The sequence below is a fragment of the Anabrus simplex genome, chromosome 7, assembly GCF_040414725.1.
Source record: "Anabrus simplex isolate iqAnaSimp1 chromosome 7, ASM4041472v1, whole genome shotgun sequence".
In the NCBI taxonomy this organism is placed as follows: Eukaryota; Metazoa; Arthropoda; class Insecta; order Orthoptera; family Tettigoniidae; genus Anabrus; species Anabrus simplex.
In genome coordinates this window covers 151,544,738-151,616,826 of record NC_090271.1, presented here as the reverse complement: position 1 = coordinate 151,616,826, position 72,089 = coordinate 151,544,738, and positions in this window count along the sequence as shown.

Below are 72,089 nucleotides of genomic sequence, written 5' to 3'. Positions count from 1 at the left end.
AGCAATGGTTGTCGAATATAAGTACATTTAATGAATAGGCAACTTTGATATGAGTATGACATGGAATGTAGTAAAGTTTGACGTAATAAGAAAAGCCTTGAAAATAAAAAAAGATGTGCATTCATATATGCAGTAGATATACAGTAATCACAGGCAGGCCTGTAGTCTTACTGTACCGGTACTTTTGCGTTAGGCCTATAGCTGACGAAGGTCTATATATTCAACAAGTACCGATATTAAAGTATCACACTACAGTCTTCTGGGTATAATGGCAGTTATATACGCAAAAAGTTAAATGGCAACACAATAAATTACTCCGTATAGGCCTATATTACATCGGGCAAACTCCCCGCCAGTAACTGATAGTAAAGAAAAACAATCTTTGGTCTATTCGAAACATTAAAAAATAGTGAAAAGAAAACCGAAACAAAACACAATTAACAACAGGCGCCATTTTTTTCTTTTCTTGTAATTGCTTTACGTCGCACCGACACAGATAGGTTTTATGGCGGCGATGGGATAGGAATGGCCTAGGAGTCGTTAGGAAGCGGCCGTGGCCTTAATTAAGGTACAACCCCAGCATTTGCCTGGTGTGAAAATGGGAAACCACGCAAAACCATCTTCATGGCTGCCGACAGTGGGATTCGAACCCACAATCTCCCGGATGCAATCTCACAGTCGTGCGCCTCTAACCGCACGGCCAACTCGCCAGGTGCAAACGTTTTCATAAACATTTCAGAAAACGTAAACTGACTAATACAACGTGGAAATTACAAAGGAGATATATGAGGAAGGCTGATAGATTACCCAAAGTGTAGCACCGGTTCTCTTCGACAGATAAGAAAACGGGCAGGCGAGGGGGAAGGGAAGCGTGCGGTGGAGAACCAATTGGAGCGTGGAGGGGAGGAGGTGCAGAGGTGTGTCTCTAAGCACGCAGTGTGCAGGCTTAGCATTGGCCAGCAGGTATTCATCGCTGATCGCGCGGAATTTGAAATATCGCAACTTTTAGGCCCCGTAGTTAACGCTCTAATGAATGTTGGCACCCAAAATTGATGCCGACATCGTTTTTACGTGTACCTCCATGTGTTTTCCAAGTTTCATCGCGATCGACGACTTGCCCATTGCCGATGTTTCCTTGTAAGATCGACTCCCTGACTAAGACTCTTCACTCTATCTTCTTTCTCTCCGTGACTGCGTGACTTCGGGACTGACTGATTTTGCCCTCTGCACCTCCGTAAGTAACCTCTTATTTTCTCGAACCTCCTGTTTGGTGATCGACTTCGCCCTGTTCGTGATTCTGAGTTGACCCTTCCCTATTAGCTGGCGTTTTTCCTTACCAAGGAAGGTTGTTGCTATGTGTTTTCTAGAAACATAGAGAACATGGATATTTCCATTGCCTACGTGCGCCTCTGAAGTTCCCAACTACTGATCTTGATGTAGAAATTGCTTTACTTCTTCCTGTTATCATTATTATAAATTGATCAAATATTTTATCATGATCATTTATATACCAATTACAAAACTGGTACAAACATCCTGTGATGTGTCCTAATATTTCGCCATGCCTTGGCTTGTTCCAAGCCTTCGTGGACTGCATTGCCTTTGCGGTTTCTCAAATAGGTATTAAATTATTCTCACATATATTTTCTTTATCACACGAAACACTGGACATTTTCACTTTTTCTGATTACGTATTTCACTATGACACTGTCGTAGGTCTTGCGATTGATTTACTCCTTTCTTAAATCTATTACCCTTTTTCTTCTATCTCATTCGTACTGAGAGGTAGCGGTTCGACTCTCGTTCGAACCGTTCGCCCTTTCGTACGCGGATGGTGGAACGCGCCATGTCGGAGACATGACAAAAATGATTTTGTTACTGAACCCTTCGTCGTTTGATCCCATTTACTCTGCCATTTTCTTATACTCTCATCTCTTAATTCCTTAATCAAAATACTTTTTAGGAATTTTGCTGTAATACTCGTTTTACTCTTGTGCGCCGTTTCCTTGGCCAGATGAACCGCAAGTTCGTTACCGTAGTTCCCAGTGTGAGCCTTAATCCAGGTGTGTGTTTGCATGTACGTATTTATGTATGTAAGTCATCAGACTGGAGGCTGATTAGGGCTTAATTAGCACCATCGAAGTTTATGTGATTTTTGGGAACATAAAAAACCAATGGCATGCTTTTGAGTTATACAAGCCAGATGAGTCTGGTGTATTGTTAGGTTGGAGGATGAACTTGTGTGTTTACAACTTACGTGACTAAGGCGAAGCATGTATGAATATTTATATGTGTGTATTTCGAGATGCTCTTCCTACAATTGAGCACTTGTCTGATATTGATGATCAAATTATTGGTTCTGACTTGCTTACTGCTTATGCATCACAGTACGCAATGACTGCTGCTAATAAATTATGTTGGTGTTCGAAAAGGAAGGCTAAATTATGGAGGGGACACGTACTGGGTGTTATAATAAATATAAAATGATGATGCTTGTTGTTTTAAGGGGCCTAACATCGAAGGTCATCGGCCCATAAGTATAAAATCACAAGAGAGTTCATTGAAATTAAATTTGTTTGGAAATGCAATGCTATACTTTAAAGTATAAGAATTATCCTATTTCATATCCTTTCCTGTCTGACCAGGCTTGCCTGGGAGGTTCAAGGCGTACTACACAACATGAATGAGGTAGTTCTTCATTGCCTCCCTCACTGAGCCAGAAACTGCCCTTATAAGGTTTTTAGATAGATATATTTGCATTTTTTAACGTAAATGCATATTTTTAAATGATTTCGGATTTTTAGTAAAAATATATTTTATGGACACTTTAAATAAATTTTCTATAAATACATAAATGATTGATTTTGAGCTATTGCTTGCACCTTTCAGTTCATTAAGTTCTTGTTTCGTGTTACTTCAATGAGGAAGAACCTGTAAAAAAAAAAAATTCTTATGGCTATTTCTGTAATAAGTACTAAGGCCACCAACACAGAAAGCTAAGCTATGCTATAAAAAAACAACGCTCCAATGAAGTTACATGGAATGGCACATAAAGACTGCTATGCTAAGCTACGCTAACGTAAGCAAAGCGAAGATAAATTTGACAGATCACCAAGGAGGCGATTTTCATAGCCGTAGCTGGCTTCGCGCATGCGCAAAATTGCCTTTTTTTTTGCCCGGCGTCTACCAAACAGTCGTGTTATGGATGTGGCTTTCGTGGATTACCTTAATATAGCAGCTATTATATTGGTTAATTTTTTTCTGTGCTTGCTAATTATTATGAAAGGCAGACCAAAGGAAAAAAAAAGTTTATTGAAGAGATACAAAAATATATTTGTCTGTCAAATGACTAAGTAGATATATCCATGAAAGACAACTGTTGACAGCAAATAAATGGCACTCTGGAAATTGATTGTACGTATCACTGATTGCTTTTACATACAGTTTTTCCCTACATTCTATAATTTGGGCACTTTATACTCATTTAATAAAAGATCATCCTCAATAATAGAGATAAGGCCCTGACGCCGTTCCTGATTTAAACGAAAGTGATTTTTAATTCATCATTTCCATGCGATGTTTGAATCAAATGATGGAATTCACCATGAATTATTCTCCCTCCAATTTCACGTATACGGAATCTTCATCTCTTTCTGTTTCTTTCGTTCGTTCTTTCCCTTCGTTCGTCTTCCACAACAGCGTCCAATAAAAAAGACTCCTCTTCAATTTTCCCGCCATCATTAAATGGCTGCCTAGTAGAGTTTAGCTTAGCTTTTTATTCGTGACATAGCACAACATAGCTTCGCATAGCTTAGCATAGCCTAGCTTAACGCAGCTTATATTAGCTTTCCGTGTGCGGCGGCCTTTACTCTTCCTCGCAAGCTGTCTATTCTTAATATAAACACCCGCTGCAATGAGAGCAGAGTGTATGTTATTCTGCAAACTCAGCTTGTATCTGTCTTTATTTTACCTTATCGCACACCCAGTTGAAGTCGGGGACTCCCCGCGCCCATGTAACGATGCAGTATTCGGGATGACATAGCAGCAGTCTAGATTAGATATCGACGCCCATAACCTACTAACGCATCGTGCAGATAACAAAGACGAGGAAGATGAGAGATTGAATGGGAAATAACCTTTGTATGCCATATGTTGTAGTCATAAAATGATGTACCGTTAATGTGAGAAAAGAAAATCCTGGTATTCCCCCTCTTGAGTTTCGAGACCCAAAGATTTTGCGCAACGTTCATTCATTTGCTCCCACCTTTACGGATCTCAATTAATTTCAACCTTGAGTGATCTAGTTTTAGCGTGTTGTGTTCGGGTGTTCAGAATGCCAACAGTTAAAACAAATTTAAGCTTCCATTTGCAGCAAAATGTCAGTGAGTCCAGAGACATTAATTTTCTCTTAGAGATGATAAAATATTATATTGCCAACCTTGTGGAAAAGCTATATAAGTGGATCAGCGGTTTCAAGTAACGCAACATTTGTCCGGCAGCAAGCATATGGCTGCTCCTTTGCGCTCGACATTTCAACAGGTGCTGTTAGGTGAATCAGAATCCTCGACCTCACATTCAAGGGCCTTCAGAATGTAAAGTATATTATTCATATTTATGTAGGGATTTATTATTTGCTGATGTTGTTCTATATAAAGTGAACAATATTGGGTTTAGTAAATTTCTTGTTAAGTATCGATACTCCAGATTTATGTACATTGAGGTAACATTAACTTCCAGACTGCTATGAGGAAACATTGTAAAATATCGGAGCCGAGTGTGAAAATGAGAAAATATCGGTATGCGTTGGTTACACTACGGACTCTAGTGACAGAAAAGTGGGAATTTCAGTTGTTGGTGTACTTAAAAATAATGAAACTGTTAGCAAACGTTCATATTTGGTCCTGTTACAATAGCTAGGCTATTCAACGATGTGAAATGGTGTGAAATATGATTGTCTGTTGTTTTTTATTTACAGAGAAAGCTGCCGCCGCCGCCCTTTGTGTGAGTTATCAAAAAATGATACACGTAACTTGCATTGTACATGCTTTGCACAAGGTGTGTGAAAATATCCGAATATTGTTTCTTAATGTGGACAAATTGGTGTCGGATGGAAAGAAAATCTTTGCTCAGTCATCAAAGAGCATCGATCTCCTCAGGAACAAAAATCCAGAACTCCCATTACCATCATCCCCTATAGTCACGCGTTGAGGTAGATGGCTCCCCACGGTCGTGTACTATGCCGATAATTTCGAAAGTCTGTAGGACCGAATTGGCGTACGTTTTCGCTAACTTGAGTTTCTTGTGCATCACCATAAAACACTAGAAGAAACAACAAATCTATGACGAAGAATCTTAAATAAGTGGCTGCATTTCCTGGTTTAGATAACCTGATTATAGGAAGCGTGTGTTACTTGAGTATTATGTCACCCGAAACAAAAAAACAAGACAATATTCACAAGATAAACGTAAGACGCTAACAAAGAACGGTTTACCTTACACAAACTACAGTGGAAGAAACATCAATGAGAATAAAACAGGCAAAGATTGCATGTTATTGAAGACAGTATAACTGATCGTCAGTGGTCAATACTGCAAAGTAAGGGAGTCCTTGCAACGTTCCATGTTATGAGTGATGTTGTAAATTGGTTTTATGTAGGATTTAGGGTGTTTTATGTTATAAATAGCCTACAGTTTAAGACAAAATATAATTTGGAATTTGGATGGCTTTTTGCCGTATTAAGCTGACCATGGGGCTGAAAGAAATTAAGTCACCTTTTCAAAATTGATTTTGAAAACTGTTTAGTAAATTCAAATTGGCCTTCCATTAACACAAATATAACCTGAGTTCCTACTTTACAAAATATAGAACATTAATAGTTTTTTTTTCTATATTCTGATCGTGTAACACCATTTTTTCTCTCTCCTAAAAATAAGCGAAAACTGACTTAATGACTTTCAAATCCAGACGATTCAATTATTATTAATCGTTTGTGGATATTCAGCTTGTAGAATAGCAAACCCGCAGTTTTGAGTTAAATACGAATCATGCGTAAGTCTTTTTCATGTTAAATGACCGAATCTATGCTCGAAAAGCAAATACTACGGATAAGTGTGTTAAGTTGTTTAATTACAGTCGATTTTGGTGACTACTGGCTAATTCTCAAAAACATTGTGTAATGCAGTATAGTAGCTTCCGAAGTCTTGCTTAGGGCTGTCATAAGTACGGAATCTCAGCAGGCATTATGATCTTGAGTAATGACGTTACAGAGACGACGGCGATTGACCTATCTAAGGCATTTGATATGGTAGATCATGGGAGACTACTGGAAAAAATGAGGGCTATTGGACTAGACAAAAGAGTAACTGAATGGGTGGCTATATTTCTAGAACTCAGAGAATTAGAGTAGGTGAAGCTTTATGTGGTCCTGTAATCATTAAGAGGGAAATTCCTCAAGGCAGTATTATTGGATCTTTATGTTTTCTTATATATTTAAATGATATGAGTAAAGAACTAGAATCGGTGATAAGACTTTTTGCGGATGATGTTATTCTGTATAGAGTAATAAATCAGTTACAACATTCTGAGCAACTGCAAAAGGACCTCGACAATTTTGTGAGATGGACAGCAGGCAATGATATGATAATAAACGGGATTCAATCAATCAATCAATCAATCAATCAATCAATCAATCAATCAATCAATCAATCAATCAATCAATCAATCAATCAATCAATCAATCAATCAATCAATACTGATCTGCATTTAGGGCAGTCGCCCAGGTGGCAGATTCCCTATCTGTTGTTTTCCTAGACTTTTGCTAAATGATTTCAAAGAAATTGGAAATTTATTGAACGTCTCCCTTGGTAAGTTATTCCAATCCCTAACTCCCCTTCCTATAAATGAATATTTGCCCCAGTTTGTCCTCTTAAATTCCAACTTTATCTTCATATTGTGATCTTTCCTACTTTTATAAACGCCACTCAAACTTATTCGTCTACTAATGTCATTCCACGCCACCTCTCCGCTGACAGCTCGGAACATACCACTTAGTCGAGCAGCTCTTCTTCTTTCTCTCAGTTCTTCCCAACCCTAACTTTGCAACATTTTTGTAACGCTACTCTTTTGTCGGAAATCACCCAGAACAAATCGAGCTGCTTTTCTATGGATTTTTTCCAATTCTTGAATCAGGTAATCCTGGTGAGGGTCCCATACACTGGAACCATACTCTAGTTGGGGTCTTACCAGAGACTTATATGCCCTCTCCTTTACATCCTTACTACAACCCCTAAACACCCTCATAGCCATGTGCAGAGATCTGTACCCTTTATTTACAATCTCATTTATCTGAATTACCCCAATGAAGGTCTTTCCTTATATTAACACCTAGATACTTACAATGATCCCCAACAGGAACTTTCACCCCATCAACGCAGTAATTAAAACTGACAGGACTTTTTCTATTATGAAACTCACAACCTGACTTTTAACCCCCTTTATCAACATACCATCGCCTGCTGTCCATCTCACAACATTATCGAGGTCACGTTGCAGTTGCTCAGAATCTCGTAAATTATTTATTACTCTATACAGAATAACATCATCCGAAAAATGCCTTACCTCCGATTCCTCTCCTTACAATATGAAGACGAAGTTGGAATTCAAGAGAACAAATTGGGGCAAATATTTGTTTATAGGAAGGGGAGTTAGTCATTGGAATAACTTACCAAGGGATATGTGCAATACATTTCCAAACTCTTTGCCATTATTTAAGAAAAGTGTAGGATTAAAAGACAGGTTATGAGTTCCATTAATAGGAAAGGTCCTCTCAGTTTTAACTACTGTGTTGATGGGGTAAAAGTTCCTTAGAGGGATCACTGTAAGTACTTAGGTGTTAATATAAGGAAAGACATTCATTGGGGTAACCACGTAAATAGACTTGTAAATAAAGGGTACAGATTTTTGCACTTGAGGGTATTTAGGGGTTGTAGTAAGGATGTAAAGGAGGAAGCATATAAGTCTCTGGTAAGACCTCAACTAGAGTATGGTTCCAGTGTATGGGACCCCTACCAGGATTACTTGATTCAAGAACTGGAAAAATCCAAAGAAATGCATCTTGATTTGTTCTGGGTGATGTTCAACAAAAGAGTAGCGTTACAAAAATGTTGCAAAGTTTGGGCTTGGAAGACCAGGGAGAAAGGAGACGAGCTGCTAGACTAAGTGGTATGTTCCGAGCTATCAGTAGAGAGATGGTGTGGAATGACATTAATAGACGAATAAGTTTGAATGGTGTTTATAAAAGTAGTAAAGATTACACTATTAAGACGAAGTTGAAATTCAAGAGAACAAATTGGGGCAAATATTTGTTGATAGGAAGGGGAGTTAGTCATTGCAATAACTTACCAAGGGATATGTTCAATAAATTTCCAAACTCTTTGCCATCATTTAAGAAAAGTGTAGGAAAACAACAGGCAGGGAATCTACCACCTGGGCGACTGCCCTAAATGCAGATCAGTAGTGATTGACCAGTGCCTGATGTTGGTATGATATGATATTACAACATCACTTTATAGATTAATTAGAGAATTCTATTTTGCCTTATCCTGTTCCTGTGTTGGCTTTCTGAAGTTTGTCTCCATCCTACGATTGAGCCTTTTAAGGATCCAGCTCACTTTCTGGTTAATTATGGAGTAAAAGGCCAAAGAAACAACTTCGACAATCACGAACATTGTAAATAGAAGGGCGGAACGCAGGCTGCACCTGATAATTTGTCCGTGTGCAGATTGACGTCATGTTCACTGAAACGAGCTGATTTTACTGCTAAACGCGTCAGAAGCTCCTTGTTTTTGTTTTAGCTCTCTTTGTAGCTCTGAGAAGGAAGTGCTTCCTGCTACCTTTAAACATAAATTGCCGCAATAAATATTCACTGATAGCTGTACAGTCGGGCAGGTCAAATAGCAAAGTGGCAATAACTGTCCAAGTTATACAGCTTTTGGCCTCTACACAAAAATCAACTGTTTTATGCCCGGGACCCTTAGTTCAAATTAGGATGCACGTGAAACTGTTACAGCCGTTTGAGGAGACTCTAGTTTTTTTCGATCCAACAGTTGTACATGACCTTCAGATTTCTAAGTAATATGTACAGCGATTTCGAAATTCCAAAGGGGAAAAATACCATATTTTTTAAATAGCAGATTTTGATGCCTATAGAAGGTAAGTACCAAGACTATTGCTTTGAAAGAAAATCCAGTTCCACATTCACCCACTCAAGTTTCATATGACTGCTAAGATGTGTGGCGTTGGGGCGTTGTCCAATGGGTCTCAAATGTTTCCAATAATATCCACAGCCTGCTTCCAGTCATACGACCGGGTCACGAATGAAATGAATGAAGCCCCATCTAGCGGCGAGGATAGCAACTGTGCCGGCTGCCGAAGCCTGTCGCAGTCCTCTGGGGCAATGATTAATGACTGACAAATGGAATGGAATGATACTGGAGCGTGTTTCTGGAATGAAAGATGACAGGAATGAATGAATGAATGAATGAATGAATGAATGAATGAATGAATCAATCAATCAATCAATCTTAGAGCAGTTCGTCTTTTTTTATCTCAAGTCTTCCCAGCCCAAACTTTGCACGTTTTTGTTACGCTACTCTTTTGTCGAAAATCACCCTGAACAAATCGAGCTGCTTTTTTTGGATTCTTTTTCCAGTTCTTAAATCAAGTACCGGTAATCCTGGTGAGAGTCACATATAATGGAACCATACTCTAGTTGGGGTCTTTCCAGAGACTTATATGCCCTCTGCTGTACATCTTTACTACAACCCCTAAATACCCTCATAACCATGTGCAGAGATCTGGACCCTTTACTTACAATCCTATTTGTGTGATTACCCCAATGAAGGTCTTTCCTTACATTAACACCTAGGTACTTACAGTGATCCCCATAAGGAACTTTTACCCCCATCAAACCGGAGTACCCGGAGAAAAAAAACAGTTCTGCCTCCGCTTTGTCCAGCATAAATCTTACATGAACTGACCGGGATTTGAACCACGGAACCCAGTGGTGTGAGACCGGCGCGCTGCCACCTGAGCTACAGAGGCTAGTCTCAGATGTTTATATGTGCGATATGCAGTTGCTACTGTTCTAGTACAGATATCAGAACACCGAGATATTTTGATTACACGTACCAAAACAAGCTTCGTATCAACCCTGGATGCCAATTAACTGTGTTGCTATCTCAGCTTGTGCTTTGTAGACCGAAAAGATGACCTTTAGGATGTTCGTAAACACACTCATACCTTCACGTACCCTAACCCACAAGCAGAACACTACGGTCAAATGGAAGGCAGTATTTCGGTTTTGGTTGTAGTACTAGTGTGGAAGCATTAGAGGTGTGTTCTAAGCGGTGTAATGACGTCTAGGATGGTACGACTTGCAGTGTCGACATGTCAACGTGTACGCATAATCACATTATGTCAAGAAGGGTGGTGTATGAGGACAGTTACTCGACGTGTGGGCTGTAATCGAAGTGACGCGATTCAAACACAGAAGCAGTGCAGGGATACATGATCTGTTGAAGATTGGCCTCGCGCAGGGCTACGACTGCAGTCGATGACCGTTACCTTCGAATTTCACCTCGGAAGAACTCTGAACGCAATGCCACCATACTGAATAATGATCTTCGGGCAGCACAGCTCACCGCGACTCAACACAGTCTGTGAGAAACGGGTTGCGCGATGCACAACTTCACTCTTAACATCTACGGCGTGACCCAGCTCTAAAATCTAGACATCATGCGGCACGGGACAGATGGGCCTAATATGATGCTCAATGGTCTTCTCAGAATTGGCATAAAGTCCTTTTCACCGACGAGTGTCACATACACCTTGCTCTCGACCATCGTCAGTAACGTGTTTGGAGACAATCTGGTTCCACGTTTCACACATCCTGACCAGCACATGCAGCAAGGTGGTGGCTTCCAGATATTTTAGGGTGGTATCGAATGGGGGGTCACCGTACGCCCCTCCCAGTCATGCAGGACAATGTCACGGCTTTAGGATACAGGGACGACATCCTCCGACCCATAGTGAAATCGTATCACCAAACTTTCGGAAGAGAATTTGTCTTAATGGACGAAAATGTGCGCATCCATCATGCGGTTTTCGTTAATTGCTTTCTTCGTGATGTCGTTTGTTAGCGATTTAATGTTGCACCAGCACATTTTCGGCGACGTAAGGACAGAAAAGGGCTAGAATTGGGAAGGTAGGCCGTGGCCTTAATTAAAGGACAGCCCGAGCATTTGCCTGACGTGAAAATCTTCAGAGCTACCGACAGTGGGTTTAATTTCTTCGTGATCACGATATTATTTGACATGAATGGACGCCATGTTACCCGAACATAATTCCTATCAATATGCCTGCGATAAATTAAAGAATGCTGTCCAGGTCGATAGCCTTGAGATTACGAGATGGCAAGTTGTCATCATCACGAATGCCCACGGCCGTTGTTCTAAACCAGGACCGCTACCTCACCGTCCGATAGCTACTCAATTGTTCGCACTTAGGTTGAGTGGACTATTACTACGAAAATGTTTTCATTCTGTCCCTGAAGGGGACGGCGGGCCTCCTATATGATAACGCCGTCTCTCAAGCCAGGGAGATGTGATGTGGTGAATAAGATGTTCGGAGAAGGTGAAAGGGTTGGCGGCGGTGGCATTCCCGGCATTCGCCTCGGTGCAGGAGAGTGGTGCTGATTGTTGTTTTAAGAGGAAGTACAACTAGGCAATCATCCTCTATCTTTTTTTTTTTTGCTAGGGGCTTTACGTCGCACCGACACAGATAGGTCTTATGGCGACGATGAGATAGGAAAGGCCTAGGAGTTGGAAGGAAGCGGCCGTGGCCTTAATTAAGGTACAGCCCCAGCATTTGCCTGGTGTGAAAATGGGAAACCACGGGAAACCATCTTCAGGGCTGCCGATAGTGGGATTCGAACCTACTATCTCCCGGATGCAAGCTCACAGCCGCGCGCCTCTACGCGCACGGCCAACTCGCCCGGTCATCCTCTATCTAACACTAATCAGAGAAAGAAATGGAAGGGATCCGACACTTTGAAAAATGAAGGTATCGGCCAAAGGAAAACAAGGGCCACGAAGGGCGTAAAAACGATTGACTCCCTAGGCCTCGGAAACCTAATACCGTCGGGGTCGTAAAAGAACAAGAGTTGACCAAGGGATGTCGGATATGATAGATGAAAGCGAGGAGCGTGGCACAAGTAAGTGGAAGCGATGCCAGGACTCAGCTGAGGAACCCGTAGTCACCAACACACTCTCCCAAATTGAGAGCCCCTTAAGTCACGACAGGCAGGTGATACCGTGGGTGTTATTCTATCACCTCCAACCTCAGGGGAATTAGTGCAGGAGAACGGAAAACCTTTCTCAGGGCAGCTGACGATGGGGACCAGCCCCTCTCCGTCTCCCGAATCCAGAGGAGAATGTAGAGCCACGGCAGAACCGCGGCCACCCCTCCTCTGCTCTGTTTGTTGTTCGGAGAGCAGAGCTGTCGGACCACGGACCAGCTGTGGCCACTTGTAGGCCGAAGCCTACTCTGCAACCGCCGACGTTAGGTAGACTTGAAAAAAATCATTCCCCACCCTGAGGGTGTTGATCTTTTTCTTGGGATGAATATATTTTTTTTTTGCTAGGGGCTTTACGTCGCACCGACACAGATAGGTCTTATGGCGACGATGGGATAGGAAAGGCCTAGGAGTTGGAAGGAAGCGGCCGTGGCCTTAATTAAGGTACAGCCCCAGCATTTGCCTGGTGTGAAAATGGGAAACCACGGAAAACCATCTTCAGGGCTGCCGATAGTGGGATTCGAACCTACTATCTCCCGGATGCAAGCTCACAGCCGCGCGCCTCTACGCGCACGGCCAACTCGCCCGGGATGAATATAATTCTACATCACTACGTAGGATGAGATCTTCGAAGTTCAGCAATATATGGTGGCCATAAATGCGGGGTAGTAGACTGGATGCCTGACGTTTGTTGTTTCAATGTTGACTGCCCTCTAGTGGCCAAGTCTACAAGCACGCCATGGCGCTTATTATGGATGTAAATTGGGGGAGATTCTGTATCTATTGATATCAGCCGTTTTGCTGTGTCTGCCGGGTTATTCCACTATCAATGTTTCTATTTGCTATTTGCTTTACGTCGCACCGACACGGATAGGTCTTATGGCGACGATGAGATAGGAAACGCCTAGGAATTGGAAGGAAGCGGCCGTGGCCTTAATTAAGGTGCAGCCCCAGCATTTGCCTGGTGTGAAAATGGGAAACCACGGAAAACCATCTTTAGGGCTGCCGACAGTGGGGCTCGAACCCACTATCTCCCGATTACTGGATACTGGCCACACTTAAGCGACTGCAGCTATCGAGCTCGGTTATCAATGTTTCAAAACCCGCAGTTACTTAAGAATAACGCAGTATATTGATTTAAACGTCTCTTCGTCCGAGCTAAGTAAGAGGGTAAAGAATGCATTGGCCTTTTATCTGTAATAATAATAATAATAATAATAATAATAATAATAATAATAATAATAATAACAGAGATCTCTTCCGCAAGAAAATATTGACGAACGGGCTAAACCGAGACGAGCAACCGAAGAGAAGACACGGTGCCCCTTGGACAGAGGAGCGTAAGCAGGCCCACTCACAAAGAATGAGGGAAATTTGGGCTCTAAAGAAGGCCAAGTTCAGTGTCAAATGCAACAAGACTTAACGTGGTCCTTGATGGCCCCAGCGAATTATAAATATATATATATAATCGTATGGCCTCAGCTACCATGTGCAGACATTTCAATTTGACGCCATCTGGCTGACTGCTCGTCAATTTCGACGTTCCGTTTTACTCCAGGCCCACTAGATGGCAGACCGAGTAAACTGAAACTCTCTTGGGCGTCTATGGTTGAGATTTAATGAATTTTGTCAGTTAAACACCAAATGTGTCACCAGAGATCTTTTACATGCCGACATCGTACGACATGGAGTGTCGAATGGACTTTTTTCCGCCCTTCAAAAATCTGACCCCGGCATTTTGGCTTCCCTGAGGACCGTAAAAAAGTTAGTTAGTGTAATATACAACCAATAACATTATTATTATTATTATTATTATTATTATTATTATTATTATTATTATTATTATTATTATTATTATTATTATTATTATTATTGCTTTCAATCTGCTTTACATCGCACCGGCGCAGCTAGATCGTATGGCGACGACAGAATAGGAAAGGGCTAGGATTCGGAAAGAAGCTACCGTGGCCTTAGTTAAGGTACAGCCCCAGCATTTGTCTGGTGTGAAAATGGGAAAGCATGGAAAGCCATCTTCAGGGCTGCCTGCAGTGGGGTTCGAACCCAGTATCTCCCGAATGCAAGCTGATAGCTGCGCACACAAACCGTACAGCCACTTGTTCGACTATTATTATTATTATTATTATTATTATTATTATTATTATTATTATTATTCTCCCTGGCTAAATGGTTAGCGTGCTGGCCTTTGGCCACAGGAGTCCCGGGTTCGATTCCCAGCGGGGTCGGGAATTTTAACCATAATTTAGCTACACGGGGGCTGGGTGTACGTGTCGTCTTTATCATCATTTCATCCTCATCACGACGCGCAGGTCGCCTACGGGAGTCAAATCAAAAGGACCTGCACCTGGCGAGCCGAACTTGTCCTCTGACACTCCCGGCACTAAAAGCCATACGCCATTTCATTTCATTATTATTATTAATAATACAATATCGTATTATGTAAAAACTGTAGTGTTCTATGCAACTTTATACGTTGGCAAAGATGGTACTCTAGTCTCGCCACTTGTAGAACCAATAATCAGGCTCCCTAAGCTAAAGTTTACTTGCGGTAGCACGGTCATTTTCTTATGATTCTTCCTCTAGTTAATCATAAATGGTTTACCTATCGAAGTGTTTATTGGACCCAATGTTGCTAACTAACTAACAAAATAAAAAATAAAAATAAAAATAAAAAAACACTTGTATTTATCTCCGTATATCGAACCGTGATTATGGAGTAGTCGTGTTGAAATACCGAATCCTATGAGATCTTCGAAGTTCAGCAATATAATGTGGTGAGAACAGTGCTTCCGTTGCATCTGTACTACTACTACTACTAATTTTTTCATTGCTCCCCTGAAGGGGGAGGCGGGCCTCGTAGACGTGACGCCGTCTCTCAGGCCGGAAGATTTGTTACGGTGAAGGAGATGCACGGAGAAGGTGAGGGGGTTGGCGGCCGTGGCCTGTCCCGGCATTCGCCTTAGTGCAGGAGAATGGAAAACCACGGAAAACCATTCTCAGGACAGCCGATGGTTGGAGCCAGCCGTGAGGTCCTGCCCTGTTCCGTCTCCCGAATGCAGAGGCGTAGAACCCGTGGCCACCCCTACTCTGCTCGGTTGGCCGGTCAGAGTGCAGAGCTGTTGGAACACGGACCAGCCGTGGCCACTTGAGGGCCGAGACCCACTCTGCATTTACCGACGTTGCATCTGTTGTTGGCTGGTCGAATGATGGAAAGGAAATAGGTATCCTGCTGCGAGTTAACACCAGTTCAGGAGACCTGGTGAGTGATCCTTCAGGTGAAAATGGAGTATTCACCGGATAACCAGGTCTAGGATTGGATAAGGTACTGTTGAGGTAATTACAAGCAGCGATTCTTACTGAACTATGCTAATAAGAGCCGGACCGATGTATGCTCCCTGTCATGCAAGCGTACACACTACGGGTACAACCGTACTCTTCCTCCCCTGTTAATAATGAAGGTAGTGATTTATAGTTATTTCCTAACTGTAGGGTTCGATTCAGTGCCACTAACCGTACAGTTTCGGGACCCTACTTGTCGATACCGACGCCTTACACTTACTCTTAATCTTGCACGTTGTCACTATAAATAGTCATGGCTTTTTCAGTGATTTACGTAATGCCACTGCCGTGTTACGAAGATCACTAGTGTTACATTTGCGAGTATAAGTAAAGCAGTTTTCTTTTCTGTAGGATTATAAATCTGTTTGGATAATAGGAGGTAAGTAGAATTGTGGTATGTTCGAATAGTTCATTTAGTAACGATGGTGTTGCAGTGTTTTAGGATATATAGAATAACTAAAACCAGCAAGTTCTAAATGTTTTCATAGTCAAACATATTTTCAACTATGTAATATATCAAGTTGTTTGAATCAGGGCCGACAATCAAGTTCCGTGTTCCGCAAACACACGGTAATAATTCTAAATTAGACCCAAGATCTTTCTTAAATACTAAGCATCTCAAGCCTATGTATAATTTCAGCTGATTACCAAACGTTTCATGTGATTGTGTGGTTATAATAGTCAACAAGTTAAAAAAAAAAAAAAAAAATAAGGTTCACATATTCCAGTTGATTGTGGCAAGACCGCTTGACAAGTCTATGCCGAGTTGTATAAACATACGACAGCATTTTTACTTATATCCAAGAACATTAAAGTGCCATGTGTTTCATATCAGTGTATAAACTTTCAATCAATATATATGTTCTCAACTACGATAGTGCATTTGTTTCCAATAGATTTAAACAAGACCAACAGTTCTATTCTGTGTTCCACGAACACATGCCAATTTTTAAAACCAAAACAAAGATTTTTTAAACGCCAAGTCTTTGTACATTCAATGTAGGTATTTATGTTTCATCTAGTTTAGTCAGATGGAGGCAGGACTGTCAAGCCCAGGAACAATCTTGAAACGCCAATTGTTTCATATCGTTGTAAGTGTTCCATATGGTATGTGTGTGTATTCAACCAGTGCATGGGTTTCCAGTGTTCCGTGTCCATGAACGCGCGACAGTTTAGGCCAGAACTATGTCTATGTACATTTTGTTTCAATGTGTGTGTATTTCATCCAGTTCTTTTTTTTTTAGATAGAAACAGGACTGTCAAGTCCAAGAACGCTCTTAGAGAGCCAAGGTTTCATTTCATTATAAGTATTCGTGTCGTGTTTCCTATATATTTTCAACCAGTGTATGTGTTGGAAGGAAGCGGCTGTGGCCTAAATTAAGGTACAGCCCCAGCATTTGCCTGGTGTGAAAATGGGAAACCACTGAAAACCATCTTCAGGGCTGCCGATGGTGGGATTCGAACCTACTATCTCCCGGATGCAAACAAGACAGTTTAAGCCAGAACTAAGAACTTTTAAAGTTCCACATGCTGCTAGCCATGTGTACGTTACATTTCAAGGTAATGTCTTGCAACCCATTGAAGTGTTTCCTTGCAATCGCCTTTGGTACATATTTTTTTAAATGATGATTGTTATCAGATTCCCCTTGATTTGATTTTCAACAAAAACTGATGATGACTCCAAGGGAGTCGAAACCGGTCTTCTTATAATTTAATATATTATACAATGTGTTGAATGGTGGAACATCCCCCAAACTCTAACTTATTAGTTAAACGTCAATAATAATAATAATAATAATAATAATAATAATAATAATAATAATAATAATAATAATAATAATAATAATAATAATAATAATAATAATAATAATAATTAATGTTAATGTGTTGTGATTGTAGCCACAGGGTCTCCAGTCATGCATGTAATCTAAACTGTCGGATCATGACTCTTTATATCAAACATCACAGATGCCTTTCGAACCTCGGCCGCTTTGGTGGGAAACCGGCGAGGCGATGTCACTTGAATTAGCCTTAGTGGTAACGAACACTCCATGTCACGGTCACAGCGATTATAAGTTCGCGAAGGAAGTACACCCAGGCTTCTCTCGGCACCACTGGCGGTCCTGTTGTCTTAGATCACTTTTAAATTGGTGTCCAAGAGCAACTAAGTAGAATCAGTGCAAGGCTGAGAGTGAACTTGAAACAATTAGGATGCAAGGCTGGAGCCAAGTGGGTTAAATGTCGTGCTACCACACCTCTGTATTACCCATTGGTCGACACGAAGACAATACAGTCGCAGAAGTCTAAATTATGTGCCGTAGTAGATTGATCAATAATAATAATAATAATAATAATAATAATAATAATAATAATAAAAATAATAATAATAATTGTACCAGGAGGTACACCTCTACGCCGCACGTTTAAATCTTGCGCCAAGAAAACCTCCTCTACAGGAGAAACTCTGAACTTAAAACTGAACTAACTTATAAATTTTCTCTGAAGATGGCGCCACTAAAATATTTTTTTTTTTTTTTTGCTAGGGGCTTTACGTCGCACCGACACAGATAGGTCTTATGGCGACGATGGGATAGGAAAGGCCTAGGAGTTGGAAGGAAGCGGCCGTGGCCTTAATTAAGGTACAGCCCCAGCATTTGCCTGGTGTGAAAATGGGAAACCACGGAAAACCATTTTCAGGGCTGCCGATAGTGGGATTCGAACCTACTATCTCCCGGATGCAAGCTCACAGCCGCGCGCCTCTACGCGCACGGCCAACTCGCCCGGTCTAAAATATTTTGTTCTGGTGAAGTTTCCTGAACTGTGTACATTTCTACTTGTTTTGTTTCCCGTTTAGCAAGAAGTGTGAACATTCTCTCATAGATGTCTTTGATAAAAAACTATGATCATGCACCCTGGTGCGAAGTGAAGGAACTTTTTTGAAGAAATTTTGTACTCATAAGTTTTTTTTACTAAATTTCGTTCATTCGTTTGGGGGTTGCAATATTTATCTTTTCTTTCCGCCAGTTTTGAATTTAGCCAATCCCGAATTTCTGTAATTAATTTCCCACCAATCATGTATTTCTTTTTCGACTTTGAGTGTACCTTCAAGATTGACCAATAAAGTAAGAGGGTGTGGCTTGATTATTCATGAAAGGTCTCGAACTTTCCCCGAAGGTTTGTAAACTGCTGATTTTCACGTCTCGTGGCCACTTGATTAACATCTAACCTAGTGTATGGACGTGTAGCAGGAGGCGTGAGGTGCCTCTTTCATCAGGCAGCAGGTCTTCAGTAAGGTAATAGCCGCTTAACCTCTTTATTTCTTGCTAGCTCAGCGGTTAACCCGCGGGAAAGGTCCGAATCCTTTACAGTGTAACCTATCTTTCCAACATGTAATTTTCTGCCGTTTGATGTAAAAACTTCATAAAATATGTAACTGTAATTCGGGGATAGAGAGTGATTTACCCTCTCGAGCTCCCCTTCATATTGGTTTGAGGTGACGACGTTTTGATAACTGATTTTCTTCCTTTCCATTATATCTTAAATTACTCTTGTACGAGTCACCTCCATAGGTTGGGATTAGCCCCTGTTTCATCGGTCTTGTGCCTGTTAGGTTTTAAGAAGCTACATAGAGAAGTGCAAGTATCCGCCTCCTTCCTTTTGTTTGGGCCATTTATTTAACGGTTATTTCTTTTCCTCGAAGGCCCTGTAGGTTGGGTACGAGATAACCCTGTTTCAATTTGTAAGCTGGGCCATGGAAGGCCAGAAAGTGTAAGACATTTTTGATGTTGCCTTGACTAGGCTTGGAAAACTGAGAGCGGGTCTGCTCTTTTCTAGTATTGTAAAAGTGTCTCTAGGTGGCTTGACTTTGTAATTCACGGAGCTAGTGCTCCATGTATTGAGGGGTGTTCTGCCCTTGCATAATATGGTGATCTGTATAGAAATAAGGTCGAAGCTCAGGAATTGTTAAGTGAGGACTTTAAGCACAAGTTCTGTTTATACCAACTATCTTAACTAGATTTGACTTTTGCTACTAGTACCTATGATTTTGTTACTTGTTGAAATTTTTACAAAAAAAATAAATATATAATCTTTGTTAACATTTTAAATTAACTTTGACTCTGTAGTTAGACCCATTCATCCCGGCACCTTCTTTCACCTCTGCTGATCGACCAAACCACGGCAATAATAATAATAATAATAATAATAATAATAATAATAATAATAATAATAATAATAATAATAATAATAATAATGCCTCGTTAAAACGACTTAGAAGAGAGCGCAAAATTATGAGTTCGTACTTAATGGGGTTAGGCTAATCTTTTACTGTGCCGGATAATATTCATATCACTGAAGTGTTGTCCGACTCGTTGGCTGAATGGTCAGCGTACTGGCCTTCAGTTCAGAGGGTCCCGGGTTCGATTCCCGGTCGGGTCGGGGATTTTAACCTTCATTGGTTAATTCCAGTGGCTTGGTGCTGGGTGTTTGTGCTGTCCCCAATATCGCTGCACCTCACACACCACACATAACACTATCCTCCACCACAATAACACGCAGTTACCTACATATGGCAGATGCCGCCCACCCTCATCGGAAGGTCTGCACCCGGCTAGAAATAGCCACACGAAATTATTATTTACTGTAGTGTTACATAAGCCCTACGCAATATGTCCTATCAGCAACCAAACGTTTAGAGGAACAGCGACGTTTTACTCTTTCATGCAGTATCGACAATAACAACTGTCAGGTACTATCTAAAATGAAGGTTCGCTACTGTAAGATGCGTGGATTAAAATCTGCATTTAGGCTATGCCATTTGCGATTGTCAACTTCAATCAATCAATCAATCAATCAATCAATCAATCAATCAATCAATCAATCAATCAATCAATCAATCAATCAATCAATCAATCAATCAATCAATGACCTGCATTTAGGGCAGTCACCCAGGTGGCAGTATCCCGATCCGTTGTTTACCTAGGCTTTTCTTAAAAAAATGGTAAAGAATTAGGAAATTTATTGAACATCTAACCTAACCCCATGGCACTACAGCCCTGAAGGGCCTTGGCCTACCAAGCGACCGCTGCTCAACCCGAAGGCCTGCAGGTTTGAGGTATCGTGTGGTCAACACGACGAATCCTCTCTGCAGTTATTCTTGGCTTTCTAGACCGGGGCCGCTATCTCACCGTCAGATAGCTCCTCAATTCTAATCACATAGGCTGAGCGGACATCGAACCAACCCTCAGATCCAGGTAAAAATCCCTGACCTGGCCGAAAATCTAACCCGGAGCCTCCGGGTAAGAGGCAGGCACGCTACCCCTACACCACGGGGCCGGCTATTGAACATCTCCCTTGGTAAATTATTCCAATCACCAACTCCTATTCTTATAAACGAACACTTGCCCCAATTTGTCTTCTTGAATTCCAACTTTATCTTCATATTGAGATCTTTCCTACGTTTAAAAACATCACTCAAAGTTATTCGTCTACTAAAGTTACTCCACGCCATCTCTCCACTGACAGCTCGGAACATACCACTTAGTTGAGCAGCTCGTCTCCTTTCTCCCAAGTCCTCCCGACCCAAACTTTGCAAGATATTCGTAACGCTACTCTTTTGTCCGAAATCACCCAGAACAAATCGACCTTATTTTTTTTAGAGTTTTCCCGAATCAAGTAATCATGGTGAGGACCCCATATACTGGAACCATACTCTAGTTGGGGTCTTACCAGAAACTTAAACGTCCTCTGCTGCTCAGACATGATTATTGTGTTTGAGGTCACTTCAGCTTTCCCGTGAGCTATTGAACATGATCTCTGAGCCACAGGGAATAACCTTACCAACCATGTGCGGAGGTTTATTCGCAGCCAGTGGAGAGATGACCAAGGTGGGTGTTTCGTTATTGTCTGCGTTCCTTGGCATGCTTGCTTTCCGAGCGATATTGTGAATCTTGACTTAAAATACACAAAAGGATTGCGAAGAGAGTTCGCCTTAAACGTCACCAAATAGCCTAAACAACAAAACCAAAACGACCACTTCGTAATTCCGATGAAATGAAATTCGTGTTTTGCTGTCATTTCTTGATGGATACAGTACTTTTGCATCCATTTCTTGGCACAGGCCAGAGTAAAGTGTAGCTTCCACCGAAGTCCCAGTCAACATCCATGGCTGTGACAATATGGAAGTTGCTGGGGTATGGGTAGTGCTGATTAATGACATTCAGAGCATGACTAGTGTATCTGGGTGTTATGAAAGGTGCTGCTCATAAGGTCAGTCGTGCTGCAATAGTAGCAATGGCAAACTGTCTCACTCCTCATCTTGCCTAGTACGCCTCATTTTGGTGCTGCCATTGGTTTTTGGGGTTTCCTTATAACCTCATAACCTTTGCTGGTGCTATTTGAGGATCCAGCCAGCCTCTGGGCTGATGACCTAACAGACAGATAAGAATTCCTACACGAAATGACGTCTCCTGCTGAGACAAATACTTTTATTGTTAACAGAGTGTTCGTCTTAAGCAAATTCGTGTAAACGAGATAATAATAATAATAATAATAATAATAATAATAATAATAATAATAATAATAATAATAATAATAATAATAATAATAATAATAATAATATGCTTGATGATGATGCTTGTTGTTTTAAAGGCCTAACATCGAAGGTCGTCGGCCCAATAATAATAATAATAATAATAATAATAATAATAATCATAATCATAATAATAATAATAACAATAATAGCAACAAGCCGAGCTGAGTGGCTCAGACGGTTGAAGCGCTGGCTTTCTAACCTCAACTTGGAAGGTTCGATCCTATAGTTGGGCCCACGGAAGTTGGAGTCCGAAATTTGAGCGGCAAACGCAGTAACTGCGAAGTACGCTGCGTTGTCATAGTTACCTCAATCTACGGCATATCACCCTTTCATACAGGCTGAATATTTAATCAACTATGTTGGCCTAACGCAATTCAATGAACTTTGACCCGTTCCAAAGCTCGTGCAAATAATTCCAGCTTTTAAGACAGAACACATCATTGCCGATAAATATGAGATTTCATAATCACAAAACTGAAAATAATCTCAACAAATGCACATGTTAAATAGAGAATAGAACTGTACAACTAGCCACTGATTAAGTTGTATGTATGTATGTTTAGTCCTCAGCCCGAAGGCTAGTTGGATCCTCAACAGCTTCGCCATCAGCTGTCATAGATGACCTAGGCATCACTGAAGAGGCGTACTAGGGAAATGACGTGTTTGTTTCCTGAATATTATTTTCGTTGTTAGTTTTTTTTTTTGTAACTAATATTCAGGAAACAAGCACGTAAATAATTATATAAACCAGCAACAACTAACACAGCTAACACAGTACTACTCCGAATAATATCACAAATGCGACTGAGAGCAAGCCAACCTACGTTGCGGTTATCGTTACCATAGCAACAGACTCTTTTCGAACAGCGTTAGTCAACTTTTTCTCGCCGGTGGCGGTAAAACGTCAGACTCCAACTCTCGTGGGCCCAACTATAGCTCTTTTTGGTGATATTTGAAGGTGCTCAAATACGTAAGCCTCGTGTCGGTAGATTTACTGGCACGTAAAAGATCTCCTGCAGGACTAAATTCCGGCATCTTGGCACCTCTGAAAACCGTAAAAGTAGTTACTGGGACGTAAAGCCAATAATATTATTTTTATTAATAATAGCAACGATGAAGTCCGCCTCAGTGGTGTAGTGGTTAGTGTGATTAGCTTCCATCCCGGAGGCCCGGGTTCGATTCCCGGCTCTGCCACGAAATTTGAAAAGTGGCACGAGGCCTGGGACGGGGTCCACTCAGCCTCGGGAGGTCAACTGAGTAGGGCTGGGTTCGATTCCCACCTCAGCCATCCTAGAAGTGGTTTTCCGTGGTCCCACTTATCCTCCAGGCACATGCCGGGATGGTACCAAACTTAAGGCCACGGACGCTTCCTTCCCTCTTCCTTGTCCATCCCTTCCAATCTTCCCATCTTCCCGCAAGGCCCCTGTTTAGCATAGCAGGTGAGGCAACCCGGGCGAGGTACTGGTCATTCTCCCTAGTTGTATCCCCCGACCCAATGTCTCACGCTCCAGGACACTGCCCTTGAGGCCGTAGAGGTGGGATCCTTCGCTGAGTCCGACGGAAAAACCAACCCTGGAGGGCAAACAGATTAAGAAAGAATAGCAATGATGAATATATATATCAAAAAGTCAGTAACCAGAAACGCTAAATTGAGATACTACAAAACTGCACCGAACTCAATAGCTGCAACCATTTAAGTGCGGCCCTTAATTAAGGCCATGGCCGCTTCCTTCCCACTCCTAGTCCTTTCCTGACCCATCGTCGCCATAAGACCTATCTATGTCGGTGTGACGTAAAGCAACTAGTAAAAAAAACCCACCATAAAACCGGGATTTGAATGAAGTCTCTTTTAAATTGATGACGCTGAAAAGTGATGTTGATTATTGCGATGTTGAAAAATGTATCCTGTATTTGCTAACTAAGTATAAATTCTTTCAAATTGATAAGGTGGAATATTTAGATCTGTTCTGCAGTTTCAAACAATTCCTGAATGAGAGTAATAATGAGCCTGAATTTAACAAGTTACCTTCAATTCACAGAAGTCAGTTGATTGTAGTTCAGAGTTGTTACAACTTGTAGAATATTTTCTTCTATACCACACCACAATACAATTGCAGAAATACTATTTTCATTGATGTCCGAACAATGGACTAATAGCCTAATAGGAACCGTTTAAAAATAGAATCTGTCGAAAACCTCTTAATGGTTGAATATTATCTAAAGGAATTTACACGTTTATTTTTTTATAAGTATATTTAGACACGCCAAAATTCCTGAACGCAACTGAATCTTCAAGAGCGATCCAGCAAGGCGTGTAAGTTTCATTCTTTAAATTTTGTAAGAATTTACTGAATAATATGGAAAGGGATAAAGTTTGTTTATGTGAACATTGGAACATGTAAGTTTAAATTCAGACTCTCAGTGGAAAATCTTTGTGTCCTTCTTTTCCCGGTATTCTCCTGCTTTTTAAAAATAGTTTTGACATCTTTTCTATCTATTTACACCTGGTCACCCTGCCCTTACCTCTACCAGGCAGCCCGAAGTAGGCTGATGTATCGTTGATGATGAATTAAGGTATTCGTTTTGAGAGTCACTGCAATTGAGGTCTAGAAGAGGACAACAACATTTGTGCGTCGATATGTGCTGACTGCAATGCTCTGTTGGCTAACAGTTGCACCGTGGTACAGTCAGTACAAAAATAAACTACTAATAAGACATTTATCATCTGAAGAAATGCGTTTTGGCTCCCAAAATTAGACAATCCCAATTTAAGATATGTACCACGAGAAGATTGAGAAGCTATAAACAAATCCGATCGTGCATCTTTTAACGAATATCCTGAGCGTGAATGTCTGTGGCTTTTATATATTTCTTGAAACAGTCGAAAATACGAACAACATAAATACCCAGGTGCCAATATGAGATGTTTAATTTCTATTATCCGTCATATTCTAAGTAGTCACAGCATGTTAAAACACCCTAAAAACAGCACTTTTAGGAGATCGGAATTCATACAGCTCTCCGGCTGGCTGCATTTAAATAGAACTATTTCTACGTGGAATAACAAGTGGACCTCATGGTACAAAATCAGCACTTACCCAGTAAAGTCACTTAATCGAACAAGAAGCCAACATGGCAGTTGTACGTTCTCGAAACACAAATGGAAGAGCGCGAAGGACCCTTACTGTAACTGTTTAGATGTGCCTCAGACCATCCATCACATCGTCACTCTGTAAATTTAATGACACAATGAAGGATATCCACGAAGCCACCGATGAAGCTATGAATTGATTAAGAAAATTGGATATTCCGCTTTAGTTACGCCGCAGTTAGTCATTAATCAGTCCTAATTTGTCAATATGTAAACCTACTGTACTACTAATTGTTCCATATTTGTATTATCGCATCAGTGTATCCTCTTGCCACACGAAATAAATAAATAAATAAATAAATAAATAAATAAATAAATAAATAAATAAATAAATAAATAAATAAATAAAATAAAACGGGTAATATTAGCGTGGAAATTATTAACTATGTTTTGATAGAAAGTGATACTTATTCTATTTTCAATTTTATTCCACAATGTTAATTAGAATTTCTATATTGATTAGGCGTATCATTCGTTATGATTTTATTTCTCTCTCAGTCGCACTAGATAGGTTTTCGGCGAAGATGGGATAGAAAAGGGCTACGACTGTAAATTAAGCGGCCGTGGTCTTAATTCATGTACAGCATATATTTTCCTGGTGTAAAGAATAAGAAACTACCGAGAACTACTTTCCCCGCCGATGGCGTGGTTCTAACCCACCATCTCCCGATAAGAAGCTCGCGTATTGCGCAGATAACACTGTCGGTTTTTCGTTCAGAACCTCGTCTTATTTTTTCAAGTTATGTATAGTTAAAAATTACTCAAGGAATCACATGTAACTCTTGAAGCCTAGGCGTTTTGGAATTGACAGAGAAGGCTGTGTGGAGAGTTCCCATCACTCTGTAGACATAGCTCTATTTTTACTTTGCCAATATTATCATAAACAGATATGGCAGAGGGGCTGGGTTTGCGAAGCAGTGATTTGTTGTATGAGCTTTCCTACTGATCTAGTTCCGGAGCTATCAACACAGCGCACTACCGTGTAGGGTGGAGTTACTCGCCTACACGGGCCTGTCCATCAAACAGTCTATGTAGAGAAGGGTTAGAGGCATGAAAAGAGACATTCTGCCAGGCAGTCAATCACTGAACTGCTCGGGGGATACAACTGGAGAGGAGGACCAGTATCGCTCCCAGGCGGCCTCACCTTCTATGCTGAACAGGGACCTTGTGGGGGATGGGAAAATTGAATGGGGTAGACAATAAAGAGGGAAGGAAGCGGCCGTAGCCTTCAGTTAGGTAACATCTCGGCATTTGCCTGGAGGAGAGGTGGTAAACCACGGAAAACCACTTCGAGGATGGCTGAGGTGGGAATCGAACCCTCTATTCAGTTGAGCTCCCGAGGCTGAATAGACCCCGTTGCAGCCCTCGTACCACTTTTCATACTTTGTTGCAGAGCCGGGATTCGAACACGCACCTCCGGGGGTGGCAGCTAATCATACTGACCACTGCACCACAGAGGTGGGCAGGAAAGGGTATAAGAAATTATAAGAAATTATTTTTCATTTTGCACTAGAGCCATAATACGTCTTTAATTAGAGTAGTTTAGGACGAAAAAGCTATTTTTATTTTAAGAAACTGTGAAAATGAATACACTAATCTTTTCTATTTCGAACAACTGAGCACAAAAGAATATTTGGGTAATATTATTCTTGTGTTTAATAAATAAATCAAATAAATAAACAAACAAATAAATAAATAAATAAATTGAACTATTAGGATACATTTTGTACCTGAAACCATACAAAACAAAATTCATACTTCGCCTTGATAACCATGTAACATATAAAATTAGTATTTCTTTCAATAACAGCAAACTAAGTTATTGTATATTAAAATGCAAACAACAATTACAAATTTACAAAAACTAAAATGAATGAATTGCCATTAGGCATAACTCGTAATTAAATTTATTGTCATCGGGCGAGTTGGTCGTGCGCATAGAGGCGCGCGGCTGTGAGCTTGCATCCGGGAGATAGTAGGTTCGAATCCCACTATCGGCAGCCCTGAAAATGGTTTTCCGTGGTTTCCCATTTTCACACCAGGCAAATGCTGGGGCTGTACCTTAATTAAAGCCACGGCCGCTTCCTTCCAACTCCTAGGCCTTTCCTATCCCATCGTCGCCATAAGACCTATCTGTGTCGGTGCGACGTAAAGCCCCTAGCAAAAAGAAAAAAAGTTGCCTTAGTAAAACAAGCTAAATCTTTGCTTTATCTATTGTAATATAAACTGCTTTTCCCTCGATATTAAAGTAAGTCTCCTTTTTTGGAGCATCAAAATATAACGATATATGATACAAATTCTCGTAAACAAGTTACAAACCATAACAATAACAATGTGCTAACATTTCCTTCTTCCCCTGTAACTCTTCTTCTTGTTGTTCTTCTTTATCGGTTTACCCTCCAGGGTCGGTTTTTCTCTCGGACTCAGCGAGGGATCCCACCTCAAGGGCAGTGTCCTGGAGCTTCAGAATCTGGGTCGAGGGATGAGACTGCGAAAGATGACCAGTAACTCGCCCAGGTGGCCTCACCTGCTATGCTGAAGAGGGATCTTGTGGGGGGGATGGGGAGATTGGAAGGGATAGACAAGGAAGAGGAAAGGAAGCGGCCGTGGCTTTATGGTAGGTGCCATCCCGGCATTTGCCTGGAGGTGAACTGGGAAACCACGGAAAACCACTTCCAGGATGGCTGAGATGGGAATCGAACCCACCTCTACTCAGTTGACCTCCCGAGGCTGAGTGGACTCCGTTCCAGCCCTCGTACCACTTTTCAAATTTCGTGGCAGAGACGGGAATCGAACTCGGACCTCCGGGGGTGGCAGCTAATCAAACTAACCACTACATCACAGAGACGAATCCTCCATAACTCACTCCAGAGGAACAATTCTCTCCGTTCGAGTGCGCGAACACCGCTGCTCAGAGTCGACGTGGTACACAAACCGAGACTAGAGGTCAGTTAACGTTGCCTGGTCTGGTCTATGACATTTAGTATTTTCAATGTGATATTTACCAATATATAAAAACTCAAGGTGGAGTTTTTAATGAATAACTACGTCTTTGCGATGGCATGGCTTTGGCGATTGATGTTTCTTCCTTTACCATAGCTCACAGATTATTTTTTTCTTGTGGCTGGTTTACTTCTGCGAGGAACTCCTTCATATTGCTGATTTTTATTTCCTTTGTAACACTACGCAATGATAGGAAAACTTGTGCGAGAGACGCTGGAGACTAGAAGGAAAGGAACACGGTTAAGTGCCATTTATAATGCCTATACGAATAAGCCAATCGAACGCATAAAATAAAAAGATAGATCACAGAGAACTAACTATGGTAAATATTCGTTCGTAAATAGGGAACTGATGATTGAAATCCATTACCTGCAGCTGTCTTGGAACCTTTTCCCGAAAATTTAAGATGCTTCAAGAACAGACTCCAGCATTCTGTAAACTATCTCTAAATTGTGTACAAATTTCTATGTGATGGAGTCATATTTTAATGTAGCGCTCAATTCACTGTAAATTATTGTATTACGACACCTGAATTATTTAACGTATGTGTGAATGTGTATATGAACGTTTTGCATTTAGAATAGTAAGATAATAGTTAAAACAATTTGAAATACTTAAGGTACGTGTTAATTTGTATATGACGGAGTTGTAATTTAAGTTTACTTCATTATCAAACCACTGCAAGTGATCATTCCCACCGGAAGATTTCCATTTGTGATGTGGCTGTTAAAAATAATAATACACACCAGGCGAGTTGGCCGTGCGCGTAGAGGCACGCGGCTGTGAGCTTGCATTCGGGAGATAGTAGGTTCGAATCCCACTATCGGCAGCCCTGAAGATGGTTTTCCGTGGTTTCCCATTTTCACACCAGGCAAATGCTGGGGCTGTACCTTAATTAAGGCCACGGCCGCTTCCTTCCAACTCCTAGGCCTTTCCTATCCCATCGTCGCCATAAGACCTATCTGTGTCGGTGCGACGTAATGCCCCTAGCAAAAAAAATAATAATAATACAATAATAATACCTTCAATTCATACACATGTACTTTACAAGAAATGTCGTAAAGCTGATAAAAATCACCATGCAGAACTCATGTTCCGTTTAAAGAAGAAATACATATTACCTTACTGCCAGTGCCTTTATTTTCCGAATCTAGTCACCACAGTTTGCTATGGTGGTAGGATAGCGTAGAGGTCCCGATGAAAGCTGATTGTACTCGGATTATGCTACCGCTACATGAAGTGCAAAGGTTAGGTAAGGTTAAGTTAATATCGAAGATAGGTTGGCTGATTACCCTGTAGTTACTTTAGAAATCAATTTTATTCATTCATTTCCACTGAAACCACCACTACCATCACCACCAGCTTCCCTTCACTACCCATAAGATAACGCAAGTTCTTTGTTCTCAATACTGTCTAGTACAACTATCATACACAGGGCTGCTGATTCCACAGGGTTAAAAATAAAATTAAAAAAGCATTGCACGTTTTATGTTATGATTCGGAACTGGCACGACACAGGATTTCACCACGGAGCGCTGTAATTAATCTACAAAACGTTGCCGCATTTGATTACGCCCCGCTAAAAATGTTCTACGAGAAACGGTGGAAAACTGACTTAAAATCAGTAGGATATTTCTACTCAGTCAAATTATGCTTTGTGATAGTTTATTTAACTTCGCCCATTGTTTTCACGAGACCGTAATAGCGTGACGTCATTTCTGCGATCCTTTTCAAATACAGCAGCCTTGTGAGTACATTTACTTCTTCTTCTTCTCCTCCTTCTTGTTCTTCTTCTTCTTTATCTCTTTACCCTCCAGGGTCGGCTTTTCCCTCGGACTTAGCGAGGCATCCCACCTCTACCGCCTCAAAGGCAGTGTCCTGGAGCTTCAGACTCTGGGCCGGGATACAACGGGGGCGGATGACCAGAACCTCGCCAAGGCAGCCTCACCTGTTATGTTGAACAGGGGTCTTGCGGGGTGATGGGAAGATTGGAAGGGGTAGACAAGGAAGAGGGAAGGAAGCGGCCGTGGCCTTAAGTTAGGTACCATCCCGGCATTTGCCTGGAGGGGAAGTGGAAAACCAGGGAAAACCACTTGGAGGATGGCTGAGGTGGGAATCGAACCCACCTCTACTCAGCTGACCTCCCGAGGCTGAGTGGACCCCGTTTCAGCCCTCGTACCACTTTTCAAATTTATATGGCGGAGCCGGGAATCGAACCCGGGCCTTCGGGGGTGGCAGCTAATCACACTAACCACTGCACCACAGAGGCGGACAAGTACATTTACCAGAGTGTAAAATAATTTTCAACAACACGGCGTCACCGACGACCATAAAACTAACTCAATGGGACATAAAAATAATAACACCATTATTCTCATAAACAAATAGAAAGGAGATATGAGAGCTTCTCATAATATGTACCAAGGAAAGAAAGACATGTGTCTCCCTTCCGAGAAACAGAATATCGAAAAAAGGAAGAGAAGAGTGATATGAAGCGAGGAATGAAGAAGACACCCTAGACCTCAAACTGAATACAATCCGGGTCCAAAAAGTACAACTCTTGACCAAAGCAGATCGGGCGTGCGCAGTATAACGGTAAAGCTTTTCAAAATATACGGAAGTAATGTCAGACTCAGCTTGAACCTCGTGGTCGTACCACAAGTCATTACATATTATAGCCCTTAGGACATCTTTCTTTCTTAATCTCCAGCTTCGGTTTTCCCTTCGGATTCAGCGAGGGATCCCTCCTCTACTCCCCTCCCCCCAGGGGCAGGGTCCTGGAACATGAGACTTTGGTTCGGGGGAGGAGGACCAGTACCTCGCCCAGGTGGCCTCACCTGCTATGCTGAACAGGGGCCTTGTGGAGGGATGGGAAAATTCAGAGGGACAGGCAAGGAAGAGGGAAGGAATCGTCCGTAGCCTGAAGTTAGGTACCATCCCGGCATTTGCCTGGAGGAGAAGTGGGAAACCACGGAAAACCACTTGGAGTATGGCTGAGGTGGGAGTTGAACCCACCTCTACTCAGTTAATCTCTCTAGGCTGAGTGGATCACGTTTCAGGCCTCATACCACTTTTCAAATGTCGTGGCAGAGCCGGAAATCGAACCAGGGCCTCCGGAGGTAACAGCTACTCACGCTAACCACTACGCCACAGACGCGGACGCACTTAGGACATCAAAAGATAAATAGAGAACGAGTGCGTTGGCTGTAAACTCGCTTTGTGGAGACTTGGTTCGAGCTCCGCTGTCGGCAGCTCTGAAAAGAGTTCTCTGTGGTTTCTCATTTTCGCGTGGCCAATGTCTTCTCATTCCTAATGCTTTCTCATGACAAATGTCCTTGGTTTAGTGCGACCAAATGATAATGGAAGAGACAGAAGAACGTCCGATTGGAACTTGTACATTGATATGAAATTGTATCTTGTGGACAGGAAAGTAGAGCTGTGAGACGAGAGGATAACGGCCGCACTTCCTGCTTCGCTTGCTGACGCCGCTCATGGAACACAGAATGTGCTGATGTTGCGTCTCGGGTCCTTCTCACGAAGTACACTTTAAATTTTCCCACGGCTACACCCAGTCTTAATGGAGCACCACACTATCGTGAAACGGCGCCACAGAACACGGTACGATATAATACAGCAAAGAGTCCTGTAGCATGATTCAACACGGTGCAACACAACACAACACACATAATGATACATAGCTTAAGAAGGAAGGTGCACAATCCGCTACAGAACAGAATAGCACGAAAGAGTAATGCATAACTAGATAACTAGGTATGACAGAACGCGGAACCTTATAACGCAGAAGCTGAAACATTACTTGTACTCCTACTTCTTCCAAACCCTAGTGGGGTCGCGGGTGTGGACTTATAAGAGGAGATCGCCATATGGTTTTCTAGAAAAGAATACACATTTTGAGGTCCGCATCTGTGGTGTAGTGGTTAGTGTGATCACCAGCCACCATCGGAGGCCCAGGTTTGATTCCCGGCTCTGCCACGAAATCTGAAAAGTGGTACGAGGGCTGCAACGGGGTCCACTCAGCCTCGAGATGTCAGCTGAGTAGAGGGGTGTCCGATTCCCTCCTCAGCCATCCTCCAAGTAGTTTTCCGTGGTTTCCCACTTCTACTCCAGGCAAATGCCGCGATGGTATCTAACTTAAGGCCACGGCCGCTTCCTTCCCTCCTCCTTGTCTACCCCTTTCAATCTTCCATACCCCACAAGGCCCCTGTTCAGCATAGCAGGTGAGGCCGCCTGGGCGAGGTACTGGTCTTCCTCCCCAGATATATCCCCCGACCCAATATCTCAAGCTCCAGGACACTGCCCTTGAGGCGGTAGAGGTAGGGTCCCTCGCTGAGTTCAAGGGAAAAACCAACCATGGAGGGTAAACAGATTAAGGAGGATTAAAAAATACTTTAGCCCTGTTCGAGCGTTTTTGCCAACGGGCTTAATTTGTTCAAAATTTTTAAAATTTATCCTCAAACTTTTGTAGTCTTATTCCCGCAGGTATTCCATACGTGTGTCGTTGGCATAGTCGCTAGAGCATTGCCGTTGTGACGTGAAGGTTTCGAGTTCGAGTCTGACCTTGGTGACACTTTTTATTTTACTGATAATTCCCTTATTTTCTATTATTTATTCAAGGATGTATTTGCTTTCATCTCTTTTGTTTTAAAGCTGTTCGAAATATTCTGAGTCCGCCTCAGTGTTGTAGTGGTTACTGTTATTAGCTGCCACCCCCGGAGGCTCGGGTTCGATTCCCGGCTCTGCCACAAAATTTGAAAAGTGTTACGAGGGCTGGAACGTGACCACTCAGCCTCGGGAGATCAACTGAGTAGAGGTGGGTTCGATTCCCACCTCAGCCATCCTGCAAGTGGTTTTCCGTGGTTTTCCACATCTCCTCCAGGCAAATGCTGGGATGGTACCTAACTTAAGCCCATGGTCGCTTCCTTCCCTCTTCCTTGTCTATTCCTTCCAATCTTCCCATCCCCCCCACAAGGCCCCTGTTCAGCATAGCAGGTGAGACCTACTGGGCGAGGTACTGGTCATCCTCCCCAGCTGTATCTTCCAAACCAGAGTCTGAAGCTCCAGGATACAACCCTTGAGGCGGTAGAAGTGGGATCCGTCGCTTAGTCCGAGAAAAAACCCGACCCTGGATGGTAAACAGATTAAGAAGAAGAAGGAATATTCTGAATCGTTATTCGTCCTTGTCGCTTGTCGTATTTTTTATTCATTAATCAAATTCAAGAGATTCATTGTCAGACAAACAGTGAAAATGTGACAAATATTGTAAACAATGTAAACAATAGTGTGAATATTTATTAATATTGTAAAGAGAAAAGCAACAACAAATAATAATTTAACGTAAACTAAAAAAATTAACTATTGTACCAAAACAGGTAATTAAAGGAAAAACGAAAATGAAAAATAAAGAAAGAAAAAGTAAAGTTCGCGTTCGAACTCGCAAACTTCAGTTGCCGGTGCCAATGCGATAGTGATTACGGTACGGAAACAACTCGGAAATATCTGCGGGAAGAAGACTACAAAAGTTTGAGGATAGATTTTAAACGTCAGATTTTTAACAAAATGAAGTCCATTGGGAAAAACGCTCGAATAGGGCTAAAATACTTTTAATGAAGGAAAATCCTCATAAAACCACATGGCAAACTCTCCTTGCTAGACCTAATTTACCGCCAGATGCCTTCTCTATGTGGAGGGATGTACTCAGTATTGCGTGTTTCTGTGATAGTTGGTGTGTCGTGTTGTGTGTAAATGAAGAAGTGTGAATTGAGACAATCACAAACACCTAGTGCCCGAGCCAGAAGAATTAAGATGGTGAAACCAAACTCCCCGATCCGGCCAGCAATCAAACCCAAAACCCTCTGAACCGAAGTCCGCGACGCTGAGGTTTCAGACAAGCAGCTGGGCGTTCATAAATCTACGACATAGTATTCGGTATGGTTCGGTATGATACAACACAACACACACACCGAGTGGGTTGGCCATGCGGGTAAGGTAGCGCAGTTGTGAGCTGGCATTCTGGAGATGGTAGTTTCAAATCCCACTGTCGGCAGAACTGAAGATGGTTTTCCCTGGTTTCCTATTTTTACGTCTGGCAGATGCTGAGGTGTGCCTTAATAAACGCCACGGGCACTACCTTCCCAAACCTAACCCTTTACCATACCTTCGTCGCCGAAAACCTTCGATGTGTTCGTGCGACGTTAAACCAGTATAAAGAAACAAACACGGAATGATGCAGCGCAGAAGGTGAACGATTCATTACAATACTACACAGGATGGAAGAGTATGATTCAGTACAACGCAATATAACACGGCGTAGCGCAGAGTGTGAGAAGTCCAGTGCAGTTTTAGAACACAGTACTGTACAGCACGACAAGGTAATGTATATTCTATTATTCCGTACAACATAACTCAACAAGAAGCTGTGCAGAATGTTAACACCCTAGTATAAAACAATATAACATGGCATGGAGCAAAACAACAACAAAAACAACAACGGTACAAAACAACTCATTGAAACACAATAGGGCCAAAATTTAACTGGTAATCTTACTCTTTGATTGTTAAAATGAAATCTGGAGGAATTATTATTATTATTATTATTATTATTATTATTATTATTATTATTATTATTATTACGGGGCTACCTGTGGAATGCAGAGGTGAAAGAAGGTGCGGGGGTGAATGGGTCTAACTACAAGGCCGAGATACGAATTAAAATTGAATTAAAGGTTATATTTTTGAAAATAGCAAAACTTAACAATTTCACATAGAATTTCAAAGTTTAACAAATAACAATAAGTCAAGTACAAGACCATGAAAGCCAAGAATTAAGGCAATTTAACAATCTGGGCCTAAATCCCCATTTTCGTTTTACAATTTCTGAGCTCTCAGCTCACCAACATATTTACCAAAGGGCAGAAAACCCCATCATTCAAGAAGCATTTGCTCCAACAAAAACATATCAGGCCTCCTAGAGGCACTTTTACCACATATAAAAGAGATGGCCCGCTCTCAATTTCCTGAGCCTATCAAAGGCCACAACAGACTCTACCATTAACTGCCCTCAAGGCACACTTACAAAGAAACAGGGGTATCTTGTACCCAACCTACTGGGCCTTAGTAGAAAAATAACAGGTTAAGTTAATGGCCCAAAATGCAAAATGAATGGAGGCGAGAATATGCACTCCTACATGAAACTTCTTAAAACCTAAGAGGCACTAGGCCGATGAAACAGGGGCTATTGCCAAACTATGGAGGTGACTCGTATAATGAATAAATTTAACGTGTTAAGGAAGAGAAGAAAATCAGTTACTAAAACGTAGTCACCTCAAATCAAAATGAAGGGGAGCTCTAGAGGGTAAAGCACTCTCTATCCCGGATTTACAGTTAAGGATGAAGTTTTACAAAAGCGACGGAAATTACATGTTTGAAGATAGGTTACATAGTAAAGATTTCGGACCTTCCCCGCGGGTTAAACTGCTGAGCTAGCAAGAAATAAAGATGTTCATCGGCCATTACCTTACTGAAGAACTGCTGCCTGAAGAAAGAGGCGCTTCCCGCCTCCCGCTGTTAGTCCATACAATAAGTTAGATGTTGATGATGTGGCCGAGAGACAAGAAAATCAGCAGTTTTTATACCCTCGGGGAAGATTCGAGACCTTTCATGAATAATTAAGACACACCCACAGACGTTTATTGGCTACAGTACACCGTTACACACCAAATCGAAGAAGAAAGGCACAATTGGTCAAAAATTAATTACAGAAATAATTGATTGGCTAACTTCAAAACTGGCGGAAATAAAAGATTAATATTGCCAACCCACAAATGAAAGAACGAAATTTAGTAATAAGAAAACTTATGAGTACAAAATATATTCAAGAAAGTTTCCTCACTTCGCACCAGGGTGCATGATCATAGTTTTTTTTGTAGAAACATCTATGAGACAATGTCCAAACTTCTTGATAAATAGTAAATAAAAACATGTCGAAATTAACACAGTGACATCTTCAGAGCAAAAGTTTAAGTAGATCCAGTTTTAAGTTCACAGTTTCTCCTGTAGAGGAGTATTTTAAGGCGGAAAATTCTAATGTGCGGCGTAGAGGTGTACCGGCCGGTACAATTATTATTATTATTATTATTATTATTATTATTATTATTATTATTATTATTATTATTATTATTATTAGTATTATTATTATTATTATTATTATTATTATTAGTTCTTCTTTCTTTCTTTCTTTCTTTCTTTCTTTCTTTCTTTCTTTCTTTCTTTCTTTCTTTCTTAATCTGTTTACCCTCCAGGGTTGGTTTTTCTCTCGGACTTGGCGAGGGATCCAACCTCTACCACCTCAAGGGCAGTGTCCTAGAGCGCGAGACTTTGGTTCAGGGATAAAACGGGAGAGGAGGACCAGTACCTCGTCCAGGCGGCACCACCTGCTATGCTGAACAGGGGCCTTGTTTGGGTGGGGGAGGGGGGTGGATGGGAAGATTGGAAGGGATAGACAAAGAGGAGGGAAGGAAGTGGTCGTGGCCTTAAGTTAGGTACCATCTCGGCATTTGCCTGGAGGAGAAATGGAAAACAATGGAAAACCACTTCGAGAATGGCCGAGGTGGGAATCGAATCCCCCTATTCAATTGACCTTCCGAGGCTGAGCGGACCAGTTCCAACCCTCGTACTTCTTTTCAAATTTCGTGGCAGAGCCGGGAATCGAACCCGGGCCTCCTGGGGTGGCAGCTAATCACGCTAACCACTACACCACAGAGGCAGGCGTTACTATTATTATTTGTTTAACATCCTTCTCAATCTTTTAAGATGGCCGCTTCCTTCCAACTCCTAGCCCTTTCCTATCCCATCGTCGCTATAAGATATATCTGTTTTGGTGCGACGTAAAACCTCTAGCAAAAAAGATTTGTTTGACATGAGAAGCAGCGAATCTGGCTCAGAAACCCAGGTAATTAGCTGATTAAATCGTCACGACTACAATGTTACATTCCAGTTTCTGCAGGTCATCTTAAGCGAGTAAGGCCCTGAATGGGCTGTATGTGTCACAGATTTAACGTTTCTAGGAGTAGGATTGATTATTTGGAGAATATTCTATCAGTGGTCTTCATGAAGTGACATATTATATAGAGAGATTATTGTATCCTTTCGGTTGATACTCCAAAATCAACTTTCTATGGTATTTTTGGAATAGGCTACTCATGTTATCAGTAAAAGTACATTTACTTTAAGTTTAGTCTCCTACAATGGACGAAGAATTCCATAACGTTGAGGAAAAATACCCCAATTTATTTACATGGAAATAGACCCTTTTTCAAGACAAGTTGTCATATACTTAGTCAAGAAAGGCAAGCAAACAACTGACGGTGTTGTGTTGAAAGGCTAACCACATAAGAATATATTATCTAGTGGCTATTTCTTAGGTCAGCAGTCGTCTTGGTGCCATAGGGTTCCGTTTGGTCAAAATCTTTTTACGGAAAAATAACAAATGATAGTTAATGACTTAAATACAAATCGTTTACGGTAAGAGGAAAAAATTTATGCCAGATTGTTCTCTTCCTTCCAAAACATTTGAAGAAAAAATATTTTAAATTTCAATTAAAACTTCGTAGATTGCTATATTTCCGTAAATTGGATTATATTAAATACACCTTAAGCTATTAACTACAAATTATAATGATATAGTAAATTAAAACCAGATGTACAAATTCTGCTGCAAGTGACCGAAGAACTTCGGCTACCTAACCAGTTTTCTAATACGAACATCTGCAGAAAGGAGTAGAAGAATTAAGGTAGGAAACTTGTTTAGCCTGAAGAATAATGGGTATGCAGCCAACACAACGGTGCTGGTGTGCTAGTTGCAGCCGCGTAGGAGTAGTGAACTTCTTGTTACCAAACTGTTGTACTATGAAGTGCCGGTTGTTTGCTAAAAAGCAAGGTATTTATCCACAAATGGATACTACTGTAATGACCGATAAATTTGGATAAATAAATATAGATAAATCATTTACTTATAAAAGAGGCTGACTTTTCGGCAAAAGTTGCCCAAGAAACACAGTTTACCAATATTCCTGTTGGTGAGTTAACATACTCTTCCCGCTTACGTATTCAAACCAGAGTCACGTGACATGGTAGTGGAGGGATATTACTAGGGCCCGGATTTTTAGGTTTTAAACTATTTGATTCCTTGCTGGCTAACTGCAGTATTTTAATTTACTTATCCATTTCATTACTATTGGAGTAAATTACTCGAATCTTATAAAACCTAAAAATAACTAAATAAGACGTTAAAACATAAAAAAACTAAATGGGCTATTCAAGACAGTATTACGTTATTTTGAAATGTACCAAATATTAATGAAATTGAATGATTTTTTAAAAATAAACATTATGTACGGCTTTTTGAAATGGCTTCATGGTTTGGAACTGGAAGTGGTTTGTAAGTATAACTAGTGAGAGCGAAACAACGTGATACGATACTATTCCACTAGGGTACAGCACAAACCACTGACCTGTATCTAGCAGGTACAAGCCCGCCTAACTTGCCAGCTTCAGTTCATCTCTCATTGTGTACGGTCGACTACCGCCAGCTACGACTGTTTAGCTCTATACACACTATTATGCGACAGACTAAAATTAATTTTCCCTATAAATCAAGTTATTATTGAAGGCAGTTTAAGAAGCTTAGGCATCTCAGAAGTAGCGATGTCTAAAGGCAAGTCATCATTTGCTTTACGTCGCACCGACCCAGATGTGTCTTATGGCGACGATGGGATAGGAAAGGCCTAGGAATGGAAAGGAAGCGGCCGTGGCCTTAATTAAGGTAGGCCTACAGCCCCAGCATTGGCCTGGTGTGAAAATGGGAAACCACGGAAAACTATCTTCAGGGGTGCCGACAGTGGGGTTCGAACCCACTATCTCCCGATTACTGGATACTGGCCGCACTTAAGCGACTGCAAAAGAAAAAAGTTTGAATGAATTGTATAACTTTAGTAATGATTGAAATGATCATTAAAACTATTTCAGGAGGATAAAAAACTAAAAAAAACTATTTTGAGCTATTAAAAAACTAAAACGTGGTTTTTAAGAACCTAAAAATCCGGGCCCTAGATATTACATAAAAGCCTAATGCCCAAATCTTGCTGCAAGTGATCGGAACACTTTGACTCCCTACCCAAAATTCTAATACGAACGTCTGCAAGACATATTGGCAGTAGAGGTAGCAATTCTGCCTTTCGCATACAGAATTTCATACCTTACTTTCAATTTTAAGCAATTAATGCCGGCATGTGAATAAAGATCTTCTTCTTCTTCTTCTACCGCTTTTCCCACACTTGTAGGGTCGCGGCTACATTATGTGTTGCACATGTGGATTTGGCCTCTTTTACGGCCGGATGCCCTTCCTGACGCCAATCCTATATGGAGGGATGTAAACAATACTGCATATTTCTGTGGTGATTGGTAGAGCAGTGTGCTGTCTGAATATGGAGAGTGAAGTGTTGGGACAAACGCACATACCCAGTCCCCGATCCACAAGAATTAATCAGACACGATTAAAATCCCCGACATGGCCGGGAATCGAACCTGGGACCCTTTGAACCGAATACTTCGATGCTGGCCACTCAGCCAAGGAGACATACCGTGTGTAAAGAGATCAAAATGATAAAAATAACGCAGAAATGTACTAACATTACAATGGCTTTACCGAAGGTTTGACAATCTTGTTGCATGCATATTGAGTCAATCAAAGCTTGTTTAAGACTAATCACAATCACAAAACATCCTTAAACGAGATTATAGTGATGATGTTATATGTACCTAGGTGTAATAAAATAAATACAGGCCTACTATATAATATTTTTCGTCACCTTACTCCCATTGCTATGACGAAGTGGATGTGTTCATCTTCGTCTTCGCTCACTGTATCTTGATCAAAAACAGCAGCTAAGTTTATGATAAACTAACCAGTAATTTGGTCTGTTAATTGGTCTCGTTCCCAGTAGGAATATATTTTTTATCGCATGCCGGTATGCATCCTTCCACCACTCAATAGTATTTGAATGAACCGTAACTTGAAATGTTTGTAACACGTGTGCCATGGTAAATTTGCATTACTTTTTCGTACAAATTCTTTTACTTGCACCCATGTAATATCGATAGGATTATATTCGCAATGGTATACAGGTAATCGAATTACGATTTTCCCGATTTCTTCTGTAATTTTATCTGTTTCATACATTCTGAACCAAAAACCAACCCGGGAGGGTAAACAGATTAAGAAAGAAATAATAATAATAATAATAATAATAATAATAATAATAATAATAATAATAATAATAATAATAATACAATTCATGGCGCTATGTAGTTCTTTACCGAGCGCGTTTGTCTTGCATTTAGGGTCGTGGAGCTGTGAGCTTACATTCGGGAGATACTGAGCCACGGCCGCTTTCTTCCCACTCCTGGCCCTTTTCTATCCTATAAGACCAATGTGAGTCGGACCGACGTAAAGCATAATTGTAAAGAAAAAAATAACGGAGATTATCAATTTAGTTTAGTAGGAGTAAGTATTGTCATCTAACTGTCCTCGAAGAAAAATGCTCTAGGGATACGACAGAGCCATGGAGATACATGTGCAAATAATCCTGTGAGATTATTGCATGCAAATTCGACATTCAGCCGGGCTGAGTGGCTCAGACGGTTGAAGCGCTGGCTTTCTGACCCCAACTCGGCGGGTTCGATCCTGGATCAGTCCGGTGGTTCTTGAAAGTGCTCAAATACGTCAGCCTCGTGTCGGTTGATTTACTCTCGCGTAAAAGAACTCCTGCAGGATAATATTTAGGCACCTCGGCGTCTCCGAAAACCGTTAAAAACTAGTTAGTGGGACGAAAAGCATTAACATTAAATTATTATGTTTGCATTCAAATGTATGAGTAATTTTTAATGCTAAATTAGAGAGAGGAAAGATCTTCCTCACACATCTCTGCAACGCATCTGCAACAGTCGCATCGGTTAATATTCCGCATGCTGAAAAACGAACGATACTGAAACTGCGCATAAATGTACTGTTACAGTATGTTTTCAACACGTGTACCGTGACGTGCCGCACATTGTTTATAACGTTCCTGGAGATTTTTGAACATGTTGATGAACAAAGTTTTCTGTAAGTCAGAGCGCACACTTCTTGGACACGCGACATGGGACAGGAGACACGACTGAAATAACTTGTCCTGTCCCGTGTCCCATAGGCCACGTACGTGCACATCTGTGGGACATAAGTTAAGATGTCCTCTAGTGATTTGGAAGGCTTGTTGTTACAGTACTTCGAGAATTAGGAAGAAGTCGGGTGACTAGACGAAAAAAAAAAGAGATTTTGGGTCAACTCTTACTCGCATATCGTGGACTGCCAAGATAATGGTGCTTTCGTGTTGGCTAAGAAACTTAAGATCCTTCATAATTTCATACATTTTATTACAGAATGAACTGGAAGACATTTCAAAAGTTACTGCATATGGTAAAGCCACAAATTGAGAAAACAACAAAAACAAATTCAGGGATCCTATTCTACCAGCTGAAAGATTTTTGATAACACTCATGCTGAATGCTTCGCCTATTTCTCGCCAGATATTTTGACATATGGACCTATTTGAATAATCCTTTAATATGTAATTATACAGCACTTCATGCTTCTCCACTTCCGCTATAAAATTTGTACTAGTTGCCTCTATTGAGCTGCATATATTGAAATTACTACACCAAACTCACGCGCGAAGTGATGGGACACGTCCTACGAAATGCAACAGGCGATACCTCGACGGGACATGTCCGCTGACACATGGGACAGTCCATGCCCTTGACCGATAAGTGTGAGGGCTTCCTCTTGATTGCACGTGCTGTATCCACTTGGAACATGTCCCTTTTGTCGCATCGTATGTGTCGTGTCCCTTGTCCAATAAGTGTGCGCTCCGCCTAAGTATACAAAATATGATGTTATCTTCTCGCATAATTCGGGAATATTTATAGGTTGGTCATGGTCATTTGTCTTGAAAATTAATATTTCAGCATGTCCCTTATGTAGGCTTCCGGGGCCGTAAGAACTGGGGAGCAGAAAGGGTACAGGAGTTAATTTTCACGAGAAATTAGGCGATCTCCAAAGTGTCGTTGCTGAAGGATAAGAGACTCCGCCGCGCTGTCGGCTGTGGCTCCATCTTGCTAAACCCATTATCGTTAGAGGGGAAAGTTTTTGGAGTGACAAAAACGGCGCAAATACCGCGCGAATGGTGTAATAATGAAGTCTCCTTAAACTACCTGGTTCACAGGTTTTGGATTCTGTGCAGCATCCTCGACGGAATGAGGCACCCAGTATTCCAGAACCGGACACGACACACCAATAGCAACCCGTGCACTATGTAGTGGTTTCTGAATAACGACACCAGCGAGTATTTGTCGGTTGATGTAGTCATCAGGAGGATAATGGCTTTCATGTTAACATCATATGTTGCGGAAGAAATCCGGATCCTCATACTGCAAGAAGAACACTCGGCTGCGAACTGTAATCAGGATCGCTCATCCCTTTCTGTTAGTCGCCGAGCAACTTGAATGCGGTATGCAAACCCACCCAGCTCTTTAAATATTCGCTGAACAGACCTATCGCTCAAACCAAGTTTCAACGATGTTCGTCGTAGACTACGCTTTATGGACTGTAACACCTTTTGGAAAAGTCGTCGATGATTCTCGTTTGTGGTAACGGATCCTCTTTTGTTGACATAAGAATGATGCTGTATGACCGAACTTGTCAACGACAGCTAACGTTGTTCGGTTATTTGGTGCCTCTTTCTTAAATTATTCCTTGCATTGCACATTAACGCGAAGAAACTTGGCCCATTCCGACGCCCCTCTACGTATGACCAAAAATAATGTTTCAAGTTAATCACACTCTCGGCTGTTGTGAAAACAATATTTTTTAGAAATAAACAGAACAGTGAATTCAAACTATGTCAAACTATTATACAGAATAACCGCTGCTGGGATACAGGTACAGCAGATGAGCAATAATTTGTTTTGCCACTTACTTAACTTAAAAACTTTCTTAGTATCTTGTTTAAAGGTGCAAGAAATAAGTTGTGAGGCTGTGAAATTGTGCAGTGTGTCTGGTGCCGGTTGAAGTCTCGACAGGAACAAATGCGTTCTTGTATCAACTTTAGATATAATTGTATATCATTATGTTCTCCGACAAGATTTTGTTCAACATTGTGGTAGTATGTACAAAAAGATTTTCGACCCCATGTTGTCACCCACTCGTACCCAATGTCCATTGTACTGCGCACAGATATTTGTATCTTTGCCGACACTTCATTTCAGTTCAACTCTCGAGAAACCCACAAGAAATGGCTGGCATTCTAACTGCGGCCGGTTTAGAAACTAGTGACTATACCATCGGCAATCACACCTCCACGCCAATTCTGAAAGATATTTGAGCCATGGGAACGCAGCATCACCTGCTGAAGAACAACAATGTATGAACAACAAAATATATGGTAAGATATATTTTCAGATACAATTTTGTCTTTAACTTTTGTACATTTGTTTCTTGATCGATGTACTTCCGTATAGTTGATGATCCCGTGGAAGCACTTCTTCTTCAGATCATTAGCCTACCGCGACCCACTCCGACTGTTCAGTGGGGACAGAATGGTTTATGTGTGAGGAATACACGTACTGCATCTGAAAATGCCACACTAATGAAAGTCTAACTAATTCAAAGAGCAGAATGAGACATGTGAAATGCAGCGTATTCATTAATTGGGGACGAACGCCGATCCTCTTGACTGACAGTTGAAAGTAATATGTGATTAACAGCTATTAGAGTAACAGAATGCGCTGTGTTCTCGTAAAGACCAGAACGGAACGCACCAACAAGAATTCGCTTTGAACGATCAGAAGTATGCAGTTGCAATGTTCTAAATTCGGTTAATTAACTTCCCAAGGACGAAACATGATCAAAGATATTGGCTCTAGGTGTGCAATGTTAATTGACAGACTCTCAAAGGGACTCCTGTGTTGGCAAACTCATTAAAATAAGTATTTAATGAGAGAAAGTAGAAGAACTTGTGGTTGATTAAGACGATTTCCAGGAACGCTACAGCATTGTTTACCTTGTTAACCTGTGATTATTTTTATATAATTTGTCACACCGTCCCCAACCCCGTATCAGGAAGTGGACTAAGAGATAGAAAAGCATTTCAATTGACATTCCTGTTTCTCCCACACATCATAGGTTTTTGCTTAAAATTAGTTAAGATTACTAATGTAAATATTGAAATCCTCTCACTTTTTCAACATATTTTCAACAGCAAATTTTGAGAAAAATTCTTATAACTGTATAGGGGGTGAAGGGATATTCAGAGGTTATAAATGGAGCTGAACAAGTTTTGAAACTACTGCCATTGAACCTGGATTATCCGTATCTCGATTTACCGTTCTGCAGATTACCTGCGCGATTTTAAGAGTTGAGGGTTTTGTGCAAGCGACTTACAATCAAATTTCCTACTATCTTTGTTACTGTAAAGAACTCACTTCTCAATCCCTTGATCGAATAACCTGTTCAGTGTATGTGAACGTATAAAAAATCATTTTACTCTAATTACATGTGCTTATATGTGCGGTAGTTCTTGCTGTTATGAGGGGAAACACAACGTACTTTTCAGCCACTGATAACATTATAATAAAGTGCTCAAAACATTTTTGCATATTCTGGTATACTGCACATTTCATTTCGCGTTATGTATCTGCGAACATTATGCAATTCGAGGGGTATATATAAAGGAAAACAACATGCTGACAGCTGTGCAAAAAGCAACAAAAACGCATCAAAAGCACAAAGCTGGTAATGTGAGAATTTGGATACAATTGTTTTTTTTTTTTTTTTTTTTTTTTTTTGCTATTTGCTTTACGTCGCACCGACACAGATAGGTCTTGTAGCGACGGTGGGACAGGAAAGGGTTAGGAGTGGGAAGGAAGCGGCGGTGGCTTAATTAAGGTACAGCCCCAGCATTTGCCTGGTGTGAAAATGGGAAACCACGGAAAACCATTTTCAGGGCTGCCGACAGTGGGGTCCGAACCTACTATCTCCCGAATACTGGATACTGGCCGCACTTAAGCGACTGCAGCTAGAAATATTTCGAGCGTCACATGGGAATGTATAGTAAGTGCAGTTTCACAAGTTGGCAACTATAAATGATACCTTAATAAACAATGTACGGCTAAAACGTTGAGAGATGAAAATATAAACCCCATGGCACCTATGGCACCTATCTGTGTCGGTGCGACGTAAAACAACTAGCAAAAAAAGAAATTTCCGGGAGTAGAGAAAACGAACGAAACGAAATATAATTATTCGAGGGAGGGAAACGTCAGGGTGTCAACTATGGAAAGATTGACTCCCTTCGTCTCTTCTTCTTCTTCTTCTTCTTCTTCTTCTTCTTCTTCTTCTTCTTCATGTGCCATGTCGTCGCAGAACATTGACGATCATGACCTGTTGTTTGTTCATAGCTGGTCTGAACAGAGTAAGCTTTGTCACCCCAAACCACTGGCTCAAGTCGCCGAGCCACGATGTCCTACTTCTCCCTGGACCACGTTTTCCATTAATTTTCCCTTCGAGTATTACTTGCAGAAGTGGTATTTACTGTTTCGCATCATATGACTAAAGTATTATAGCTTCCTTCCCTTGATGGTAGTGAGAATTTCTGCTTCTTTGTATATACGGTGTCATTTTTCGTGAATGGAAAAGGGCATCATTTAACGAAGAGAGGTCCTACCAAAAATACGACTTTTAAGTGGTCAGTACGTCACGATGCACATTTGATTGACCTCTTAAACAATATGTGAACTCGCAGTTTGCATAAATATTATTAGTTATCATAACCATTGGGTACCGCCTGTTGCCATTTCTTGATGGATGCAGTATTTTTGTATCCGTCTCTTGGCACAGGCCAGAGCAAAGTGTAGCTTCCACCGAAGTCCCAGTCTCATCCATGGCTGTGACAATATGGAAGTTGCTGGGGTATGGGTGGTGCTGAGTAATGACATTTGGAGCACAACTAGTGTCTGAGTGTTATGAAAGGTGTTGCTCATAGGGTCAGTCGTGCTGCAGTAGCACCTTCTGGTCCAGTGAGGAAAGCAATGGCAAACTACCTCACTCCTCATCTTGCCCTAGTACGCCTCAATTGGGGTCTGCCATAGGTTTTTGCGGTTTACCTATAACCTGCATAGCCTTTGGTGGTGCTATTTGAGGATCCAACCAGCCTCTGGGCTGATGACCTAAGAGACAGACAATCATTGGATCTCCTGGTATATTTTTTATGGAAACCGAATCAGAAGGAGGTGACATTTCATTTAAGGAATTCCTCCTGCAGTTGTTGGGATTCCAGCCAACGCTGCCTTGGAACGGTGATGATGTCACTCAACTACTGAATACTGAATCGACCAGGAACCGAGGAGAAAGTATTAATTTTCTGCAGTTAATAACAACATATTCAAATAGTTAATTTTACCGGGTGGGCATATAAAACGGGCTCCGAAATTATTTACAATAGGTCTGACGTGGGATTTACCGTTCTTAGTGAACAGCATAGAAGATGCTGGAAATGGCCTCATCTGAAGAAACGAAAAACTGTGGATCCAAAAGTCCTGACTCCACTTTACTTAGAAACCACCGGCAGAAATCAACACGCAAAGGTTCGTCTGGACACTTTAACGCGTGCACAACAGCAAATTTGTAAGGATACAAACGCAGGTCCTTTTTGATAATGTTTCGACACGACGATCAGGGGGGAGACCCAGCTTAAAAGAGGAAAAATAGCCCAATATTCATTCGATTGTTAAATATGCTACAAACGTTGTTGACAAATGATTCACATATCTCAGTATTGTCATGCTTCCTAGCAATCAGAAGCAACTTCAATAATGTCAAATTATAACAATTTTAAATTAAATGTTCAAAATTCCACTCCTTTTTAGCAATATATCATGGTTTCCTTCATAACTCTCTTACTGTTTCAGGGATAACTGTGATTTAGTTAGAGTTTCCTCCCATAGTGTTGTACTACAATCTGTACCTCATACAGGTCAATAGGATTTATATTAGATTTTATATAACATATTTATTTACAATGCATTTGCTGGCGGGACAGTGCACTAAGTCTTCTGGTATGGGCTAGAGCAATTTTGTTACTTTCATTGATCTGTCTCTGTCTTATCCTTGGCTTTGACAATATGAAAATGACTGAGGTATGAGCGATGCTAGTGATGCCATTCCTTACGCAGCCAGTCCTTGCTATGAATGGTGTGAAACTGTTGCTCATAGGGTCGGTTGGTGCATACATTTCAGTGGGCTTGGCAGACTGATATGTAATAGCAACTTCTGGCTCGGTGAGGAAAGCAACGGGAAACTACCTCACTCCTCAGTTCCCTAGTACGCCTCTTCATTGATGCCTAGGCCATCTATGACAGCTCATGGCGGAACTGTTGAGGATCCAATGAGCCTTCGGGCTGATGACTAAACATACATACATACATACATACATACATACATACATACATTTATTTACAAAAATAGTAATATATTCAGGTGCTCAGAATAAAAACTCGACAAAAATATCTAAATCACAGTCTATGTTAATGAAATGAAATGAAATGTCGTATGGCTTTTAGTGCCGGGATATCCCAGGAAGGGTTCGGCTCGCCAGGTGCAGGTCTTTCTATTTGACACACGTAGGTGACCTGCGCGTCGTGATGAGGATGAAATGATGATGAAGACAACACATACACCCAGCCCCCGTGCCATTGGAATTAATCAATTAAGGTTAAAATCCCCGACCCGGCCGGGAATCGAACCCGGGACCCTCTGAACCGAAGGCCAGTACGCTGACCGTTCAGCCAACGAGTCGGACAGTCTATGTTAATGATTGAGGTCAATTTTGTAAGTGGAGGTTTGATACACACTTTACAAAAAAAGGAAAAGCACGAAAATTCTTATAAACATAGAAACAGGGAAACAGTGATATCTTGTTAAAAAGGCGGGAAATTTTGAACATTTTATTTTAAAATGTTGTAATTAGAATTTTGACATTATTGAAGTTGCTTCTAGTTGCCAGGAAGCACGCCAATACTGGGATATGTGCAGCAATTGTCAACAACAATTGTAGCATATTTAACAATCGAATGAATATTAACCTTTTTTTTTTTTCCTTTGTTAACCTGGGTCTTCCTCCTTACCCTTACACAGATAAACGGCACTGAGATTTCGTCAGACTTCGTTCCAAGCTTTCCTTCACTCCAGCAATATTTTTGGATTTTCATGTCATTTTGCCACTAAGTTTTGCACTTCCGACTTTGCTGGAGGTTTTGCCAAAACACTTCCAGTCTTGAATTCTTGCGCAAGCAGTTGCACAGCTTTTCCACGAATCGTGCTTCGCGTAACACTCGACAATGAACACGCGCTGTTTTACCGTGAACACCATTTTGTGTTGCATTCATCTGGCCACTAAACACGTCTTCTCCACTCACTCACTCACACCTATTGACACAGCGACGTACTCGGAAGATGCAGGAGTAGCACACGCGCAAACACGTGACAGCAACTTATTGGTGCATCAACATCACGGTTTCCAGCATTTGCTGTTATGGGGGAGTTCTCCTGTTCATTAACAAGAGTCAATTCGACGCCATTCTTATAAATATTTTCCGTGTCAGTTTTATGTATAAGATTTTATTCACTTAAAACAAAGAATGGTGTCTAGAAACATATACTGGACAACATATCACAATAACAGGGTACTGATGACAGTTTGAGAGGGTCTATAGATAATCAGCCGTCAATTCAGGCATCTGTCCCAACACTAAGAAAATTTCTCTGTACCTACCACAATTGGCCCAAGCTTACACCGCATCAGGAACTAATTGATTGGTGGTGAAACGTTTACTCTTTGGGGCTGTCTTCTGCAGATCAAAGATGTAACACTCTCATGGGTAAATATATTAGCTGTAGGTCAAGTGATCCATTAGATAACGGGAAAAAATATATCCCGACTGTTCATTGTTGCGTTGGCAATCTGCTGACGTGTCTTACCGTGGAACATATGCGTCCTTTGTCACAGTTTTTTCCGTCAAAGCAAGTACAATAATTTAATCATACCTCGTTGTATTCCTTTGGATGTTGTCACTAAATACGAAAGTTGTTTCAAACTTTATTCTGCTTAGTGGACGCGCGTCTCATAGGGCCACATTCCGAGCTGCTACTACGAACACCAATCCATGCGCTTTTGCCACCTTTTGGCTGTTTCGACAAGTCATTTCCAGTGTTGCCAGCTCCGATTGTATTTCAAATGAAAAAATGTTATATTAAAAATACTAACGATATTACAAACAACAGTGTTTTATAAAATTAATTCAAACATAATTTTCTTTTATATGTCCCATACTGTAGATCCTTTCACCAGGCATCTTTAATAATTAAACAGATCTTGTCTGGTATTTCCTAGATGATAACTATGCCATAAAATATAGGATACCGCTGCATTCGTACTTCCATTACAGTACTTACGTGTACTTACTGGAGCTATTTCTATCCATAACTGCATTGCGACACTTGTCGAGGGTTCTAGCTTTCTTGTTTTGACATAACATGTACTGCACGTCTTCGTTTTCAACTCCTTCGATTTCCTTTCCCATATTCCTCTGAAAATATTACATGATTTTGCTGTTACGTCTGGTTTCTTCCATTCTCTATTAATGTAATAAGGTTGTAAAGTTCAAGTTTGTTATGAACTCTATGTAGATCTTTCTCGTCTATATAATGTTTTGTTTTTTCCCTTGTTTTCTTGAAGTCTTTTTTGTAGGGGTGCACTTGTGCACCAGATAAACCGCACCATTTCCCTTTTAGCTAATATTTCAATCCTTATTGTCACATGCTTCCTTACTTTTCAGAAATGTACTTATATTCTCTTGCCGTTACATCCTGTCCCTAACGTTGGTCTGTTACTGTTTAAACCACTTTCTTGTCTCCCTTGTTAAATGTCTTTCCCAATGGTACCATAGGAAAAACTCAGGAAAGTAGCCTATTTTCAAGGCATTCCTGGACGTTGAACCTCCAACAGTGATTTGATATCCACAATATGGGAATCAAAAAATAGGAAAACTTACTCCACGACGGTCGCTAACCTTCTATCAGGAGACAGCACAAGAAGAAGAGGAAGAAGAAGAAGAAGAAGAAGAAGAAGAAAACGAATAATAAGAAGAAGACAACCCCAGCGTTACATTATATAAATTATAGTTTCCTTGTCTCATCCATAGTGTAACCATAATTCTGACGTTTCATTTGAAGTCTCTCAACCACGGAGTCATTCAGGAGTGTGTCAATATATGGATACTGTATGACATCGAGATTTTATTACCGCATCGGACACGTTCCTCCCCTTCGGGAACGAAAATTATGAAACGTTGTATTCGCTTCGCGATGTGCTGGAATGCTGAAACACGATGATGTCATTTCCTGTCACCTTCCGAATGCACAAGAGAAAACCATGACACAATGTACGACTTCGGCTCTAAAAAGAGAACATTTTTATTTCTTTCACGTCCAGGCGAAATTAATGGTGATAGTGCTGAGTGAAAGAGACTGCCTTGCCGAGGTTGTAAAAGCGTGTTCGTTTCACTCTGAATGCTTGATTTCCTGCCAAGGAGTCAACAAATTTAGAAAAGAGATCTCCATTTCTGGAGAGGCACATGGCTCTGAGGTCCACTCAACCTACACCAAAAATGACAGTCACGTTAATTCCTGGGTACAAAGGCGGTGGGGCATAGAGCAAACCATTGCTTCCCACTTAGTGCCGACTTTACTAAAATCCCATTACATTCCACCCCTCCAAAGGCCTTCATGGCCTGTGTGGAGATGATTTTTATTTATACTGTGTGAGAAGCAGACTGAGCACTATCATAGAACAACATAGCCTTAATGAAAACAGGAGCAAAGGCAAAACAGACACAATGAAATGGATTGGTGAAATCAAAACTGATCTGAAATAGGCAGGAATTCCACCAGCAGATGTCCAGAACCGGGTACTCTTCAGATACAAAATTCAAAAATGGTAAGTTGACCAAGAGGAAAGACCAAAGAAGAAGTCTAGAACAACTTGTTCTGAAGACAGAAAGGAAGCCCACATTAAAAGAATGAAATAAATATCGGCACAAGAGAAGGCAAATGCATGCCTCTAAATACTTTGCGTAGTCCTGATGGGCTTATTCGCATATAATAATAATAATAATAATAATAATAATAATAATAATAATAATAATAATAATGTGATGGTGTTATTGTCTAAAGTTTTCGAACTGAGCAGCGGTCGCTTGGCAGGCCAAGGCCCGTCAGGGCTGTAGTACCATGGGGTTTGGTCTGGTTTTGGTTTCTTGTGGAAATTGTTTTGCCTTCTCATAAAAAAGAAATCATGATGATGTGAAGACTGTTGGTGACATCTAATGCCTGTTATACGGTTACGTCTCAAAACTCACGAGTCTCAAAACACACGGGCTAAAATTAGAAGCAAATAGTATCAAAACTTACGACTACCAACTAGTAGCTAAACCCATTTGTTCCCGCTGTTCCAAAAATAGAACATTTCTTAAAAGCTGTTATGTAGGCATATTGCATAATTTTGAAATTTTGAGGGAATGTTTTACCTCACATCACTTGAGTTAGCAAGATTGTGTTGCGTTGAGCGATAATCGAGTGTTTCTCAGCTGTGTGTTTACAGATGTGAGCTCTTAAACATGGCTTCCACATCAGTAGCGTGCAAAGGGTACATTTTTGCTTGCTTCATAGACATGAAACACATTCTCGTCAATGTAGTTGCGGAAATAGAAAGACTAGAGTTGTAGTCAACCGAACATAACGTTAAAACTGTATTACTCAAGTCGTTAATAACTTTCCTGGGCTGTAATAATGCCATGTTCCATTTTTGGAACAGCGGGCACCAATGACATGGGGTTTATCACTGCTAGCTTGTTCCACTGTTGGCACTAAGGACATGCGTACTATTGACGTTTAGAGTTGTTATAAAATTCTTTCTAATGTTGTCATCCAGAAATATTGGGATTCACACTATTCTTTTCTGTTTCGCTCTAGACTGTCAGTTCATGAGATACAAGAATGTCTGAATGAAATGGAGACTGAAGCTGTCCTTTTGGACACAGATGAGTTTATTGGGCCGCCGGAGAATTACTTAGGGTCAGATGAAGATAGTGGGGATGAAGCTGCTCAAAATATTGATAACCTATCGGGCAATCAGCTCCGTTGTCACGCGGAGGCAACTGTACAGAGAATCATAGACCTAGAAGTTTTAGATATACATTTAGGTTCGGATGAGTGTAACAGTGAACAGGCCAAATCAGAAAAAAAGGGTGTCCATTCAGTTGACTTACGCAGTTCAAATCCATGTCAAGGAGCCAGTACAGAAAACGCAATGCCTGATATTGGAGTTGGTGTAGGTGGATCCGTAGTTCTGGGCATAGTATCATTATTACCGAAGGACATCAGCTATAATATTTACTTTGACAAATATTTCACCTCAATCAAACTTCTGGAGGAGCTCCAGAAAAAAATGGACAAGCCGGGCTGAGTGGCTCAGACGGTCGAGGCGCTGGCATTTTGACCCCAACTTGGCAGGTTCGGTCCTGGCTCAGTCCGGTGGTATTTGAAGATGCTCAAATACGTCAGCCTCGGGTCGGTAAATTTAGTGACACATAAAAGAACTCCTGCGGGACTAAATTCTGGCACCTCGGTGTCTTCCACAGTCTTACCTAGACAGTCAGCAGGTGCAAACGTGCTGAGTCGAGTGTGCCGGTAAAGCGGGAGTGGAGTGCGAGCGGTGCGTGGAAGAAGGAAGACGGGAGTGAAGAGGAGGCTGATTGGTGTAGATCAATATCGGGCAGTTATCGGAAGTTCGCAGGGGCAAGGGAAGAAGGAAACAGCCAGGAGTGAAGGAGGTGAAGTGGAATCAAGATTGAAGGGTGAGATGATAGTGGTGGCAACGGTGATTATGCTATTGCTAGTCATAGGGGGTGTGGAAGTAAACACCGGACCGACTCCCAATGGCAACATTTGCTGGGAAGATGTGGAGGTAATAAGAAGGGTGGTTAGGGAGATGGTGGAAGAAGTATGCCTATTTGAACGAATTAAAAATATGTTGAAGGAACAAGTGAATGAATTTGAGAATATGAGGCGATGGATACAGGGAAAAACTGATGAAACAAGGACCAAAGTAGGAATCAAGGAGAGAGAAATTGCGTCATTTAAGGAGAAAATACCTGACATGGAGAAAGAGGTGGTGAAGCTGAAGGCTGAAATAAAAGGCAGTTGCTAAGAACGAAGGAAGAAATGCTTATTTATATATGGAGTGCCAGACGAAAGAGGAGAGGACAAAGTGTTGACGATCTACAAGGTTGTGGAACTCGTTCAAAGAAGGATGAAAATCTGAAGTTGATATAGACGATGTAAAAAGGATAGGCAAAGCATGGGGCAACAGGCCGATAAAAGTGTTGTTTTCCACCCTGATGACGAAAATAGTCATAAGAGGCGCGGATAACCTACGGAGCACGAAAATTTGGATCGAAAGAGACATGGGAAGGGAAGGGATGAGGAACACAATTACTGCAGTTTTGGGATTCTCTGAGAGCCAAAAATAGTAAATTATCAAAAAGATCAAAAATAATTTGGGAACAAATGGGTTAACATTCTAATGATTCTCAAAATTCACGACTCTGAACAGCAGGTGCCTGCGATGACCGCAGGAGAGATGAGGTGCGCGGGGACTCAGGCACCAGACCTATCCGGAGGCTACACGCTTAATTATACATTTATGACAAAGGGAAAATATACCTTACACTGGCTAGAACACAGCAAACTATTTTACTACTACTACTACTACTACTACTACTACTACTACTACTACTACTACTACTACTACTACTACCACCACCACCACCACCACCACCACCAACGCCGCCACCACCAATATCCCTCCGTCTCTTTAATTCACCAAGCATTATTTTCGCCTGTGGGTTAGGGTGACAGAATAACATCCACAGTATCCCCTGCCTGTCGTAAGAGGTAAATAAAAGCGGCCGCAGTTGTTCTTAAATTATTTAAGAAAATGCTAGATAAACAACTGACAAGCAATCTACCGCCATGGTGACTGCCCTAAATGCATACCCACCGGGCGAGCTGGCCGTGCGGTTAGGAACGCACAGCTGTGAGATCGCATCCGGGAGATAGTACGTTCGAACCCCACTGTCGGCAGCCCTGAAGATGGCTTTCCGTTGTTTCCCATTTTCACACCAGGCAAATGCTGGGGCTGTTCCTTAATTAAGGCCACGGCCGCTTCCTTCCCATTCCTAGGCCTTTCCTCTCCCATCGTCGCCATAAGACCTATCTGTGTCGGTGCGATGTAAAGCAACTAACAAAAAATATACATATCTGTGGTGATTGATTGATTGATTGATTGATTGATTGATTGATTGATTGATTGATTGATTGATTGATTGATTGATTGATTGATTGATTGATTGATTGATTGATTGGTTGATTGATTGATTGAGAGAGCTTGGGTTGGCGACCTCGAGACCCTTAGCTAAGTCCAAGCATTGCTTCCAATCATTTCTGGCAGGCCCTTTGCTTTCGTCCACTCTAATCTATTTAACTCTTGTTCTTTTGCGATCCCGACGGTTAGGTTTCCAAGGCGGAGGTAGTCTTTCATTTTCGTGCCCTTCGTGGCCCTTGCCTTTCTTTGCCCGATACCTTCATTTTTCGAAGTGTGGGACACCTTCCATTTTTCTCCTCTGATTGGTATTAATAGAGGATGGCTACCCAGTTGCACGCCCTCTTATAAATAGTAATCACCACGACCTATTCCTTCATTGTTTTCAACCCTTATTGATTTGTAGTAATGATCATTTGCACATTTTTCTTGACTGGGGAAATAACCACTATCAAAAATATCATCATCATCATCATCATCATCATCATCATCATTAGCGCTCTGGAATCTTTGTGAAGTCATTTAACGACAGAATTTTAAAGATAGCGACTAGCGACTTCGGTATTTTAGATAAAATTCTGAAGAATTTTAAGCCAAGTAGTCAACACTGTATAGCATTACGCTTCGTGGGCGCGCGATGCAATATATTAATCTATGCATTTTATGTAATGGCATCTGCGAGTGCATGACTCATTCATACGTGTGGAGAATGAGCTCATATTATTTTCGGAAAGCTTATAAGAGATCGTCCGTTGTACCCGCTCACTTCCTGTAAGGGAATGGAGATTGATAATTTTAATTTCCCTATGATCAGGTTGATGAGCTGATGACTTTTTGTTTGCTATTTTGCGTTACGTCGCACGGACACAGAGAGGTCTTATAGCGACAATGGGACGGGAAAGGTCTAGGAATGGGAAGGAAGCGGCCGTGGCCTTAATTAAGGTACAGCCCCAGCATTTTTCTGGTGTGAAAATGGGAAACCACGGAAAACCATCTTCAGGGCTGCCGACAGTAGGATTCGAACCCACTATGTCCCGGATGCGAGCTCACAGCTGCGCGCTCCTAACCGCTCAGCCAACTCGCCTGGTGATGCCATTAGGCTTACTTTTCATTCGATTATTTCGAAAGCATTCACTATTGAATTGCCCCAGTCATTCTGATGGAATTTCAAATGAATAATCGAACGGAAAACGTAATTGGTTCGCCTCTGTGACGCAGTGGTTAATCTAATTAGCTGCCACCCCCGGAGGCCTGGGTTCGATTCCCGGTTCTGCCACAAAATTTTTAAAAAGTGGTACGAGGCTGGAACGGGGTCCACTCGGACTCGGGGCTCATCTAAGTAGAGGGTGTTCGATCCCACCTCAGCCATCCTCGAAGTGGTTTTTCGTGTTTTGTATGTCTCAAATATTATTACAATTGATATAGGCTGATGATGCCCGTAAGGAGGGTGAAACATGTACCATTGACTATTATGTATTATGTATAAAATTTTGACCATATGAAATAGTGGATCATATTGTATTGTATTAAACAGGTGGACTTACAATATTGTAATAATATTTGAGACATACGTCAACTTCAATACGGAACCAAAATGAGAATAGTTACTTGTAACTTTCCGTGTTTTCCCACTTCTCCAGGCAAATGCCGGGATGTACCTAACTTAAGGCCACGGCCACTTCCTTTCCTCTTCCTTGTCTATCCCTGCCAATTTTCCCATACCCCAACAAGTCCCCTGTATATCATAGCAGGTGGGGCCGCCTGGGCGAGGTACTGACCCTTCAACCCAGTTGTATCCCCTGACCCAAATATCTCACGCTCCAGGACACTGCCCTTGAAGCACTAGAAGTGGGATCCCTCCCTGAGTTCGAGAGAAAAAACAACCCTGGAGGGTAAACAGATTAAGAAATCGAATAATCGTAAACATACTCGAATGGAAAAAATTATCGAATAATCAAAAAATGAAATAATCGAATAAGCGATTACTTTGTATTTAATTATCCCGTCAAATGAATCTTTAAATGTTTAAACTAAATGAGTGAATTAACAGTCGTGTCTGTAAAATGAAGTTCCTTATTTAAGTAAATGCCGCCTTCTGGTCGCATAATGGGACTAAGCCCCAGTACTACCAATTGATAATTTCTTTTAACTAGCAGCAGATATACCTATAAAGTTACGTCGCCCGGCTCCATGGATACATGGTTAGGATGCTGGCCTTTGGTCCAAGAGGTCCAGAGAGTCCTGGATTCGAGTCCCGGACGAGATTTTAACTTTCATTTGTTAATTCCTATGGCTCGGGGACCTGATTTTTTGCCGTCTTCAGCATTAAAGTTCACGGATTGGGAAAAAGGCACGTTTATATTTTTGTAAGAGTTCATATATTCGCTGATTTTAATCGATTATCCATCGGACAAGCTTATGCCGGAAATGTATTCATGGTGCATCCAATTATTCTGCGCGGTATAACTGAATGATATTTGAAATTCATTCGATTATTTAAATAACCGGATGGAAGTTATTATATTACTGAAAGTATTCGATTGTCCCATCACTAGTACGGTGGGCATTTATCCATTCAAAGAAAAATTGACCCTGCTCGTGAGTTTTGAGACTGGCCCAGGTAGAGAAACCTACTCTTACTAATCCTCTTCTTGGAATTCGTGAATTTTGATACTCCTGAGTTTTCAGACTTGTGAGTTCTGAGATGACACGTGTAGTACACCATCAAAGTTTTCTTTCAGTTCAATACTTCACAAGAAAAATTGTCAAATCTTGTCAAAGATTGTTGACTACTGCTGAAGATTTGACAAGATTTGAAAAGATTTGGCAAAGTTTGATAACATTTTGTTTCAACATGGAGGAAAGGCAAACAGCAGTTGTGGTTCTTGGACTAGCAGTGGGATATATTCTTAAAAACAAGAGACACGCGCAATAAACCATAATTTACATGAATAAAATATTAATTAGGTTATCTTCAATAATTTTTTTCAATGTATTTACTGCCACAACATCATTTGCAGAGGTTATGTTATGTAGCATTTACTCACAGGAATCGAATAAAATGATAGCATGCAACGGAAATTCATAGCCTATTGCATGGAAACATATTAGGAACTCCATAATAATAATAATAATAATAATAATAATAATAATAATAATAATAATAATAATAATAATAATAATAATAATAATAATAATAATAATAATAATAATTTGCGAAAATCGTCATAAATCGATCGTCGCTGATAGTGTTTACTTATAAGTTACCGTACGGTAATAAACAAAAGCTGTCCGCACCCTTGAGATTTTTTTCTGCAATATCATAGTACGCTGCGTAGTCAACTGAATATAGGCAGGGACGTGCCTCATATTTAGCAATTAATACACACACATCATCCCTCGGTCATGAAGACGACGCTATTTTTGTTGTTTTAATCCCAACAACCGCAACATACCTAGTGGCATATCGCACACCGTATATACTCAATGACTCTCTCAGTGACTTGTCAATTCTTCGATCAATTAGAACATGTTCTAATTCACTTAAAATACTTTTGAAGACTTCTCAAGATTTTTCAACTATTGCAAGAGATTTTACAAGTAAATTTGTAAAGTATTGAAAATAATTGTAAATTCTTATGAAGTCTTGAATTTGACAAAAAATGAATCGTGTACAATAGGCTTTAGTCATCCACCTCTAAACTATTTAGTATATAGGACAGCGCCTCTCAGGGTGCATGCACCGGTACATTGCGCGCCGCAAGGTGCAGAAGACGACTTCACTGGGTCGATCAGAGTGCAGATATCCACTCCTGGATTATAATCAATAGCAGTGTATCTCTCTTTCCCTCCGCCTGTATCCCACTTTCTCACCTGCTCTGCAGCGCTCCACCATCCGAGCAGAGTTGAGCCGAGTACAGCCGAGTCACCCCGACACAAAACAGTGATCCACACCTCTACGCCTCGGTTTGCCCGCGTGAGATTTAGGGCGTTTGAGAGGCCTTGCTATAGAGTCTTGTTTCTTCACATGTACTTGATGTTAGTGTTAGAGAGGTATATTTTTCGGAGCGTAGTTGTTCGATTCCAGTTTGAACAACAGCAATCCTACCTGTGATCTTCTCCCTAATCGTTTTGCGCATTCACAAGGCAAGTGCATGAGTCCTAATTTATGTGAAGTCCCACACGATTACTAAATACAAATATTTACAGTTATACACATTGTCGAAGACTGCACAATAGTACATGCTGCGAGCTATAAGGTAGTTTTGTAAATAAAAAATAAAAAAATAAAAAAAGCTTAGCCAATCTGACACAAACTCATATAATGAATCATCAATATTCATTTTAATTAGATTGAGCCCGTTCGTTACGTGATAGCAATCAAAATTCCCACTCCTAAATGTACTTCTAAGTAAACTGTTGGCAGATCGTGATTCCTACGAACAACGGATTTACAGTATGCCTAAGTTGTATTAATAATGTATAGCACAATTAATATAGGTTGAGAAATGCAGACATTATTAAGTAACGCTTGATTATTACGCAAGAAACAATTATAAAGATGTGCGTTAGGACACATAAATATAAGTCCTTGTGTGAATTGAAATGGGTATTCATGGAAATGTTTTAATAATAATAATAATAATAATAAAAATAAAAATAATATCGTGTGTAAGGGTGATGGGGCTTACATCCACTTATACAGAAGACCTGCGGTTCGTTCGTGTCTTCCAGGCAATATTTGTGGCTTTATTTTGAGTGCTAAGTTCGTGTTAGTGTTATCCAATGAAGCTATTTTCGTTTAATAATGTTTTACGGCCATATTAATTATAAATTCTGTGCCGTAAATGTCAGCCTTCTTGTCACTTGCTACATTTGTTCCATAGATAATACTAGCTAGAGAGTCACTCGTTACATTTGGCTAAAATCTTTGCCCGAACTGTCACGCATTTTGTTTCTTTTGTAATTACTCCCATGGAAAGCACGAATAAGGTAATATGAACTCCACTTAATATTTCGGCGTTGCCTAGGTCACACAGCTTGCCAATCTTGTCAGCCATCTTAAAGACGGGCAATATGAGGCTTTTATACTGGACAACATATTACACTATTACCTGGTTAGCTTGCAGGGGGTTTATCTCCGAACTGAGTACAAGCTAAGCACAAACCTGCATGAGACACTGGGTTGGGGCACCTCAAACCCGACACGGCGCGACGCACTGGCTGATAGTGGAAGTTCCCGTAAATATGCAGGACAGGTGTGAATATAGCTTAGCAAAATGAGCACTCGCGGATCACCAGAGGTGTGGCTGTAAACATGCTCCAGGAACTAACAATCCCTAGTTCTACACCACTAATTAAAGCCAGAAGAATGATTACAAGCAGTCATAACTCGTATAAGTAAAGGCAACATTACACCAAATGGACGATCCACCCACGCTAAAGTGGCAACCAGGCATTCGGATTGTGGGGAGCTTGGACTTCTACGAGAGAGTAAGTAGAAGTGTTCTGGTAAGCTTCCACGGAAAACACACACATTGGCACTTTCAAAATTCAGACACTGATTCGAACAGGAAAACTATACAACGAAGTAGGAAATCCAAATTTTGACCTTGCAAGAAACACGTTTCAGAGATTCAGAAACGATAGACTACAATAATTACAGAATCTCCAAAAGTGGAACAAACAAGAAAATCGGCAAAGGAGCAGCACTATAAACGTTTTAGAATCCGTAAAAGAGGAGAAACCTATTAACAACAATAGACTTATGACTTTAAGAATCAAATTCACCAACAAAGCTACACTTTTATTGAAGTTCATGCACCAACAAATGAAGACAATAAAAAAGAGCCTGAAAAACGGAACGATTCTGGGAAGAACTTGAAACAGAGATGGCCAAAATCCCAAAAGATGATGTGAAAATTCTACTCGGTGATTTCAATGCACAAATCGGCAGGGGACGCAAATACAAAAAGAAACTGGGAGACTATCCGGCACACAGGTTCACCAAAAAGAATGGCATGCGTCTCATTGGGTTATGCCGAAAAACCTTGAAAATTATGTCAACTTCACTCCAGGAAAATCCCCCAAAACAAAAGACACGGCCATTACCCATCTATCATTTAAGAGAATTTCAGAATGATCATGTGTCAATATCGTACGATTGCCAAGAGTAAATTCACGACGTGCAAGTGCGCAGAGGTGCTAACATCGATCCGGATCATTATTTAACCAGGATAAAATCTTGAATTCTCACCCAAAAGAAAATTTGAAAGGGAAACGCTGGTGATACAAAAATTTGATCTACCCAAAATTAAAAATTCCAAAATAACAGAAGAATGGGAAGAACAACCAGCAGATAATTGGGAGAAATTTCACACTAATGTCATGAAAACGGCGAAAGATCCCATTTCTCTTCACAAGAAACCAAAACACCCTTCGTGGAATCAAGAATGTCAAAGCGCACTAGAAGAAAGGAAAAAGGCATTTCGAAACGACAATTGCAACAAATCAGAAGAAACACAGAATACATTTTTCGAAGTTTGAAACAGAAATACGTCAACGATCAATTGAAGTCAGTTGAAGGCGATTTCAAAAATTACAACACACCCGATTTTTACAAGATCTTCGCGAACCAAATAAAAGAGTTTTCTCCACAAAACCTTTGCTTTTGGAAACAAGCTGGTACTAGCCTTAACAAATAAAGAAAATTGCCAGGAACTAGCTGCGTATTTTTCACAGCTTTTAAATTGTCCAGAACCAACAGAGAGATTCCCGAAAATAGTCCAGAAATTACACTAGAAATTTCGTCACCACCAACACAAGAAGAAATTTATTCACACATCAAGAAAATTAAAAACAACAAAGCATCACGGGAGGAAGGAATTTTAGCTGAACTTTTGAAAAAACAGGCCCAAATTCACTCAAGGAAATTACACAAATAATTCAAAACATTTGGCAAACTGAAAAGTTCCCGGATGACTGGATGATTGCTCTAATCCATCCACTACATAAAAAAAGGCCAACAGCCGTAGCCGTGTTGAAACACCGGATCCCGTGAGATCTCCGAAGTTAAGCAACATTGGGCGTGGTCAGGAGTTGGATGGGTTGCCACGCGCTGTTGGTGGGGGGTAAGGGAATGGAGGAGCTGAAAGGAACTGGCCACCCTACCGCACGTAAACTCCGGCTCAGGAACACCTCTGCGGAGGTTAGGACCTGACTTCAGGCAGAATAACCTTTACCCTACCTACATAAAAAATGACAAATCAGATGTAAATAATTACAGAGGGATCTCTCTTGTATCTGTCACCTATAAAATTTTATCAGAATGTCTCTTCCAAAGAACACAAAAGCAATTAGAATCCAAATTAGTTGAATATCAAACAGTATTCAGACCAAATAGGTCATGCGCGGAAAAAATTGTTAACGTCCAAACCATACTCAAAATGCGAGCTCTCCGACGAAACCCCCCCCCGTATGCACATTTGTAGATTTTAAAAATGCCTACATTTCGATCGACAGGCACTCACTGTTCCAATCCTAAAAGAGAGGGGACTATATCCCAAAATCCGAAAACTTATAAAACAAACACTGACTGGCACGAAATCTAATGTGAAATTTATGGGTGAAAACTCAGAACCCTTCGACATTCAGACAGACGTGAGACAAGAAGATGGACTCTCTCCAATTTTGTTCAACGTCATTCTAGAGAAGGTTATGGAAGAATGGGAGAAATAACTCAAGAAAAGCGAGGTTTGGAAGCCAATTCGACTGGGCTTTCCCAAAAGTAACCTCTACATACCACACCTCGCTTTTTCGGATGATCAAGCGATACTAACAGAGGATGAGGAGACTGCCATTAACAGCTCGAGATAACTAAATAAAGTGCAGAAAAGGTGGGACTACAGATATCGTTCGAGAAAACTAAATTCTTATGTTCAAAGAGAGACATCAAGAGCCTGAGAACAAAATATGGTACAATTGACAGAGTCCTTTACTTCAAATACCTCGGAGAATTTATCGAACCAACAGCCCTTGAAGTCTCACAACAAACTTGTCTTCAAAAAAATTAAAAACGGGGCGAGTTGGTCGTGTGGTTAGGGGCGCGCGGTCGTGTGCTTGCATCCGGGAGATAGTGGGTTCGAACCCCACTGTCGGTTGCCCTGAAGACGGTTTTCCGTGGTTTCCCATTTTCACATCAGGAAAATGCCGGTGCTGTACCTTAATTAAGGCCACGCTGCTTCCTTCCAACTCCTAGGCCTTTCCAATCCCATCGTCGCCATAAGACCTATCTGTGTCGGCGCGACGTAAAGCCACTTGCAAAAAATATATACTGTGAAAAATATCGTTATTAATTACATACTCTTATGCGCCTGGGGCTGTTGATTACGATGTGTCGTCAGGTAAACAACAAGAGTTGTGTTCCTCCACGGCGCCAGTGAGGGCCCCAGCCTCACTCATTCAGTCGAATCTGTGACCCAAGGCTTCTGTGCTGTTGGCGAGCGTCCGAACAGCTCAAGTTGGCAGCTCTTCACCAACCAGTTCCAGGAACTGTTGACTATAGTGATCGCCAGCGGGGCTTATTCAGAGACAAGGCTGCAGCAGTACATGTTCTCATTCTGTCTCTCATATGATCATATCACTCTCCTCTCTCAAGGTATGACGAGTTTTGTGCCAGGCAGCTTTTCTGCATACTGGCAGGTCATACAGCTAATGGCACTTCCATACGGTGACTCGCAATTACAGCCTTGATAATGATTCGTAGTAATTTACACAGAGCGTTTTAAACGAATGAGCTGGCCGCGTGGTGTAGGGGTAGCGTGCCTGCCTCTTATCCGGAGGCCCCGGTTCGATTTCCGGCCAGGTCAGGGATTTTTACCTGAATTTGAGGGTTGGTTCGGCATCCACACAGCCTACGTGATTAGAATTGAGGAGCTATCTGACGATGAGATAGCGGCCCCGGTCTAGAAAGCCAAGAATAACGACCGAGAGGATTCGTCGTGCTGACCACACGACACCTCGTAATTTGTAGGCCTTCGGGCTGAGCAGCGGTAGCTTGGTAGGCCAAGGCCCTTCAGGGCTGTAGTGCCATGGGGTTAGTTAGTTTTAAACGGATGTATGCAACCCAAACAACTTCCATACACATTATGAAAGCTATGCAAGGGTGGAAGGTAAACAATTTGATTATTCGTAAACTTTTTTACAACCTGCTTTACGATGCACTGACACAGATAGGTTTTATGGCGACGATGGGATGGGCCTAGGAGAGGGAAAGAAACGGCCGTGGCCTTAATTAAGGTACAGCCCCAGAATTTGCCTGGTGTGAAAATGGGAAAAACGGAAAACCATTTTCAGGGTTGCCGACAGTGGGGTTCGAACCCGCTATCTCCCGGATGCAAGCTCACAGCTGCGCGCCCCTAACCGCCTGGCCAACTCTCCCGGTGGAATAGAAAAGGGCTAGGAGTGAGAAGGAAGGGCCGTTGCCTTAATTAAGGTACATCCCCAACATTTGCCTGGTGTGAAAATGGGAAACCACGGAAAACCACGTTCAAGGCTGCCATCAGGGGGGTTCGAACCCACTATCTCCAGATTACTGGATACTGGCCGCACTTACGCGACTGCAGCTATCGAGCTCGGCAATATTATTATCTACTCCCACATATCTTATAAGTAAAAATCTAAGTCTAACCATTGTCTCACTTTATCTCTTATCCTTCGAGGCCCAAGCCATTCCTTTCCTAGGTAACCTATCGTCCGCTTCATCCGTCGAGTTTACTTAGACTTTATCTCCTCATTTTGAGCATAGGTATACTGCTGCCATTCTCGCTACTTCATGTCTGTTTCTTCTAACTTTACTGGTACGATAAATGTGGTAGCTGACATACTGACAGTCTAGAGCTTAGTATGTCATGCGTACGGCAAACCGATGTAAAGATAAGTTTCGTCCGATAGTCCGGCAACCGCTTCTTTGTAACAGGTCAGTTAGAGAAAATAATTTACCAAGGAAACTGTTTGATATGTTGAAATAAAACATAGTTAGATGATGTGACAGTTAAACGCTCCATAAGTTGTCCTGTAAGACATCCGAGGTCAGTTAGATAGATAACTTAACCAAGGATATTTTTAATATTTCGAAATAAGACTTATGCCTGTTGCTCACGGTATTTTTTTCTGTCAAATTTATTGCACAATAATTTAACTTTATAAAATTTCTGTTGCTCACGGTCAAATTCAAATTTTATAAAACATCTTATAAAACTTTTCGTAAAATCGGACATGTTCTATTCCATAAAATTAATTTTATGAAACGAACCAATCAGCGAAGCTGACATCACGATGATACTGGCGCTACGTAGTGAGAAGATTGTGAAGCTCGATTGTAAACAAACACTTCTTTCTAAAATGGCACGATCCGTGTGGACTAAGGAAGCTGTTATGCCTCTTGCTCACGGTAAAATTTTCTGTCAAATTTAATGTACAATAATTTAATTTTATAAAATTTCTGTTGCTCACGGTCAAATTCAAGTTTTATAAAACCTTTGATAAAACTTTTCATAAAATAGGACATGTTCTATTCCGTAAAATTAATTTTACGAAACGAACCAATCAGCGAAGCTGACATCACGATGATGCTGGCGCTACGTCGTGAGAAGATTGTGAAGCTCGATTGTAAACAATCATTCTTTCTAAAATGGCAGGATACTGGTGGACAAAAGAAGTTGTTAGTGTTTTACTGGACGAATACCAGAAATATCCTTGTTTGCACGAAGTTAAAACGCCACTTTATCACAACAGAAATGCAAGAAGAGAGGCAGAAAACCCAATAGCCGAATTCCAATATGAATGCTGGTCTTCTAACCTCAAGTAATTTTCGACCAAGGACAGCAATCCTCCACCTTCTTCTCTTCTTTTGATCCAATCCTGAGTCCAGCATTTCCTGGTATTTATTTTCTTCCATTTTACCACTGTACAACAAATAATTGCAGCTAAAGCAGTAAGTTTTGCTTTGTTTGTTGGAGCCATACTTTCAAACACAGTGTAAATTGAACAGCTGATTCTTGGTTTAAAAGTTTATCGATAGATGGGACAACAGACAAACCTTAGTTCAGAAGTGAGTTCATAGATGGCCATCCTGATGCTTCCACGGATTTTATAAAATAATTTTACCGTGAGCAACACAACTTGTTTTCACCAAATTTTTATAAAATTAATTGTACAACAAATTTTATGAAACATTTTACCGTGAGCAATAGGCTTTAGTTAGACATATGGAAGTTTCTTCGGAGAATAGATGAGAAAAATTTCATGACAGACAGACAGACAGACAGACAGACAGACAGACAGACAGACAGACAGACAGATAGACAGACAGACATTTAATTTTCATGCATAGAGATTTACAGTATCACTACAAATGACTATTACTAATAAATTGTAGATATAAATGTCTTCTATGAAATATTCGAAATCTAGGTTTAATATACTGTAACGATACATGTTAATGGATATAATATCAGGTTATTAAAACACGAAATTCTTATTCTAGTTTCATTTCTTCTGCTTAGTATTCCCCATATTTGCAAATTTAATTTTGTACTGTACTCGTATTTTCGTAGAATTTCTACGGTAAGTTTGCAGCACTTGAGATATTGGAGTTAAGTTACCAATATCATGCAGGGACTACTAGATTTGCACGTAAATGGTTGTTATCTTTTCCATTATGATGAATTCTGCAAGTCAGGTTAAACAAACTGGCGATACACAGTGTCCTGCTAATGTATGACAGGCTGTAAAGTTAAGTGCATTACGCCAGAAGTTATGCTCACGTTATTAATGTCACAAATTCAGTTTTAATTGCAGGGGGAGGGTGAGTTTGGCTGCCGCAATCTGGCGCTGAGGTTGGAGAAACTCCGTCCAACAGTGCATTGAACAAGAACGTGTATTTGGCTGCTTTAACTAATTTATTACACCTTGTTGGACAAATTATAAAATAGCGCACAACTGGTACAACTCGCTCAAAAATCAAAGGATATGTTTTTATATAGTTACTTGCTTGTATTTTTTAACTACTTTATTGAACTTCTTCATGATAATCCCTACGCTAACTTTTCTGTCTCTACATAACTACAGTAATGTAGCCGGCGTCCAACCTAATGTGCTTATCTGTCGTATTCATATTTTTTCACTCTCATCCGTTTAAACCCACTAAAAATTGTTACTTTCATTGACCTGTCTCTTCGTAATAATCCCTATGCTAACTTTTCTGTGTCTACGTAACTATTGTAGCCGACGTCCAACTTAATGTGCTTATCTGTCGTATTCATCTTTTTTCATTCTCATCCGTATAAACCCACTTCAAAATTGTTTCTTTCATTGACCTGTCTCAATGTTAGTCTTTAATTTAAGAAATTAAATTTCAGTACATTTCAGTGGAATTGCCATATTGAAAGGCTAATCGGTCCAGTGAGTATACAACCATATTTTTTTACTGTAGAAAATACTCGCAGTTATCACTATGTTCAGCACTTTAGTTTTATTTTCACCGAAGTTGGTCAGTGACCCTAATGCCCAACCCGATACCAACTAGTTGGGAATAATAGTATGCCTAATGAACGAACGACTTTATTTTGTTATTGACCAGCAAATGTACCCATGCTTCGCTATAGTATTCTACATTGTACACGGATATCTACGTAAATTACTGTACATGTAGTGAGTAATATTTTATTAAATTGAATTACTCTTAGCGTTATCCGAGACACACAATAGGCAGGCCCTATACATTGCTTCCGATGTAAGGTGAGCGTTGGGGAGTTTTGATGATAATGGCAGACCACGTTTCCTACTGCCATTCACAATTGAGTTCGGAAGCTTATATTACAACGGCAGGCTCACTTACCTACTGCTATTCACAATCGAGTTGGAAAGTTTTCATTATAATGACAGACCTTTTTTTCCTTAAGCCAGTCACAATCGAGTCAGGACCGAGCTCGATAGCTGCAGTCACTTAAGTGTGGCCAGTATTCAGTAATCGGGAGATAGTGGGTTCGAGCCCCACTGTCGGCAGCCCTGAAGATGGTTTCCCGTGGTTTCCCATTTTCACACCAGGCAAATGCCGGGGCTGTACCTTAATTAAGGCCACGACCGCTTGCTTCCACTTCATAGGTTTTTCCTATCCCATCGTCGCCATTAAGACATACCTGTGTCGGTGCGACGTAAAACAAATAGCAAACAAAAATCGAGTTAGGGAGTTTTAATTAAATGGCTGGCACACTTGCCTACCGGCAGTCACAATAGAGATTGGGAGTTTGATTATAATGGCAGGCCTCCTTGCATACTGCCATTCACAATCGAGTTGGAGTGCTTTCATTGTAATAGCAGGCCCTGTTGCGTACTACCAGTTGCAGTAGAACTGGGGAGTCACTTTTATAATGAGAGGCAAGATTTTCCACTGCCAGTCACAGTAGGGCTGGGGAGCACTCATTCATTATAACGACAGGTCTTCTTTCCTATTGCCAGTCATATTCGACAAGGGGAATTTCGATTATAAGAGCAGCCACTTTGCCTACTACCAGTCACAATATAGTTGCGGAGTCTTGTTTATAATGGTGGGCACCTTCGCTTACCGACGGATAGAGTCGGGCAGAGGAGTTTTGTCCTGAATTGCATGCTCCTTTATCTACTGCCAGTCAAACCGATAACAGGATTTTTCTTTACAATGGCAGGCCCCATTTACTAATCACAGTTACAGTGGAGTTGGGGATTTTCCGTTATGATGGCAGGCTCAGTCAGAGTCGATGAGAGGAATTTTGATTACAACTAAAGACTCCTCTCCTATTGACATTCACCATGGATTTGGGGAGCTTTACTTATGATCGCAGCCCCCTTCCCCTTTTCTAGATGGCTACAAATCGACTTCATTGTATATGTATAGATATACCTAAGTACCTCATATATGAACGTTTATAATATGAAGAGCTTCATTTTGAGATTAAATTCTGCTAAACGGTACGTCATATCAACAAAGGGATTGCACCACCAGGCGCTATTTTTAGTGGTCTACATGGCTGGACCTATGACATGTTCTCGTAATTCCTCTCAGAAACAAAGAACTTAATTCTTTTGCAGGTGTAATACTGTTACCATATGTTTTCCCTTTCAGGTAGTTTGGAATTATTTACTCAAAGTTACTTTCGGCAGATTGAAGAGAATGAGATAAGTTAACTGAGTCAAAACTGAAAAGAGATGGTTTCAGACGTTACAAAGTATGAAATTTATGTACAAAGTTCTAAATAGCTTATTTAATAATTCGTATTGAACCATCCTGTTCATTGGGACAATTGTATTAATTTGAGTATTGGATATTGGAATCACACAAGGCCACCCACGAAGCCAGTGTCTTACAGTATATGTCATAAAGGAGTCCAGAAGAAGCGTTCTTGTGTGAAGTGAGCGCGAGCGTCATTATGAGAAATCTCCAGAACTCATTAAAAGGAGTTATGTCCCAAGCCAAGCCTCTTGATGAAGATTGGGGACGCTTCCCAGATCCCGGCAAAACTTATATTAAGAGGGAAGAAAGAATTAAATTAATATCTTTGGTTACGGAGGAGTTGCATTGGATTTGAGACAAGAATTGCAACCTGTATAATTTCTGCTTTATTTTGATATGCATTAGGGCTGCATTCATTAATGCATTCGCTAATTAGAGCTCATGATATAATTAATGCGGGAAAACTTCCCGGGCGCGCTAAGATTGCACGCAGTCAAGCGGCTTGATGACGCTATCCGGGATTATAAAATAAGGCCGCCGGGCATATCAGGGTCATTCTTGAACCAGAAGGCTGCTGGAACGAATCATCATACTGCGTGTTGGTACTGAGAACAACGCTTTGTCTTCGAGCTACACCTACTACCCATACTGCTATTTCTGCAAGGAATTACCCCAGCATCAAGTCAGAACGAGTGTTTGACATCACCATTGCAAGGAAGCCACAACCAGGAGCTGAAGCCAACACGACAACGGGCATCGATCCAGGAACGTTGGGAGCACCTGATCAGCACAACGTCGAAGGGGACACCTTCCAACTACAGAGGGAGCTGTACGAAGACGCAACACAAGAAAGAATGTCTCCAAGTGGTCAACAGTATCTGATGCCAGCCCCGCAGTCTATCATGAGGTGGTAGATTCAGTGGTCCACAGGGATGGCCGCTCCGTAATGTCAGCGATAACATAAGATCAGAGCTTTCCAATTCTGTTTCAAGCATGTCATTTAAATTTAGATAGGAATATGGGGGCCGTCAGTCAGATTAGTTATGGTAGGACAATTTTCCTTGTAATTTAGAGCTAGGCCTCAAGCTCGAACCCCGTACATTAAAGTAGATGTTATTTGTAGAGTCCTTGTTAGCGTGTTCATATTTCATTTTGATTGTGTTATTTTAACGTACGTGTGTTTTTAAGGGTCTGATCGAACTCCTTTGGTCATAGGAGGTTAGTCTAACAGATAGGTACTTTTATTAGATCGCATTTAGGCATTTGTTTCTGCAGACGGAGATGTGTATAGTTGTGACCAAGACGTGACCAGTAATTCACCCAGATTCACTAATAGAGCGAGCGAGTCCGAATATTTAAGAGATATGAGCCCATGATAGGCAGAATTAAGATTTGTGATTGATATGAGAGAGCCCAGCACAATTGAGAGTTTATTGAATATACGTGGAGATGCCTAGTATGGCCATGTGACTATCGCTTAATGATTAGTGTTTGTGTAGCACCAGGATTTAGCCCATGAGAGGCATAAGTAAGATTTGCGATACTGCGGAAGATATTAAGACGAGGGCAGATAGCCCAGGTGTATTTAAAAGGGCTTTAGCAGCAGATTACGTGAGATGTTTCTTTGAAAGGCGAGAATTTAGCCTGCCGCCCCATTTGTGCTCATAAATTAGGGGACTGCCGCGAGTGAAGTGGTGAAGGTGGAGGTCATTGAGCTTGACGTCACAGGCTGGTGAGTTGGTTATGGTCGTCTGCAGTGTGTCAAGTGTGCCAGGGGAAGAAACGACCTTCATGTTTTGAAAGCAGGGAGAGATCTTTTTATGTCCTATTTGTTCTACGTTTATTTAACACTGGCCCGTTTGATATTGACACCTGTGTATATGTTGGGTGTGTCCTTTTTATTTTGTTTGCATAGGTATCTTTGACGCCTTACTCGCCATGGGACTAGGGTTCGTGACCGAGTCAGGTCATTGTACATTTTGTGGTGATTTTTGTTTGCACCGGGGTTCGACGGCGCGAGGCATTGTAAATTTTATGGGAATAACTGTTTATGAGTAGTTAAGCGGATATCCATCTTTCTAAACTTCGTTACTTACACTATTGTAACATGCTTGTTGCAGCACAACTGTTTTCGTGAAGGCGGTGAACTGGTTGTCATCGGCTCAGCGTTATTTTACCCTGTCATAATGAAAAGCTCTATCCTTTGTAAATAATTCAATTTTTGTGTAATAAATCCCTATTTGTTAAACTTTGAATGCAGCGGTGTTTTCTGTTAGATATTTTTATTTTATTTTTAATTTAGCCGAATCTTACCTGATTTGTCACATATCCTCTTGTTTATCTTTTGTTGCCCCGTTATACCCATGTTATCCCTGAGAAGATTGCTTATTCGGCTGAGTGAAGAGGACTGTGTTCAGGTAAGACTATGTGCACCAGCTCACGTCTGTGAGAGTTCTTTCACTACTGTACTCTGGGTTCGAGACCGGCTTTCGCCTGGCCGGAACTTTAGAGTCCAGTAGGGCACATAGTATTAATGGCGCTAGCCATCGTGGGGCCCGAATTTTCGTAATGGGCTAACCATAGCGACAGGGTATTTTGTCGCCAAGCAACGGTGTGGCTCGATATTTCTGTAAATGAGGGCTAACCATAGCGCCACGGTATTAATGACGACGAGTAACGAATGGCCCGGTATTTCAGTAAAAGGGACCATAGCGCCTTTGTCTACAGTGTGAACTTGGTGTGGCTAACTGAGGACCCG